Consider the following 72,089-nt stretch of genomic DNA (forward strand, 5'->3'; position numbering starts at 1 on the left):
GGCCCCTTGAGTGTGGCTCTTCCACAAAATACCACGGCCTGGGCGAGTCTATTTTGAAGAAGTGGCGTTAGAAGAAGTTTAAGTTTAAAAAATTTGGCTCTCAAAAGAAATTTCAATCGTTGTACTGTTGATATTTGGCTCTGTTAACTAATGAGTTTGCCGACCACTGCTCTAGGTCCATCTGTTTTGTTGCAATGAAGACTGTGATGCAGGAGATCAAATGTCCTGAATTGAGTCAGCATATACCTGTAAACTTTACATGTGAGGGGGTGTGTCCTGAAATCCTCCATATGTCGTATTTTCTAACTATTAAAATGATAAAACTGTGGTGAGAGTGTTTATCCTTTATTTATGATTTACGATATTTCCAGGCTATTTCCAGGAATTGGAATAGGAGACAATATTACTACCCAGCAATATTCTTTGAAACAAAATTCTTAAAAGAATTTATAAAAATTGGCTTGGATCTTTGCCTTACAAATGGAATGGAAGAAAGGCTAGCACACAAATTAGGCAAGTTTCTGCCCTGTACATATAGCGATGCTACTGATATTACCATAGCTAAGTATATGTTGGGAGCAGCTTTTTACATTGTAGGAAGGCTTATGTGATCCATCTACACTATTGTCCTTGTTATCTGAGGCATTTATCCATGCAGCCAACATTTACTGGATATCTACCACATGCCAGGTACAATCACCCCTCTGTATCCACAAATTCTGCATCTGTGAATTCAATCAACCACAGATTGAAAGTACAGGGGCGGGGGCGGCGGGGAGAGGAGGAGGAAGGAAGGAGAGTTACATTGTTGCTGATGTGTCCTATGTAGTTAGGCCTATGATGGTTGGGTCTGTAATGAACATGTAGACATTTTTTCTTGTCATTATTCCTTAATACAGTATAACAACGATTTACATTGCATTAGGTATTATAAGTAATCTAGAGATGATTTACATTATGCAAATATTTTGCAATTTTATATAAGGGATTTGAGCATCTGCAGATTTGGGAATCTATAGGGAGTCCTAAAATCAATCCCCAGTGGATACCAAAGGATGGATATACTGTTAGGCAATTGGGGCTACTGATTGTCCTTTATGCTCAATAAGCTTATGTGCCACTAGGGGGAGCCAAATCCTATCTAATAAAGAGGGAATATGCTAATTGACCATCACTCCATCACAAAGATGGCTGCACCCACAGCTGAAGCCAAGTTCTCATAAGGAGCCTTAACAAGCAATCAGCAGGGACATGAGGCTACCCCTCCCCTGCCCCCATAGGGCTTGATGGGACCTCAGGCTGCATTCCCCACCCAGCAGGGCTTGACAGGGGACCTCAGGCTGGGGGACTCAGGCCACACACCCCGTCTGGGCACCAGGCCAGGCGACCTGAGGCCATGCCCCCCCCCACCCAGAGGGGCTTGACAGGGGACCTCAAGGTGCACTTCGCGTCCTGGTACTGGGCTAGGGGACCTCAGGCTGCTCCCCTCCTCCCAGCGCCAGGCTGGGGGACCTCAGGCCGCACCCCCCACCAGGTGGGGCTTGACAGGGGACTTCAAGCCACGCCCCCCACCCTGGCACCAGGCTGGGGGACCTCAGACCACACCCCCCACCAAGCACCGGGCCAGGGGACCTGAGGCTGCACCCCCTGCCTGGCTGGGCTTGACAGGGGAACTCAGGCCGTGCTCCCCACCCAGCGGGGCTTGGCGAGGGACCTCAAGGTGCACCCCCAGTGCTGGGTCGGGGGAACTCAGGCCGCGCCCCCCGCCCAGTGGGGCTTGACAGGGGACCTGAGGCTGTGCCCCCCTGCCGGTGCTGGGCCGGGGGACCTGAGGCTGCATGCCCCCACCTGGCGAGGCTTGACGGGGGACCTCAGGCCATGCCCCCCACCCAGCGGGGCTTGACAGGGGATCTCAGGCCTTGTCCCCCACCTAGTGGGGCCCTCAAGGCACACCCCCCACCCCAGTCTGGGCTGGGGGACCTCAGGCCACACCCCCCACCGTCCTGGCGCTGGGCCAGGGGACCTGAGGCTACGTCCCCTGCCCGGCAGGGCTTGACAAGGGTGGGACTGGCCAGGTCTGGTCTAGCCCAATGGGGGCGGGGGCCGGCCGCGTCTGGGTCTCACGTGATTTTGAGGTGCATGTGGGTGGGCAGGGACTTGACTTTGGGTCTCGTGGTGCACCCCAGACTCTGACAGGAGGAAGGCTTTCATATGCATTTTACTAATTTTCTTTCATCTCTGACATTTCTATTATAGAGAAAGGGCAAATAGCAATATTAAATTATTTCCTCTAATTAATGCCCTTTTAATGTGCATGAATTTCTTACACCAGGCCACTAGTATACATATAAATAAGCGTAACTGTTGCAGGTGCTGGTGGTATAGAAGTCGCTGTGGAGGTGTGTGGGTGGAGGAGGGTATCAGAAAGAATTAGGCCCCAGGATTGGTCAGGAAAAATCTTCATAGGGAAGGTGCCTCTGAACATATTTCCGGGTAAGGAGGCTGCTGAGGTGAGCATGGAACTGTTAGGTTTTTGTGTGATGCCAACTGGAGTGATCGAAGATGAGAGCTTTGGCCTGGGCCTTGTTTCCCACACATGCTCAGTCCTATTGACTGACCTGGTCTGAGGAACAAAGATCCCCCTGCAAGTTCAAGGTGGATGCCTCAGGACGACACACCTGTGGCCCAGGCTTTGATGGGGTGTAAGTGATGTCTGAGTGACACCGTTTTTAGAAATTATCTCTTCTTTATTGCTACGTTCATATAAAAAGTTTGATACATTTGGGGTGGTGAAAGAAAGCCACAGTGTATATAAAGAAAGCTGTAGGAAGTTAAAAAAAAAATAAGGCTTTAGTGTTTGGAAAAGCAGTTACGAATTGCTTCTTGAGTTTACTTATCCAGGCGATCGAAATTCTGGGTTTGGAACTCTTGGAAGTCCTCTGGGATGGTGTCTGTGAACAAAACAGGCACAGGGGGTTAGAGAGGGTCCTTCCATGGCAATGCTGCTCCACCGCACCAGTGCAGGCGGCCTGTAGGGGGCACTGTCAGCCTGTCCAACAGGCCCTGCCGCCATTTCCTACTTTAGGCTGCTTGGGGGATCATTGCCTGGAAGCCCAGGAGGGCTCATTCACAGGCCGAAAGAAAATCAGCAGGCAGAGTAAATGCTGAGTCTGATTATGTTTGAGCTGTATGCAAATAAAGGCTGCCGGAAAATTAAACCTGACTGAATTTCTCGCTGAACCTCAAACCCTATGCCAAGAAGTTAAATTCCATGGGTCTCAATGTCCTCATCTGTCAAATAGGAAAAATGAGATCTACCTTTTACTTCATTTACAGGGACGAGCAGGTTTTAATGAATATGTGGCATACACTCTGGGCTTCTGGGAGGAAAGTGTGCCATAAAAATGAGGTGGCATTAGTTGATTACTTCCAGTGATATTGTGCGGTAACAAGAATGTACGTTACCATTGCAGCGATACTTCAGGTTGGACCAAATGATGTTTTCTTGGGAGAAGCAGAAGACGCCGAGCCGGCCTCCTCGCATGGTGGTGTCTATGGTGACTCCAGAGTCAGCCACCAACTCGGAGCCTTCATAAAATCGCACCCTGTGGACAACACAGCCCGAGCAAGTCCATGAAACTCAGACCAAGGTGAGGTGAAGTGCCCATCCTGAGGCCAGGGCTCCCACTTCTTAGGCGCACCTTTGCTCTGGTTCCTATTCTGTTTTTCACGGACCGGGACTGTGCCCCAGCTGTTCCCCCTGCCCTACTAGGTTGGAAGCTCCAGGAGGTCAGGGACCATGTCTTCCCACCTTGTGTCTCCCAAGGCCTAACCAGACACTGGGCAGAGTCACACTCAATGGGTACTTGCTCATCAGTTACAGAGAGAAATCACAGTATGACCCAGGACCAAGAAGTTCTGTGGCTTCATTTTTCTGAGAGTTACCTTGGCGAGATGCCATCCATGCCTAAAAAAGGCTGCTTTTCCTTAGGTCTGATTTATTTCGTTTGGTGGCACCTCGGAGCAATGACTTTCATTAGGAGCGACACTCCCTACAGCAGGTTTTAGAAATCTGGCTGTCACTGTGGCATTAATGAAGCCAGGGTTGCTTATAAGGCCCCGGAGAGAGCAATCAACACTTGTCCTTCATTCTAGAGGACACGTAGGTAGGTGAGGAGCCTGTTTAATCATTACCCGGGCCTAGATCCTAACTCCCTTTTACTTGTGGACATGTATTCTTTGCACTGTGTTAATACAGGGATGGGTAAAAGTTGGTTTACAGTTACTAATAAATAATAACAAGAATAAACTGTTTTGCGTACTCACAACTGTAAACCTACTTTTTGCCAGGGCAAATTGAGAAGCTGTTGAGTAAAAAAAAAAAAAAAAAAAAAAAAGCTGTTCAAAAAAAACACAAAACTCATGGCCCTAGCTGGTTTGGCTCAGTGGATAGATTGTCGGCCTGCAGACTGAAGGGTCCCAGGTTTGATTCCGGTCAAGGGCACATGCCCAGATTGCAGGCTCAATCCCCAGTAGGGGGCATGCAGGAGGCAGCCAGTCAATGATTCTCTCATCATTGATGTTTCTATCTGTCTCTCTCCTTTTCCCTTCCTCTCTGAAACCAATAAAAATATATTAAAAACAAACAAAAAATCATACTCATGGATACAGAATACGTAAACTGATGGTTGCAGGACAAAAAGATGAAGGGATTAAGAAGTACAGATCCCAGGTGGAGAGTAGTTACAGTTACAAAAGAGTCACAAGGATATAAAGTACAACATAGGGAATATTGTCAATAATATTGTAATAACCATGTATGGGGTCAATTGGGTACGAGGCTTATGGGGGAGCTCCCTTCGTAAATTATAGAAACGTCTAACCACTGTACTATACACTTATGTTATACTACGCTATATAATATTGAATGTCAACTGTAATTGAAAAATTAAGATTAAAAAAGAGGCTGTTCACCATTTTAGAAATTCACGTTCCTGTTGGCAACACCATTGCAACAGTGAAGTCACCAACACAACAATCCATATTATTAGAATGTCACCTTCACAGATTCTAGGGATGGGTGCACGTCTCTCTTTCATTGTGTGTTTTGGTGTGGTTAGGTTCAAGCATTTCCATGATTTGGTTGTAAAGTATTCTTAAAGCATTTCTCTATTGTTAGGGATCAAATTGATTTTCTAAAACTATGTGCAGGTTATGTTTTCTATGAGTCCATTTGAGACAGAAGAGGGGGTTAAAAATAGGTTATAAAAAGGGGGCCTTGGACTTCACAGGGCTGAGAACAAGCCCATGTTACTGTGAGACAACAGCACATTCTATGTGACGTCTCCAAGAATTAGCCTCATGATTTCCTTTCCCCGCTAGGCTGCTGTAGCAGGAGGCTGTAATCCATGCCGCTTCGTAAACACACTGCATAAGCTGGAGGAATGAGAAAGTGAGTAACTGTCTAAATTCCACAGCTGTAGTCCTAAGCCATCCTAGCTTCTGAGAATAGTTTTTAGTTTGTTTTAAAAATAGCCCTATAGGGAAATAAGGCAGATTACATTGACTTACATGAAGACCGGTGCATGCCGCACGTGGAACATGCCAGGCACTGTGCCAGGTGCTGGCAGACCAAGATGAAATAAGACACAGGCACAACCCTCGTGGAGCTTATGTCCAGGAGGAAAGACAGACTCTAAAGGACTCACTGCAGTGTGAAATATCCACAAGTGAGTGATCACACAGGGCGCAGGGGGTCACGGGAGGTGTGGATGGAGACTCAGCCACATGGGGCAGCCTGAGGCTTCCTCCCACCTCTTTTAGTGAGCCATAGCCCAAGGTCTCGGAAACCCTGGCCTGCAATGCAGAATGAGGGTGTGCTCTGAGTCAGGCGCAAGGTGAGGGTCGTCCGCCTACCTGATGTAGCCCACCTGGGGCCTGTGCTGCAGGAACCAGCGGTAGGACACCTTGTCCTTCCAGCCCACATTCCTGGAGTCCTTCCACAGCAGCCTGACCTGGTCGCTCGTGTCCCCAGTGTGCCACAGGGAATTTCGGAGATGCTCCCCTGGACCTGTCTGAGACTTAACAGCCTGGACAATGACAGGAGCAGAGTTTTAGAACAGAACACACAGGCCCTCCCCTTCCTGGATCTGTGGGGTGGTGATGGGGCAGTGAGTGAGTTCATGGTTACAATCTGGCTGCCTTGGATTTGGACAAAAGCATAAATCCTTAGAGGCCATTTCTACTGAGGTAATCCTAGCCCTTTAATAACCAGCACTGGCTAATATTCCACTAACCCATCCCATATTTTTCCTGCTATACATCCATTGCTCCCCACATTTGCCCTAAGAAGGTTCTGAAATATGTCTTTTCTCCAGCAGGAGGGAGAGGCAGCTCTCAGAACCTCCTGTATAAAGGAGGCCCCATCGAGGAAACAGTTTCCAACAGTGTGCCTGAGATGTACCTCCAAATCTTCTCCACTTCTTGGATCCTACTGACGGTCTCACCGCTAGAGCCATCCAGAAGTTAGAATGTAGCTCGTACATAGGCATGAAGGCAAGGACCCGGGTGGACCCTACTGTTCCCTGACTTGAACACTAGCATGAATGCAACCATTGCCACACGGGAGACTCTGGAATTTAAAAGGAGGGTGAGGGCACAGGAAAAATCGAGATGAGTAACTTCACACATACCTTAAGCTGAATGCCAGGTTCTGCCACAGCCCGGAATGGGGTGGCCTGCCAGTACGTCTGCTCTGTCTGCTTCCACATGACCACGTAAAAGCTGGAGCTGTCCTGGTAACCAAAGATGAAGCCGGCATAGTCATCATCCGTCTGGGTATTTACGTGGAAGGTCCCTTCGAAGTCAACTCCATTAAAAGCCGTGTATCCTGTAGAGATCAGAATTTAACTAGAAAAGCAGACAAAGCCACAGGGTAGCTGGGAAGAATGAATTCTACTCAAGTGGTTCTGAAGGCCCTGGACATACCGACTGCCAGCCCAGGGTCGCTGTTCATGGTCTGCACAATCTCCATGCCCTGCAGAGAGAGTTGAAGGAGTGAGGAGCATTCTTCAAAGGGGCAGAGTGAGCCCTGAACCTTAGGCATCAGGGGTGAGCGGTCATTGATGTCTGACCTCCACGTAAAGATTGCATTATCTGAGGGATTGTTCTTCCTTGTTTGGGCTCAAAGCCGAAAAGAAATAATTTTGCTAAAACTGTCCTTAAGCTGACTCAATGAAGCCTTAATTGGAGAACATGCACTTCTAATGAATGTCTTGCTGGGGGATGTTGGAAAATCTAAGCCTCTCTGTTCCTTCCTTCTTTAGTTACACGGGGAGGCAGTCTACTGGAGAAATTAGGAGCATGGCTGTGGGGTCAGACTGCCTGGGTCCCAATTCAGCAATCAGCCACTTACCTGCAATGCTACCACGAGCGATCAAGCAGCTTTACAAGCCTTGATCTCATCATCTGTACAATGGGGCTAATGAAGGTGCTTTGTCATAGGGTTACCGTGAGGAATACCTGTGATGTGGAATGTGCCTGGCTCGCCGTCAGCACTCTCTAAACGTTACCTACTACTCTCAGAGGGCAAGTGTCTGTGTTCAGGCAAAGCTGAGACGCTGGCAAACATGTGACCCACCTGGTTCAGGACCACCCAGTTGGGATCGATCTGGGCATCCCCTTCTGGGTCCAGGACCACAGTCTGGTAGGCCCTGAAGTCGGTCAGGGTGACCTCAGCATTCTCCGGGCAGACGTCAATCCGATCGATGACCTTGTCCTGGTCAAAGTCTGTCTCACAGAGGTCCCCCACGCCGTCATCTGAGCGGGGTAGAAGAGGGAGAGGGGAACTTATAAGGCCGGCACCCACCACCACTCCTGAAGAGAAGGGGGGCTGGACAAGGAACAGAAGCAAGCCCAAGGTCCACCCCAGGACAGGGCTTTCAACCCAGTGGGAAAGGAGGCCTTGACATCAGCCACGTCTGAGCCTGCCCCCGCCCACCCTGCAGTCCTGGTGCTGGGCTGGTGAACCCACTGTATGTGACAAAAGAACTTCCCGGGGACTCGGTGAAGGGGAACTATTCAAAATGGGCCTCACAGGAAACACTGGGTGTCCTCTGAACAGGGGTTCACCACCTGGTGGGTCTTAAGCCTGACCCTACATAAGCAAATGCCTATAGAACTTTCTACACAACTCTCTATGTATAAAAAGCATGGAAATTGTCACCAAAATTTATCTCTAATACCACAGTGGTTCTGAGGCTGAATCTGGCCCATAGTATGTTTGTTCAGCTGATGGTACTAAAATATTGGAATCTGCATAGCTGTGGATGGGTGGGCCCTCATGGCTCACCACAGTCCTCACCTGCTGTCTCATTTCTGGCTTGGTGCACACCTTTCCTTACTGGCTTGGCCCTTGCAGACATCTGAGTTTGTGACCCCACCTAAGCCATTGGCTGCTGTGCCTTCTCTCTCCTCCTTTTCTGTGGCTCCTGGAGAGGGGAGCGAGAGGGCAGAGCAGCTCTCCAGGCTCCTCTGTGGCTGCTCCCTGCCCACGAGCTCTACTCCTAGGGCTCCTCAGAATTGCATAGCAGCTTTTCTCTGACAGTTGGAGAATGGGAACTACCAGACATCTACTGTCCACACAAGCTGTGGCTACTCAGAGAAGCGGGTGCCCTGGGAGAGGTGTGCCACCTTCTGCCTGGCCGAAGGGAGCCCGGGAGTCCCATGCAGTCCTGGGCTGAGCCCACTTACTGTTGCTGTCCTCCTGGGCCGGGTTGGGGACCAGCCGGCAGTTGTCCGGTCCTGGGGGTACCAGGTCTGGAATGCCGTCGTTGTCATCATCATCATCACACTCGTCACCGATTCCATCCTTATCGGTGTCCAGCTGGGCACTGTTAATGACGGTGGGGCAGTTGTCTGTGCTGTCCTGGTGCCCGTCTCCATCACTGTGGGAGGAAAGAGAGGCAGTTGGAGTCACAGGGCAGCGAGGGTCCAGCTCTCAGGAGGGAGAGTCTGGGTTGGGGGTTTTAGCCAGGCCTGGTCTTTGACCAGACACGTGTGTCCTTAGGTAAGGCTGCCCTGTAGGCTTCAGAGACCATTTCCCACCTCCTCCACCTAATGAAACAGTAGAACACTTCCTAGGCAAGAAATAAGGGTCAAGTTTGTGATCTTGTGCTGAGATGCTCCTATCGGCCCCTGGAGGCTACTAGCTGATCCATGACAGAGAATGTGCCCAGGGAACAGAGTGAGGGGTGGTAGAGCCAGACTGCTCAGCCCCTTAGCAGCATGTGGGCCCCAGGCAGGGTACTGGACCCCTCTATGGCTCCGTGCCTCATCTGTAAAATGGAAATAATAACAGAGCCTCCTTCATAAGGCTGTTATGAAGATTAAATGATTAGAATTTTGCATATTCAGTTTTAATAGAGGAAAAAAATCTCTACTGGTCTTAGGGAACCCTACAATGTTTTCCTTTCTCTTACTCTCCACCGTCCTGGCCAGGAGACCCAAGAAGGATCAGATGCGAATGGCAAAGGAAATAGGGAGCCCCTTTCTGAGAGGGGAGCATGTGGGCTCGGGTCAGTCCTGGTCTACAGCACTTCTCAGAGCCCCCTCTCTCTGCCCACCTGATCGCCTCCCTTCCAGGCCTAGTGCCTTGTCTCCAGAGCTTTTCCTGCTTGACAGAGACACCCTATGGCTATCCTGAATCAGAGCACATACTCCTTTCACCTGGCTCCACCCAGGGCCTGTCCTGGGCTGGGAACTGTTCCTACCTCGTCCGGGATAGGACAGGGCAGGGAAGCCAGGGACCAGTCTATGCCCTTCAGGCCAGGCTTCCCAGCTGGGTCCCAAAGGAAGTGAGGCCAAGCTGGGCAAGCAGAAGATGACACAGCTCACGTGGTGGAATTCCTGCGCAGGTAGCAGGGCTGCTTTTTAAGTCATAAGACAGACTATTTGCATTAACAGCCATTCTATATAGCCCCGAACATTTTCATGCAAAAATGTTCCTAGCCTCCTCCCCAAGGTTCAAAACTGTGGGGATTAAAATGTAGCAGAATGAGTCACTTAGTTTATGCAAATATCTAGAGGCTGGTGGGACAGGATATTCCAGAAATTATTTAGATGTCACTCAGAGTGCAGGATAACCTGCAACAGGGAACATTCTTGACATCATTTAGGGTAGTCACCAGGGTACCAGTTCCACCTTCCACCCAAGAGCGGACATGTCCTAGGTCAGGCTGTCTCTGACTTGCCTCTCCTCATGCTGTGATAACAACAGCCACCTTTTCTGCAAGACACCCGAGGACCAGCACTGTGCCCGGAGTTTTACCTACATTCTCTCTCATTTCACCATAACCTTCGAGAGACAATGATCTCTCCTTTGCAGATGGAGAAGCTGAGACTCAGACTGAGCAGTACGTTTAAGTTCAGGTAGCCAGTGTGTACTGTGCCACAAGGACACTGAGTACAGGGTGAAGATGGGACTTTACAGGAACTGACCCTGAGCAAGGTCCACCTGTAGGGCAACCTCTGGGAAGAGGATGAGAAGGGAAGCTATGTTACCTCCTGCTCTGCTTTCTGGAGTCCTCTCCCGCCCTCATCCCTGCCCTGCCACCTGTGCCATGCTTCCCCGCGGAGATGGGAGGGTTTAGAGCCTGCTCTGCAGGAGCCGCTAGGGCAGAGCTGCACATGTCTGCATTTTTGGTGATGTTTCTGTAGCATCTGCTCCAGCCCTTGACCTAGAACTCTAACCATGTGGGGCCAGCAGGATTAACAAAATTCATCTACATTGAATAGTTCCACTCACATAAGGGAAGTGGAATGAAAAATTCCAAGGATGATGAAAAACACACACACAAAAAAACAAAACAGTGGTCCCGCAGCAGACAGACAGCTTTCTATGTTGGGATGTGGGTGAAGCTCTCCAGAGCTGAGAGAATATAATAGTAGAAGAACTAATATCTATTGAGTGCTATCTATGCAACCGAAACTGTAATGTGCACTTTTCACAAAGTAATCATCACAGTAGTCCTATGAGCTACATGCTATTGTCGTCCCCATTTTATAGATGAGAAAATTGAGGTGCAAGAGATTAGGTAACTTGCCTAAGTTTGTAAGTGGAGCGTTGGGATTGTATCTGGCTGTGTCACTCTGGAGCCCATCTCTGAAGTATGACACTAGACTGCCTCTCCCGTAATAAACCTGCCCTTGGTAGAGTGCCTAGTGGCACTCCTGATACCATCACCCCTAATACACAACTTTCAGGGAGGTGAGGTGACCCTGACCTGGGTCAGGGCTACTGTCCCGCCAGCAGCTCCATCTACTTAGAGAGATCCCAAAGTAGCAGAAAGCTCTGAAGGATGAAACTCTCCAGATGTTTCCTCTGGCCCTCTGCAGCTGGGAGAGGCCCCCTACCTGTCCTGATTGGTATCACAGGAGTCCCCAACCAGATCGTTGTCCACATCAGACTGTAAAGAGAACAGAGCATGTTATTTACCCCTGGGCCTGAGTGCACAGAACGTTCCGGAGAAGGCAGACCCGGCCCATCATCACTGGGTCTCAGGATTATTTCTCTGGAATCAGGACAGTGTAAAACTGCAAAAGGACAACACCATATTGGTGTAGGCACAATGCGGAATTTTCAGAAAAGCCTTTCAAAATATCAGGCTCCACGGATGGGCTGCCTACACACCAGATGAGCTGATCAGAAAAGGGCGCCGGGGCCGCCCGGTGGCAGGTGGAGATGTGGAGCCCTGTCACGGGTGGGAAGGGAGCCAGCCATAGGCACGGGGACAAGGCAAACCGGCTTGGCTTTGCTTCTGCAGTTTGGAATTGAGCCAGAGTGAAAGCGAGTCGCTGAGGGCAACAATGACTCCCCTCTCTCAGGCTTTAAAATACGTGACACGTCACCGCCAATTACCCAGACAGGAAGGAGGAGTGGGAAGGGAAACAGCAGGTCACCGACTGAACTTAATCTGAAATGTCCCTTCATAGTCGGTGCAGGGGTCTGGGGACTAACAGGACACAAGGTTTCCCATGGTTAATTTCCATGTTATGGTTTGGGTATCATTAAACTCATAATCCAACCTCATAGGCACCCTACAGCCGGTGAGATTAGTCCAGAGGGGCTCAGATCTCCTGTAATGGTCTTCCTATCCCCTCCAGGCCCAAGTATGCAACTCACCACCTCTGCTCTGGCAGGTATATGGCAACAGCAAAGAACTGAGCTGGGCTCTGCTGTTTGTTCGAGACACTGGTCTTACAGGCATCTTTGCACAGAGGAGTTCAGCCAAGAGTTCAAGTTCCCCTATGACCCACTGACCTGGTTAGGGTTGCTGACATCAGGACAACTGTCACAGGCATCCCCCACGCCATCGCCATCCCTGTCCCGTTGGTCACGATTGGGAACTTTCTGGCAGTTGTCCAGAATGTTTTTTATTCCTACGAGAAAGGAATGCATCCCTGAGTCAGGTGAACAGCACGGGCAGGTCTGGAACACACACTTCCGGGGGCTGAGAGGTCAGGCCTTCACAGGCATGTGGTAAGCGACTTCTGCCTGGGCCATCCTCAGAGAGCCACCACCTTCCCAGCACCTATGTGGAGGTAAGGTCAAAGGCTGGAGAGAGAGAGAGAGAGAGAGAGAGAGAGAGAGAGAGAGAGAGAGAGAACGAACAGTGGGGAGTGGGGAAAGGTATAATCTGGAAGACAGATACCCTACAACAGGGGTGGTCAACCTTTTCCTGCCAAGGGGCATTTGGATATTTATAACATTCGCCAGCCATACAGAATTATTAACTTAAAAATCAGCCTGCTAGCCCTAGCCAGTTTTGTTCAATGGATAGAGCGTCAGCCCCGGGATGGAAAGGTTCTGGGTTCGATTCCAGTCAAAGGCACATATTTTGGTTGCAGGCTCAGTTCCTGACTCCGGTCAGGGGCATGTGCGGGAGGCAACTAATTGACGTGTCTCACATCGATGTTTTTCTGTCTCTCCCGCTCCCTTCCCCTCTCTCTAAAAATCAATGGAAAAATATCCTGAGGTGAGGATTAAGAACAACAAAAAAATTTAGCCTGCTATATTTGGTCAAACATTTAATTAACTCACCCCTAATGCCTCAGCAGGGCCAGCCCAAATTATTTAACAGGTTTTAAACAGCCTGTGGGCCGGAGGTTCCCTACCCCTGCCCTATAAAGACACAGCCCTGACAAGATAGTGCTAGAAGCATTTCCTACAAGGTTTCTGGCAATGATGTAGAGTTCCAGAAACACCCAGGTTCTTAAATAGGGGCGTGGGCTATGGAGTCTCCTTCCACAGACACAAGTGGACTTTGGGTCCCCAGATGCAGGCTGCATGGAACCACCACTAGGAAGGCCCTCCTGGTTGGAAATTCTATTCCTGCTCCTCAAAGACAACAGGGCAAGAGGACCAGAGTCCCAAACACGTTACCAAACGAGCCAAACCCACCATCTCCATCCATGTCATCATCGCAGGCGTCTCCTCTTCCATCCCCATCAGTGTCTTTCTGGTCATTATTTAGGACATCCCGGCAATTATCACAGGCATCCCCGAAGATATCTTGGTCGCTGTTTCTTTGGTCCACGTTGTGAGTCAGGACACAGTTATCCTACAGGATCAGAAGACCGAACACGTACTCGGACTGTTACTGCTTCCCTACCGTGTACGTGGTTCTGTGGTGAATGTTGGCCAACCTCCACCCCATGGTCATGAGCTGTCAGAACTCAGGAGGCCCAACTTTGTCAGTTTTATATTTTAAATATTTGATGATCTTAGAATAAAAAGGTGCAGTGCTGTGGGAATGCAGCCATGGAAACTAACATTTGGGATGATTAATAGAAATAGTTCACTTCAAGGGCTTCTTCCATCATCCCTGGCATGTGGCAATTCACAGGCCCTCCCCACCAAGCAGGTACCTGCTCATTCAGGATCCCGTCACCGTCAGCATCCTCATCACAAGCATCGCCAATGCCATCTCCATCTGCATCTTCTTGGCCAGAGTTTGGCACGTACTTGCAGTTGTCCTAAGGGGGAAACACAGCTCAGAGAGACATTTACATATGCCTTTTTTAAAGCTTTATTGAGGTATAATTGACAAAACTGAAGCTATTTAAAGTGTACAATGTGATGATTTGCATACGTACATATTGTGAAAGGATTCCCCCACTGAGTTAATTAACAGATCCATCATCTCACATATTTCCCCCTTCTTTTGCTGAGAACATTTAAGTTCTACTCTCTTAGCAAATTTCAACTCTATAATAGTGTGATCAACTATAGTCACCATATTAAACCTTAGATGCTCTGACCTTATTTATCTTATAACTGAAGGTTATAACCCTTGGTTATAACCAGTTGGTTAACCCTTTTACCAACTTCTCCCTATTTCCCACACCACCTGTCTACATCTGTTTTAAACTAAACCTCAGGACAACTGTGGCTGCCTGACTTTATTACTGATCGCTGTTTTGCTACAGTTGAGAAGCAGCCCCTCTAAAAATGCAAATTTCAATGGAACCTACAGAACCTCTCCCCCATATCAGTTATAGCTTTAGAAAGCCACAGTGTGTGTGTGTGTGTGTGAGAGAGAGAGAGAGAGAGAGAGAGAGAGAGAGAGAGTGTGTGTGTGTTTCCTACTTGCCCCCCATCCCCCCGCCCCGTACCTTCTTGCAGTTCCTTGCAGAGCATGGCAGTTCTTCGTCTGGGTAACTGTCAATGTCCACATCCTTTCCACAGAAATAGCCATCGCCAGCCCATCCGACTCCACACTGTGAAGGGAAAGCCTGTCAGAGGCCTGGGAAGCGGAGCCTGGCGGGAGGCTGGTGGCTGACAAGAGCCTCTGCTCCTGTGTGCACATTCCCAGAGTGGAGCCCAGAGCCAGACAGCCTTGTTGGGAAGGATTTTAAAACGATTAAATTGTTTTTTCAATAGTCTAATGGTTTAAAATTCAATAGGTGCGAAGGGGATACAGTGTAACTTTCCACTCCTGTTCCCTTAGCTCAGGCAAGCAAGGTAATCGGTTCCCAAGTGCACGCTGAGAGACAGGCTATGCACAGACAAGCAAATGCACATCATTCTTTTCCTCTGTCCTCTCACACAACTGGTAGCATATACATATATATGCCATTCTGCATCTTTATTTTTTCAGAAGTTAACATTATATATTGGAGCTCTTTCCATACCACTTCATGTAGAGTTGTCTTTTTAAAAAATGGTCACAGATATATCATACATAAGGTGGTATGCATGTGCCTCAATGAATTCAACCAGTGCTCTACTGGTGGGTGTTAGGTTTTAAACACTTTTTTAGATGGAAAACTATGCTGCAACAAATAACTCTAGTATGCATGCTGTTCTACCCTGGTTTCTTAGTGTGGAATTCCTGGTTCAAAGGTGTTCGTAACTTTGAGTGACTGTCAAAAGTTCTCCATACGATTGTCCAATTTCTTTTCTCCGGGGAAACATGGCACTTATCATTCTTGAACCACAGCCACCTCTCTGAGTCTAACAGTCTTCTAGATCAATTTCCACCAGAGGAGGAACCTCCTAAGGTGCTTGACCTCTACGGGCCGCGGGCCGGATCCGGCCCGTTCAGCTGTTCTATCTGGCCCACGGAGCCGAAAGAGCGGAGGGTTTTCTTGCTCTCCCCTCCGCTCCTTTACTTTGAATTTATATTAGTTCACACAAACACTCCATCCATGCTTTTGTTCCAGCCCTCCAGTCCAGTTTAAGAACCCATTGTGGCCCTCGAGTCAAAAAGTTTGCCCACCCCTGGCTTAGACCCTTTTACCAGGAGCAGGTGTCCAGAGGCCCAGTGCTGGGTCTGTGTGCTGCTCACGACTTCCCTGGAAAAGTCTACCCAAGTATCCGGCCACCACCAGCCACTGAGCGCAAGCCTCACTGTCAGCAGAACAGGCATTGAAACACCAGTCCTTCCACACCAGACTCTACAGCCATTGTCTCCAATTGTTACGATGTTGCTGCAAGTTCCCTGTTATCCCATTTACACAAGCAGCAACCAGGCTCAGAGTGGTTCGGTCCCTTGCTCAGGGCCTCAGAGCTGGGACTTGAACCCAAGCCCGGGGTCTTCTGCCATGTACTAGTACATTTGGTTAACGGGTACTTTGAGTTCTTCCTCCGATAGTCCATAACCAAACCAAGGAGAGCAGAAATCATTCCGTAAGTGGTGTCCTGGGGATGAGATGGGACCTGGGAGCCCCGCCCAGGAGCAGGCTGGGCGCCCATGGGAGGGGCAGACAGAAGAACACGGGAGAAGGGGCCTGGAAAACCACCGGGAGCTGGAAGGGCAGGGAGAGGAAAAAGAGTCTGAGGAAAGTGTCAGGGCCAAGGGAAAAGAAACTTCACATGAGTAAATGCTACATTTCCTGGCCTCGATAATCAAAATAAGGTGATTTAAGACCAGTGACTTCCTAAGCGGCAGCCTGCCTGTTCTCAATCATTTGCACTTGCCTTCTGCGACCAGAGATTTAAGGCAGGTTTCCAAAAACCCCCTCCCCGCTCCCCCATGTCTGCTCAGTTGCTTCCGCAGGGCCTTCAGAAGGCCGGAAAAGCTCAGCTATGGGGTATGGACCTTGACTCATTTTAATGAAGAAAAACTTTCCTCTAGGAACACATACATTTTTAATGAGCCATTTTCTGGCAGATTAAATTATTTTAGTAGTCACACCAAGTGTATTAATCTTTTACCATCTGTCATTGCGCCTTATTGCAAATTCAAAAACATATTAAGAGCCCGATCACCCACCATCCCAGGGAAATTGTTAATTTGTTCACAGAAAATGAGGATTTAAATATAGATATACAATTCCCTCTCGATGGTGATAAATGTGCCCAATCAGTGGGAATTGGGGAAACTGGCTTTCCCCCCTGACCCAGCTTGTTCCTTCATCAGGACTTTGTATTGCCAGAGAGAGCTGATGGCATCAGATTTACTTCTTCAACTTAGTTTTGAATCTTCTCATTTCTCCTATTTGAAAAGGGATATGCTCATGGAAGAAAATTTCGGGGGCTTAAGGAAGTCCAAGTTTGAGGTATAGAGAAGAGGGAAGAAGTCTCCGGGAATCCATCCGGCCACTCGGACGTGCCCCCTGTGAACCTGTGAATGTCAGACTCAGGGTCGCCTGCCAGGGCCTGGCTCACTGCAACAGGAGAAGGAGGTGAGCGGCTGAACATGGCTGATGTCTCAGTGCCTAGAATCCCCAAGACTCTGGGGCCTGAGGCTTGGGAATGGATGATAGGAACAAACCTTCCTCCCCAAGGGCCCAGCACACCAGCGTGGCCCAAGACTCACGTCAGGCTGAGACCGCCCTGCCCTGCCCAGCCACCTTGTCCCCGGATCGGCTCCAGGGTTGGGAAACACACAGGAAGGAGAGTGACCTCCACTGGGCTATTCCTGCACCTGGGGGAAGGTAGACACAGAGAACAGCTCTGTCCCCACCTTCCCACGCCCCCGTGGGAGACAGGAGGTTTCCCTCTGAGGGTTTACAGCAGCCTACCACCTCGCCCCTGCCACCCACCGCCTGGGGTCAGATTTTGAAAGTGGATGTCTTAAGGGTGAGGACGGTTAGAAATGGCAGCAGGAGGCTAATAAGTTACACAAATAAATCACTAGGGCAGTAGATGGAAGGGAGGGAAAGAGGCTCTTTGGCCTCCTGCTGCACATTTCTCAGGCCTTCCACCAAGGGTGCTTGGGAGCGGGGGCTCCACCACTGAGCGGCCCCAGGGGACAGTGTCCACCCACGGCCAACAGGGAGAGAAGAGGCAGCTGCTGGTTAAAGGACCTTCCCATTGCTCCCCACCAACTCAGCTGACCCTCCTGCTATTACAGTCTATGTTTATCTTGATGGAAACGTTTCCATGTTTGAGTACTTTTGCCCTGAAGCAAGTAGAAACCGGGGTGGGGTTTAAAACGGAGGAAGGTAAAATGGTAAAGCAAGTGACACGCAACTTACCACGCACGTCACATCCCCCTGCCTCTCCTCGATGCACTGCGCGTTCACACTGCAAGGATTCAGTTCTGGGTTTCTGCAGTTTCGCTCAGGTTTGCAGCCCCTCGTCTGATCACCAGTGTACCCGGGTTTACAAGGCCCACAGCGATAAGATCCCTGAAAGGAGCAAAGATAACATGATAAACCGGGAGCTCAGAACTGTGAGCAAAGAGGTACTGTGATTGTGTTTACTTTCACGTGTACTCAATGGTGCCTGGATTAAGTGAGACCCATGCCGTCTCTCTGCTTACGTGTATGTCTTATAAGATGGCGGGAATATTGGGGAAGACGCCATCAGATTGGAAGCTGCAGCAGGCCATGTAGGCCTGAAAGGATAGGAGAACAGCAGGCAGAGGGCTAAGCGGCGAACCACCACTCTGATTGCCCACCTCCACTGAGGGGGAGGGAGAAGGGCGGAAAGTTGCCATCATGTTCTGGGAGGTAAAGTTAGAGAGTTTGCTCTGGGACAAGGGAGATGGTTTGATTAAAACACAAGTTAAAATATTTTTCTTTTACTGTTCCTCCCACTTTTTTTTTTTTTTTACAACTGATGACAAAGGAACAGGGTCCAGAGAAATGTTGGTGGCCTCGCACTGACAATTGTGATGAGGTAGGCTGCTATGGAAGAAACCTACAAATGGGCTGTCGGCTCCGTTGCAATGGCACTTCTAGGACCAGGAGCAACTTTTTTTTTTTTTAAATCTTTATTGAGATAAAGTTTACATGTTAGGAAAGAGACCCACATAAAGTGCTCAATGGTTTAATGACGAACAACCCTGAATTGCCAAGTTCAAAGGATTCGCTTCAGTGCTCTTCCTTGATCTCCAGCCTCATTTGGTCCGTTCTCTCCTTGCTCTGCTTCTGCTCTTTTTTCTGTGCCTGCTTCTTTATCTTCTGAGGTTCTCTGGACAGTCCCACTGTCTACTTTCCTTCTCCCTGGGTGGCTTTAGTTATTACCTTAATGTCAACGTCTCCCAAATTTATTTGTGCAGACTACTGGTGTCCTGGTAAAAAGCTATCAATCCCTGTGATTTCCTAGGCAGGAGAGCCTGTGGATAAGAACACAGACTTTGCAGCCACACTGGAAGTCTTGTGACACGTGTGGCCTTAGCCCAATCACCTCACCTCACCTCTCTGTGCTTCAGTTTTTTCAGCTGTAAAATGGGGATGATAATAGTGCCTGTTGACAGGGTTGTTGTGAGGATTAAAATAAGGGATTGGCATTTTTAAAATGCTTTTTACATACAAGGAAACTAGGAATCTAGAGATTAAATGACTTTTCCCAGGGACATACAGTAAGTTAGGAGCAGTCATAAATGGATTCGGCAGTTTTTTCATTGACAATCTAGTTCTACACCAATCATTTTGGAAACAGTTGATAGAAACTTTCAGAAATAAAACCCATATCTGAAGTTTTAAATGTTATTTTATTATTTTATTATTATTTTATTGTTAGAGGACAGTTTATTAAAACTGGGGACAGTGAAACAAGGAAGGGCTAGGATAAGAGAAGCACAGGAGAGGGAGTAGGTGGGGGAAATGAGACTAGGCTGGGCCGCTTTGGCTCACTAAGAGTCAGAGAAAAGCGGGCCTTGGGGCCAGGGTCAGGGGGTTTGCCTGGGATGAAGATTCACAGTTTAGACTATCTAAATGCTGAGCATTTTAATTTAATACAAATGACTTTCAAAAGTTTTATGGGAATAATGAATACAATTTACTGTGTCATCACCAATAAAATTCATATTCTGGAATACTTAAATATAAACCAAGAAGCTCTTCATTCTTTTAAAATGCAAAAATGGTAATATTTGTCATCATCCTATCTAATAAAAGAGTAATATGCAAAGTAACCATACCTCTGCTACACCCACAAGCCACACTCACCAGCCAATCAGGAGTGAGTATGCAAATTAACCCAACCAAGATGGCTGCAGCCATGGAGCCAGTAGGAGGCTTGGGTTTCTCTGGCAATGGAGGAAGCCAAGCTTCCCGCACACCCTGGCTAACCCTGGACTCCACTCAAGGCTACAAAGTTTCAATTATAGAAGATAAATAAATCCCAACAAAAATGGTTGTGGCCACGGAGTGAGCAGGAGACTTGGGTTTTCCCGGCGATGAAGGAAGCCAAGCTTTCTGCCCGCCCTGGCCTCCGCTCAAGGCTACAAAGTTTCAATTGTATAAGATAAATAAACCCCAGATACCAGGGCCTCCGCTTAGGTAGCCAGGGGGCGTGGCCAGCCTGCAAACCACCATAGGCCCCTCACCCAGGCCACCCCACACCCCAAGGGAACCCCCACCCTGATCCAGGACACCCTTCAGGGCAAACCAGCCAGCACCCACCCGATAGGATAGACAGGCCTCTATCCTATCTAATAAAAGAGTAATATGCAAACTGACCATCACTCCAACACACAAGATGGCTGCCCCCATGTGGTCAAAGATCCTGCCCCCATGTGGACACAGGATGGCCACCACAAGATGGCCAGCAGGGGATGGCAGTTGGGAGGGACCAGGCCTGCAAGGGAGGGCAGTTGGGGGCGATCAAGCCTGCGGGGAAGGGCAGTTGGGGGTGACCAGGCTGGCAGAGGAGGGAAGTTAGGGGCGACTGGGCCTTCAGGGAAGGGCAGTTGTGGGGGACCCAGGCCTGCAGGGGAGGGCAGTTAGGGGCAATCAGGCTGGCAGGGGAGCAGTTAGGCATTAATCAGGCTGGCAGGGGAGTGGTTAGGGGGTGATCAGGCTGGCAGGCAGAAGCGGTTAGGGGCAATCAGGAAGGCAGGCAGGCAGGCAAGCAGTTGGGAGCCAGCAGTCGGACATCCCTAGTGGGGTCCCAGATTGGAGAGGGTGCAGGCTGGGCTGAGGGACACCCCCCCACCATGCACGAATTTCGTGCACCGGGCCTCTAGTATTTATCTAAAAGCCCAACACTGCAACTTTGGCAGAAGAGTAAATAAACAAGTTTGGCAGTCATAAAATTATACTTATAAACTTACTTTACATATTGAAAACTGTTTTTCAGCACAAACTCATTTGCCAATCAAATAAGTTATGCCCATATGTTCTATGTGTGTTTTGGGGTTATGATTTATAAACACACACTTGGTTTAATAACTGGTCTGCTTTGATCACATCAGCCATGAAAAGTACTTACCAGAGTGTTAGTGCATATAGAGTTGAGAACACACGCTCCATTTCGACACTCATCAATATCAGTGCAGACCTAGTGCAGAAGGATTTAAAGAGACGTTCGTTAAAGTAGAAATGCAAATAAATTTAGCTGTTTTGATACTTGTCTGAAGTGAAGACCAGAAATTTCAGGCAGAATGGAAATCAGGGTGTCATTTTAGCCATCTCCCAGTGTTTGCATCAATCTGTACTTAACCTAATTTCAAGTGATAGTTGCCTACTTGGTATTTAAAGTGGTTCAGAAAAAACAACTTGTTTGATTAATCTATCCCACATCCCTTTTAGTCAGGAAGTTTTTCCTTTCTCCTGCTTGGGACTCAATGTACTTCTACCTGAGAATTTTTGGAGAATACTCAGCTTCCCTCTGCTCCTATTCCTTCTACTCTTTCTTTCTCCTTCTCCTTCTCCTTCTTCTTTTTTTAATCCTTACCTGAGAGTATTTTTTCCCATTGATCGTTTAGAGCAGGGGTGGGGAACCTTTTTTCTGCCAAGGGCCATTTTTCACATTTATAACATCTTTCATTCACGGGCCATACAAAATTATCAATTTAAAAATTAGCCTGTTATATTTGGTCAAACATTTAATGAACTCACCCCTAATGCCTTGGCAGGGCCAGACCAAATGATTTCTATGGCCTTATACAGCCTGTGGGCTGGATGTTCCCCACCCGTTTCAGAGAGAGCGGAAGGTAGGGAGGAGGGGGAGTGGGAGAGAGACATCTATGTGAGAGAGACACATCGACTGGTTGCCTCCCTCATACTCCCCAGCTCAGCCTGCAACCCAGGTACATGCCCTTGACTGGAACTCGAACCCGAGACCCTTCAATCCATGGGCTGACGCTCTAATCACTGAGCCAAACTAGCCAGGGCCTTCTACTCTTTCATTAGAACTACAATTAAATAAATATTGGACTTCTCATTAATCTCTTCTGTTGACTCAACCTCTCGTTCATATTTTCCACATCGTTATTTCTCTGTGCATCATTCTAGCTGATTTCCTGAGTTCCACCTTTGAAATCTATAAACTCCTTATTAGTTGTCTTGCTCACCTATTACGTTTTTAATGCCAATGGTTATATTTTTCACTGAATAAATTTTACTTGGCTATCTCTCAAACGTGCATCTCCCCCCCGTACCCCCCCCCCCATTGCTCTATTATTTAAGTATGGTATCTATTCCTTCTTTTTTTATCCTTTTGAAGTTACATTTACCACATTTCCCCATGGTAGCATCTTCATATAAATTACCATTTTTGTTTATGAGCACATCCTCAGTGGCCCTGCCTTTGCCTGTGGGTGTTCCACTGGCCCCGAGTTTGGAGTCTCTTCACAAAGTGGTGTGGCTTTGGCATTAGCCAGGGCTCTGGGGATTTTACTGCTCCAGAGTTGGTTTTCATGTTAATGTTTCATGGCTTGTATATCTGTATTATATGTGTAACACAGATATGGAGCTCACAACTGTATGTGATATAAGCTTGGAGCTTTGATTTGTTGTGGACAGTTTTCATTTGTGTTAACCTTGCCCCCAAACTGCCATCAGGCTTCCTTGTTGATTTTGGGGGCTTGGAAAGTTTTCTCATCTCCTTGTAATGGGGAACATAGTTCTCTGAGGCTCCTGGCTTTGTTCAGGGTTGTTAGATCTTCCTCTGGTTCAAGACTGCATCTGCTGTACTCTTGTAGGTGCCAAAACCGCAGACCCCCACACCTGGGACCTCTACCCAGTGCCACCTCCCATGAGCTGCTGTGACATTAGCTTCCACCCATAGCTCTGGTTTTGAGTTCCCTCTTTGTTTCCAAAACCTGAAACATTTCTTTTTACTTCTTTTGATATTGGTGATGCATTAAAATTTCTTGTTAAATTTTATTAAGGTGACTCCCTTCTACTTAGTTCAATCTACCACATTGCTGGAAATCTACTGGGAAGTGCTCCTGAATAACTTACATAAAGCACCTTCTATTTCTTTTTGTCCGTTTTCCTTGGTTTAGTCCTGGAGATTTTGTCTTTGGAGGAAGACTCTGGGTCATTACTCTAATGGCTTGTTGTCATTCCTATCTGTCTAGCTTGCCTCCTTTTCCACTCTAAAAAAATGATGCCCTCTGGAATCCCTTGATAGGCAGCTAGGAGATAATGAACCTGCCCTTCTTTAAAGCTAATAACTTCCCTACGGTAGTAAAATATATTTATAGACCAACCATTTTTAAGGGCTGAAAACATCAGAAAAAATTTCACAGTCAGCCAGTTAAATAATGACCAGGATATAGAGCATCTGGAAATAAATGGAGATTGTCACAAAGTACTCAAATGCTTACGGCAATTTACAGCTTATATAAGAAGAAGTGGGGGTTGGGGCTGGGGGAGATGGGGGGTGGGTTTCCTTAGGGAATTATTTCTACTCTTGAAATCCTCTCATCACTAAAACAGCTTCTGATCATGGCCATCTTCAGAGCTACCTCATTCACTGTTTCTCTAGTGATGCTCTGTCATCCCAATTTAAGCGTTTCCTCCCTACTAAACTTTACAAATATATATTCAGAAATTAGTTGGTAAACTCCTAATTTGCTCACTGGCCCCGTGAGATTTGACATGGCATCGACTACTCAAGGAGGTAAAGGCTTATACAGAGAGAGGTAGGAACCAACCGGAGTTTCTTGGTTGGCAAGGCAAAAATGAACTTCAGCCCACCTGTTTATTTAACTTAGCAAAGCTGACCCCCACACCCTGCACCATGGACCCTGTGAAGCCCACTGGGCAGGCGTCACATCTGAAGCCGGGAGCCAAGTTCACGCAGCGCACACCGGGGTAGCAGGGATGGTATTTGCACTGGAGAGAAAAAAAAATTCAAAGTCATTAGTCCCATGGAGAAAACACTCTCACACTTTCATTTATCTACCTGCACAGCTTGTTTATTCATTTAACTATCAGTTTTTGGTGATCAGAATGGTAAAAGGAAATAAAGGCTCCCAATGTCATAGTTACCCTAGGAATCCCTGACCCACACAATCTGGAGTTGCTTTGCTGGATGACAGAATAATGCACAGCCAAGTGGAAAGGGTCTTAATGTTAATCCCTTCACTTCCCAGGGTCAAGTCCCTAATATTCTAACTTGGAATTTAGAGATCAATGAAAGGACAGCGCTCTCAGGCCACTTGATGGCTGGCTGTTAGGTGAGTCCAAAGGCATTATTGAACCAACTACTCAAAAGAAAAGACCTTGAAAAACACAAAGCCAGGGCAATCGTTTCCTCAGTTAGATGTGATCCATCAGAGTCTGGGCCTGCCTCTGCGCCCTAGCAAGCCCATGGCAGTTCCGAGGCCCTTGGAGTCTAGGAGATTTTTTTTTTTTTTTTTTTACCAGTTCAACTAATGTAAAAAACACGACCACTTCTGGCCCTTTCAAAAAGAGAAAAATTCCAGCTCACAGATAAAAACCAGATGCAGTTCTGTGAAATGTGTACAGATGTTTCTGCAATTGAGGAATTACTAGAGACCATCTTAATTGCTTACTACCTGGGGCGGTAATCAGTGGAGCGCTACCACAAACCTACAAGGGGGTGGTGGTGGTGGTGGTGGTGTGTGTGTGTCTAAGGTCCTTGCATGTACCTCACCCCCTCCATTTCTCCTTCTGACCTTCCTCTGGCTGGCGGGGAGGGGAAAGACACATTCTGATGGCAGCCTTACTACCTACTATGAACACTACTTGGGGACTAGACTATTGACTGGCTAGCCATGATCTTGAAACAGTCTACATCGGCAGATTTGGCAGCCATCCAACCAGCCTATATTTGTTGTGTGGGTCTTTCCGGCTCCATCCCTGACACTTTTGGTTACTCACAGGTTATGGGGCCTCAACAGGTCTTGTTGGTTTGAGAATCCCTTCTGCTTTTCTATTTTAGGAAGCTTGAAAAAATCAGTTGCAACCTCTGGAATATACCCTTACACAGATCTCGCCCCTGCCACATTTGCAAAAGTGTAGGGAAAAAAATCACAAGTATAACACAAACTGCTTAAGAAAAATAATCAATGTGAGAGTATAAAGCTGAAATCTCCATATTGCAGCAACATGGACAAGTAGAAGAATTGGAGACACGGAGAGATGTGTTACGAACACAGCCACAACCATGTGTCATGCCTCCTTCCTCCCGCTGCTCAGAGTGCCCCATGGTCTCGAAGGACTCATGAGGAAGTAGTTTTTAAGTAGCCTTGGGAGGACAGCCCAAGTGCTCCCTTAGTCATCAGCCTGGCTTCTCTTTCCGTTAGCTGTATGGTGTGCAAGATATTTAGGGAGCCTCTACCCTGTCCAGTTGAACTCTTACCTCATCAATGTCAGAGCAGGTGATCCCATTTCCTGTGTAGCCCTCGGGGCAGGGCCCACACTGAAAGCCATCTCTGGTGTTGGTACATCGGACTCCGCGGAAACACGAGTTGGAGTCACACAGGTGCACTGGGGGTGCTGGGGGTGCAGGGGGTGCCTGGGGCACCAGTGTGTTTGGGGTTGGAGACTGCAAGCTAAGAGGACCTAGAAGAAAAACAATAGGCTTATTCACCACTAGGGAACATAACGGACACTAAATAAAATTTGGTTTTTCAATGAAGTTCTCTTCCCTCCACCTCTGTGCCAAACCTCCAGAAACTGCAGCCAATGTTGCCTCACCCCGGCCCGGGCCCTTCATCAGTCTGCATCTGCTGGTCCAGCTCAGAATGAGCCAGTTACTAGAAAAGCACTTACCGCAAGCCTGGCATTCAGCTATGGTGTTTCGCAAAAATGATGTTTCCTTGACCTTTAGAAATGGGAAGAGGGGGAAAAAAAAGATTGAAAAGGAGCACCTGATACATAGTCCAGGAATGAAAGAATCTATGTGTAGCAAGCTATTAAATACTTCTTAAAGTAGTTCTAAAGTAACCCTTGATGGTTCCCTCTCTGCCTGGAGCCCTGGTGTTTACCACATGGTTGTCCCCCATTTCCAGAGCCTTTGTGTCAAGAGTCCCAGGGTGGCGGGCTGCGTGGGCCTGGCTGCAGATCTGCCTGCTGCCGTGCTGTAAGCCTGCTGCTCCACGAGCTCACACACAGAGCTTCTCAGGGCTTTTCTTGGTTGTTACCTGCTGTCTCAGAAGATCCTTCACCTCTCCCAGTAGCTGGTTTAGTTGTGTCATTTGCCCCAAGAACTGTCGATTAAAGTCTCCTATAGCAACAACAAAAGGTAAGGAGCATTCAGTCAGTAACAGCCATTTCTACAGTCACTCAAAGCAAATCATTTCCCAGAGAATAATTATGACAAAATTCTAGGGTATAGGAATTTAACTTGGCGTAATTCATCTAAAAAATAATGGTCATGATGCCACTGGAGACTTCAAAATCCATGTGCATTATAATATAAAAAAAGGGCAATGAAAATATTCCTTGCCCTGGATTTTGGCTTAAGAGCCTGATTTCTGGAGATACCTCCCGTAGGACTGCTTTGTGGACAGCCCACCCTTTGGTGATGGGACCCAGCCCATTCAGGGGCCTGGGGTTTGTCTGTGTTGAAGAAGGTATGCAAAGTGCCCAAGAGCCCACACCTGTGCTTGTGCTGGCCAGTGGCTCGCTCTGCTGCAGGAAGCAGTCTTGTAGGCTGGCCACCTGGAACAGCGAGCCTCTCACCACCAGCTTCAGCTCTTCCAAGAAGTCCTGGAGAAAAATCAGATTCATACCACACAGTGCTAGTGCATTCAAAGCCAATGTGTCTGCATATTCACACAACTTTCATAACAGACTAGCCCTGTATATTTGGACCCTGACATCTTATGTAATGTTGTGGGTTTGCATTTTTCCTAAAGCCTGCCAGCCCTATCCTTTTCACTGAAGCAACTTTGAACTTCAGCCAGGAGCCGAGGAAAATGCTGACATTCAACTTGGCCTCAGAGTTCATGAAAGTGGCTCTGAGAAAAAGACAGGCTTTTTCCTTCACGGTAAGCAGTTATTTTGAAAAGCCGCTTAAGTATTATCTGGAATTTGTTTATGAAGTTTAGACTGTAATAAATATTTTACTTATTCATTCCGATATTAAAGAGTATTATTTTTAGGATGTCCTGGCTTCAGGTTTTAGAAAAGTCTCGGGTTTTGTTGGCTTGTGACAATGAATAAACAGTATGTTCTATGATTATTAGGTAGTTGGCATCATATTTTCACTTTACTGGTTCATGTCAATCATTCATTGTTAGTCACAAAGCCAGTTTCCTCACCCCTTTATTTTGTAACTTACTCCTATCCATTATTATATCTATATATGACAGAGAAATGTTATGTTATCTGCAAATGTAAAGTTATTTTTATTTTAAAATGCTAAGGATTTGCAGGGGAATCCTACTTTTTAAAGCTAAGTTAAGATGTATTCAACATGTGCTATGCAACAGATAGTGTGTTGGACATCCTATATAATAAAAGGCTAATATGCAAATAGACCGAACGGAGGGACAACTGAACAACCGGTCGTTATGACGTGCACTGACCACCAGGGGGTGTGTGTGTGGAACATGGCAGGTGTCGGCCGTGGTGAGATGGTGGAGCAGGTGAGCGGGGGCGCCAGATCAAGGCAGGGTGCCGGTTGCTGTCATCGGGGCGAGCCTCTGGTAGTTACTGAAAATTCTTTGCTTGTGCGTGCCGCGGTCCTGCCCAGTGCTCTCACCTACTGCTGGCACCGCCCCAATCGCTTGGCGCTGTCAGCGGGTGTGACCGGCAACTGCCGGCCCCAATCGCCCCTCAGGGCTTCTCCACCTCTCCCTGCTCCTAAGGGGAGATTGGGGCGGCAGCTGCCTCTCACACCTGCTGCCAGTGACGGTTCTGCTCGCACCTGCTGCCAGTGCCAGAGCCGCTGCTTGCACCCTCTGATGGCACCGGCCCCACTCGCACCCACTGCTGGCACTGGCCCCAATCGCTCCATGCCCTCGGTGGGTGCAAGCGGGCTGGCACTGTCAGTGCGTGGGAGCAGCGGCGGTGGGAGCAGGGCTGCTGGCAGACAGGGGACTGGGGGCTACGGTGGATGGGGCCAGGCAGGGGTGCAGAGGGTGGGCCGAGACCCACACCTGTGCCTACAGCAGCCTCGCGGCCCACAGTTCCTTTCAAGGTGCATGAATTCGTGCACTGGGCCCCTAGCTGGACTATAAGGTCAATGGAGGCAGAACTATGACTGTTTTGGACTAGTGGCCTAGAATGTGCCTATTTGTTGACTGACTGAATGAGTAGATGACTAAAGATAGAGCACTGTGGTCCCTGCTGATAGTCTAAGGCAGTGGTCGGCAAACTGCAGCTCGTGAGCCGCGGTTTGCCTCTCTGTTGACTAATGAGTTTGCCGACCACTGGGATAGGGGCTTAATCACAAGGAACAACAACAGCCTGTAATTATTGGAATCGAGAGTCTAGGTCAGTGGTTGGCAAACTCATTAGTCAACGGAGCGGCAAACTGCGGCTCGCAAGCCGCATGTGGCTCGCGAGCCACAGTTTGCTGACCACTGGTCTAAGGAGCTAGGACTTCTGAGAAATTTGCAATAAGCATAGTTTCTGATGACCTTGTCATGCTGACTCCTGGCTTTTAGAAATTTGACTTATTTGATGGTAGACACGAATTTCTGAAATCGTCAGTGACATAATTTCTTTCATTCTGATTTTGGCTACTTAGGGGGTTCAGAAATAAAGTTTAGTATTCATTTTTTCTCATATAAATCTACACAAAAATATATGCATAGAGTATATGCATAGAGTATATGCATATCTATCTCTAAAAAACAAAATTAAAAAAACTTGGCTTTTAATTTTCTTGGAATTTCTGCTTAAAATGCTTCCTATTTTTTTTAAGCACAAAATTCTAGTATCAGATTTATAGTTTTTAAAAAATGTTATCTAAAATGTTTCAGTATTCTTAGCTGTAATGGAAATTATTGCTTACACCCTGCCTCTTTGTTCAAAGGGCTCAGTGCAGCTTGTAACTAAAGCACATGTAATAAAATAGAAATGGAAAATGAGACTTGGGAGCTAGAGGACAACAATATTATGGGCCACAACAGATGAACATAGTTACTGATTTTGGCACTGACTTTCATATCAGATAAAATTCAGGAACTATGACCAGTTAGAGTTATAATTATTGGAAAGGACAAAGAATAGTAGTTCTTTATAGGAAAAAAAGTATTTCCTAGCACACAATTCTAAAATAAATACATGTGGCAATTTCTGTAGTAGGTGCAGTGATACAATGAAAAAATTACCATCATCACGGCATAAAAAAGAAGACAGAGGAGATGGAATTTTTAAGGGCACATGGAACTAAGTTGGCAATAAGATCCTGTTTGTTAGGGATGTTCTGATAAGATCTTGTGAAAAATGTTCCTATTGCTTGGCATTTTCCAAGCATTCTTTTAAAAAATTGTTAAAAATAATAACTATAGAAAAATTAAAAATAGGTTATCCTAAAATAGTCTTAAAATTTTTGTAATTTATTTCCAACTTGAAAATTGTATCCCAAAAGTCTCCGTTTATCATCAAAAGCAGTTCTCAATTTTTTTTATTCTCACATCCTCACCCAAGGACATGCATAGATATTAGAGTGAGAGGAAGGGGAGGGAGAGAGGGAAAGAAACATCTTCACAACCGAGGTATGTGCCCTAACCAGGACTTGAACCCACAACCTTTCAGTGTGGGGAACCATGCCCAACCAATGGAGCCACACTGGCCAGGTCAGAAGTTCTCAATTTTGACTTCACGTTAAAATCAGTATTTTAAAAAACACTGTGCCTAGGCATCACCCCTATAGATTCTGATTCAGTTCATCTTCAGGATTGGCCCTCTATCTGTGGTTTATCAAATTTGGCAGGTGATTCCACGATGCAGCCAGAATTAGACCTACCCATAATCTCCGCACACACCTCTGCGTCCCCTGAGCCTCAGCAGCTCATCTTTCCACTTCGAAGAACGGTTTGTGGGTTCCTACCTGTGCCCTCCTCTGGAAAGTCCTCAATTCAATGGACGCAGGACTCTGGGTGAGGCCAGAAAAGGCTCTGGGGAGATTGTGAACAGAATCCACTTGGGTGCAGTCCACATAGAGCTCTATGGAGCCAGCCCCTCGCTGCAAATTGCTCAGTCTCAGTAGGACCCTGTGCCGCTTGCCATCAGCCAGCTGCAGGTTGTTGAAAACCACCAAATGGATCTTCCCATCATTCTTCAGGTAACGTAGGATGGCTGGAACCAAGCACAGATCAGTAAATAATGAGATAAGGGGGACAGGGCAGTTCTGTGCTGAAGGGCTTCCAGGTCACAAGGCTGGGTCACTGGAACCATAAGCATTCATCATCTTGTGTACCAGAGGTTATTCTCCACAGGTGTTGTGCTCATGGAGAGACAGAAAATAAGGTAGCAAATTTGAAAATAAACAATATAATATCAGATAGTGATTAAGTACAATGAGTAAACAGAACCCATGAAAAATCCACTAAATCAAAGTCAGCTCTTTAGGGCATGAGTTCATTAATTCACCCAACGTTTACTGAGTACCACCATGGTTCTGGGGGCTGCCCTTAGTTGCTCTAAACCAGGGGTGGGCAAACTTTTTGACTCGAGGGCCACAATGGGTTCTTAAACTGGACCGGAGGGCCGGAACAAAAGCATGGATGGAGTGTTTGTGTGAACTAATATAAATTCAAAGTAAAGGAGCGGAGGAGAGAGCAAGAGAACCCTCCGCTCTTTCGGCTCCGCGGGCCGTATAGAACAGCCAAACGGGCCAGATCCTGCCCGCGGGCCGTAGTTTGCCCACGGCTGCTCTAAACACTTAATTTCTACTCATTGCAATCCTCAGAAATTAGCATCTACAGAGGAGGAAGGTGAAGCTCAGGTAAGTAAAGGAACATGCTTCAAGGACACAGTAAGTGCTAGGATTAGAATTTGAAACTGAGGGTGGTTATTTCATGACTAAAAGAATGCTAGTCATGGACAGGCCAATCTGTTCTTGGATGCTGAGCCTTTGGGAGTGAAGCCCACTGGGTGAGGTTTGCTATAAAGAGCAAAATAATTTGCTTCCAAGGCCTTAGTGAATCCACCATGAACACCTCTAGGTCCATCCACAGATACCAGCACCAAGCTCAAGTTCATCATCGGAAACAATCCCAGGAACAAGGTCAAATACTGAGTGTAAATGTCACTGGATAATTAATGTGGTAAACACATAATTGCAACTCCAAAGATCAGAGTCAAAGTCTTCAACTGCCCAGGGTGTAATAGCCTTAAATTAGTATAACTTTTCTGCAGGCAATTTAGTGATGTGTATAAAAACCTTAAAGTTGTACAGATCCTATGGGCCAGCAATGCCACGTTTAGGAATTGACACTAGGGAAGAAAATCCCAATCTGTATGGACATGAACATTCACTTCAGAAATATTATAACAAACATTTGATATAGCATGTACATCCAAAAAGAGATGGAGGGCTGGCTACTTAAATAATGGTATAACTATAAAATGGAATGCTATGGAATTATTACATATTAAAAACACAAAAAGAGAGTAACAGCATCATAGCAGTGTGTGAGAACCTTTTGGTCTCTCCCCTGAAAAGTTACAAGTTGGAGAACTGTAATTCAACAAATGATTCCCTGCCCAACACACAAACACGTCTGAGGGATCCACACATTGAAACATCTGATGGTGGGCATATCAGAGCAAGCGGGTGAGGCAGAAGCAGAACCATCAGCAGTAGAGGCAGGTTGTGAAAGGGCAGAAGTAACTTCAGTCATAAAAATGAATGAAATATTGTTATTTGTGACAACATGGATAGTTGTAGAGGGTATCATGCTAAGTGAAATAAGTCAGAGGAAAAGGGCAAGAACTATATGATTTCATTCATACGTGGGATATAAAACAGAAAGCAACAAATGAACAAAACAAATTCATAGACACAGACAACAGTATGGTGGTTACGAGAGGGGAAGGGGGCTGGGGAGGATGAAGAAGGTAAAGGGGATCAAGTACACGGTGACAGAAGGAGACTAGACTCTGGGTGATGAACACACAATGCAACAGACAGATGATGTTATAGAATTGTACACTTGAAATTTATATGTTATTAACCAATGTTACCCCAATACATTTAATTACAAACATGAAAAGACATTCTCAGTATTTTGTTGAGTGCAAAAACATTATGAGTCATTGTAGTTTCATTCAGAAAAATAATATATGTGTACATATGTAGATGTATACTAGTTTACCTATACATAGAAAATTATGAGATAATGTCAATGTTAATATGGTCAGTGCCCAGATGATGTGCTTTTTTCTCTTGCTCATCTTCATTGACTATTTTCTACAAGAAGCATACGTTACTTATACAACAACAACAACAACAAATAAATGAATTACATGTGTATACCCAGAATGTGTTGCTGTCAATCTGTATGACTTGTAGCAAGTATTCAGAACATTCTTCCTTCGCTACCTTTTCTGCAGAGTGTAAATGCCAACCTGGTGCTGCCCCATTGAGTAGCCAGCCAAGAATATTTGTTTATGTGGCAGTATTTGCCAAAGAAAATAATCCCTACTGTGAAACCTTAAGGCTTTTTCCACATTAGAATTTCTAGGTTGATGTTCCCACCTCTTTTAAACTCTGACTAAATTTGTTTTTCCATTTGACCATGACTGGATCCAGTTGGCATCAGGATCTGTATTGTACAGAGATGCTGAGAGGAGTCGCATAGAAAACCTCTTCTGCATATGTTGTCACCACTATTTGCTTATGGAGAGATAAGAATTGATAGGACCTGGCAGGACAGACTAGTTAGACCAAGCATGTCACACTTGTGGCCCACAATGAATATTTTTGTGGCCCAGCCAATATAACGGTATGTAAGAAATGTTTTAATTAAAATTTTGTAACTTAATTTTTACAATATCCTGTTATACATAACTAGAGGCCCAGTGCATGAAATTCGTACACGGGGTGTGTGTTGGGGGGGTCCCTCAGCCTGGCCTGCAATGACGCCAGCATCCTGCACCCTGGCTGGCCTCTATCCAGAGGCCTGCCCACCCGCCCTCCCTCCATCCCTCCACGGGCTGGAGCGCGTGGGACACTGGGGCTCGTCGTCGGGGCAACACCGCCAGTGTCCAGTGCCCTGGCCGCTATGGGTGCCGCCATCTTTGTGATGGAGTGATGGTTAATTTGCATTTTATTAGATAGGATTATGAGTAACAAACAACAATGTTCACTAATGACTGATTATTATAATCGTTGCATGCATTTCCCTTACGTGCCTTATGCACAGGCACACTATTTCTCTCCACTAATACTAGCAGCTAAAATGTTAGCAGCCAATTGCCATGTCATTAGTCTTGGACAGACTTGTTTGGTGTGCGCAACAAGAAATGTTTCACTTTCGGAGAACAAGAAAAATATTTGTTTGCATTACACTTATTAATTTGTGCAGTTATTCAGTGTCTGGTAAGTTAATGTTCAAGAAAAAATATTAATTTTTATTAAAATGTTCTATTATTTTATGTTAACGATTACTCATTTATTTCAGCCCCTTGTATTCAGCATGTCTCTATTGAAATAAACCCTATGTTTCTATGAAAATTGAAGCTTTTCTTTTTTTGCAGCCCACAAAAACTTAAACCTTGTTTATTTGGCTCGTGTTAGCCTTTGAGTTTGACATGCTTGAGCTAGACTATAGAACAATACTATGTTTCCTGAAGTAAAGCATTGGTAAGACTTAAATAAATATGGTATATTAAAAATAAATATGTTAAGAGAAAGAAAATAGTGGGAGGGAAGAAAATAGACATGAATTAAAATTCTTGAGGTGTTTTAAATATGGGCTAGAACAGAATTTTTACCCCTTTATTGAATATTGTTGAAAATTTATAATACTAACTGCATGTCTGGAACTTGGAGACATATACAATACCCAAAGAGGGACAAATTAAACCCAAACATGCACTAACTTTTAAACTGGTATATTTTTAACTCTTTTGAACAGTTTGCAAATACCTGCAGTTTTTAATAGGTCAATAAAAATGCCACTTAGACCACCAGACTTCAATTAGGTCACAGACACGTATATTCAGTATCTCATCATTCTCATTATGGCCACAACCTCTGTTCCTCATATCAACAGTTTAAGAGGATACACAGAGTGGCTTAAAACAAATACTCTTGGTTTTGCTACCCAAGCTGAGATTTCTGGGAAATTCAAAGAACACATTTTCATGGGTATCTCTCTTGCTTTTATAATAGGCTTTCCATGGCGTGTGGGTGCGATTTATGTTCATCATTGAATAGCTAAGTTTAATTTTATAACTAGTACCTGGTGGAGTACTTTACACATAACAGGCGTACATTAAATGTTGTAAATATGAACTTTCAATGAATAATTAAATGATTGCACTCAAGTTTTTCACATATAAAATATAAATGATTTATAGAGTGGCAATTCAAGATTTATTGCAAGTAACAACACCTACTACTGTGCTCACGCTGCCATTTAAGGGCACTTGTGCCTTGCTTTGTGTTGTAATGCAACACTAAAGTGACAGATTCCTTTTGCTCCTCGGTCTTGTGACAATAGCAAGAAGAAGAAAAAGGAAAAGAAGAATTATGGAAACTTCCATCTTCACAACGTCTGTTAGCAGAAATATTATCAAGTGCTTTGACATTTACCATTCTTCATACTTGATCCAATAATTCTCATTTCTCTTATGGCTTCCATTTTTCATTTTTCTTATTTTATTGCAAATTCCTTACTTCAGTGCTTCTATACTTATTTTATCTTCAGAGCAGTAAAACTACCCCAGAGGGCAGATAGGCACCTGCTGAGAAAACTCAATATTTTCACATCAGTCACACTGAATCCAGAAACAGCTTAAGCCCTGGCCCAGGAGCCTGCAGCCTACTGGGTGACCTTCTCGGAGGCAGCACCTTCAGAGTGGAGACAACAGATGTGATGCCTTCCTCTCCCCAGGTCTCCCTTTCCCAGTGCTCAACTCTCCCTGTCCTAGCCCAGCACACACACAGAGCAGTGGGGGATCAACAGAGAACAAAATACAACAGAGTAAGACAATCATTTCCCCCTCCAAGGAGAAGACAAGCCAGTGCCTGAGGCTGGAAGGAGTGGTCTTCTGGGCCCACCACACCTCTGCCCTTCACCTCCCGGAGAAGCACCATTCTCAGGAAAACAGTCACTGGGTACAGCGCTGTTTCTTCAGCTGCGGCACATTCTGTTCTGCTCGCTTTTCATTCAATAGCTGAAATAAGTTTGTTTGGTGATTTCTGCCTGGTTCTCCCGCAGGGCGAGTAAAAAGAACTCAGCACATCTGATTAGAACTGAAGGCTGTAGATCTTCAAATGGCATTTCTGCCTCTGCTCTGTTCCATCTCTGGGTTTCTCTGTCAGACTCCTGACTCACCTTCCTACTTAAGGTCTCTCTGCAGTTTTTCTGGACTGACAGCTGGAGCTTCTTATAGGCCTCTTCTGACCAAGTTATGGTCTTCTCAAAGCAACATGCAAGCAAGTAAATAAAATCCTTCAACAGCTCCCCAGTGGTTCTTAGATAATGTCGAAGTTCCTTATCCCAGCACTGACCCCAACCTTCTCACCACTCTATGACTCTCCATGCTGCTGATGCCCAGCCAAGATGAACAATCTCTTCTGTTTTCACCCCTCTCTAGCTTTCTCCGGCCTCCCTCATCCTTTTCTTTCTGTGAGGCATGTTCTCTTCCCCATAGCTCTCCTTCCTTCTCCGTATCCCTATGGATCTGAAGCCAAGATCCAGCTCAAATGCACCCTATTCCTTGAAGTCTTCCTTCTTTCCCATGGTTGAAAGGTATCTGCCTCATTCCCATTCCCATTACATGTCCTTGGTACTTCCCTAGGTGTACATTTTCAGGACTCAGATTCCAGTTATGGCTCAGATACTTAATAGCTATGTGAGCCTGGGCTTGTTCATTTTACTCGGTGTCCATTTCTTAAGCTTCTAAATGGAGTTAATAAAAGTTGCCCTTCCGACTTCATTTTGTTTTCAGTGGTGGTCAAATAAGAAAATGCAAAACTAATCACAGAAATACAGAAGATTATAATTACAAACAATTATATGCCAACGAATTGAACAATTTGGATGAAATGGATAAATTCTTAGGAAATACAATCTCCCAAAACTGAATCAAGAAGAAACAGAAAATATGAACAGACCGATTACAAATAATGAAACTGAAGCAGTAATAAAAACAAAAAGAAAAAACCACAACACATCCAACAAACAAAAGCCTTGGACTGGATGGTTTCACTGGAGAATTTTACCAAACATTCAAAGAAATAATGCCTCTCCTTCTCAAATGATTTCAAAAAATTCAAGAGGAGGGAAGACTTCTAAGCTCATTTTATGAGGCCAGCATTATCCTAATTCCAAAACCAGATAAAGACACCTCAAAGAAATAAAATTATAAGCCAGTATATCTGATAAACATAGATACAAAAATCTTCAACAAAATATTAGCAAACCAAATCCAGCAATACATTAAAAAGATCATACACCATGATCAAGTGGGATTCATTCCTGGGATGCAAAGTTGATACAATATCCACAAATCAATTAATGTGATATACCACATAAACTAAAAATGAAGGATAAAAATCATATGATCATATGAATAGGTGCAGAAAAACGCTTTTGAGAAAATCTAGCACCCATTTATGATAAAAACTCTCAGCAAAGCAGAAATAGAGGGACCACATCTCAACATAATAGAGCCCATATATGCAAACCCATAGCTAACGTAATACTCAAGGGCAAAAACTAAAAACATTTCCATTAAGATTAGAAACAAGACAGAATGTCCACTGTCACTACTCTTATTCAAAACTAGAGGCGCAGAGCATGAAATCGTGTGTGGGTTGGGTCCCTAGGCCTAACCTGTGATTATGGCCATCTTCCTCCTGCTTGCCAGTCCCCAGTCCCCCGTCCCGCTCCGCCACCACCCACCCCAGTTCCGCATGGTTCCCCGTTGGCCATCCAGCGATTGGAGCCTGCGGGCTGTGGGGAGGGAGCAAGAGGTGGTCAATGCACCTCAAAGCGACTGGTCGATTGGTCGTTCTGGTCATTATGCCTTCACGGTCACTGGCCTTTTATTATATAGAAGAGTATTGGAAGTCCTAGCCGCAGAGATCAGACAAGAAGAAGAAATAAAAGGTATCCAAATCAGAAAGAAAGTAAAACTGTCATTTGCAGATGACATGATACTATATATAGAAAACCCTAAAAATTCCACTAAAAAACTACTGGAACTGATAAGTAAATTCAGTAACATAGTGGGATATAAAATAAATATCCACAAATCAGTAGCATTTTTAGACACCAATAATGAACTATCAGAAAGGGAAACTAAGAAAACAATCCCATTTACAACAGCATAAAAAAATAAAATAAGCCCTAGCCAGTGGATAGAGGGTCAGCCTGAGGACTGAAGGGTCCTGGGTTCGATTCCACTCAAGGCACATGCCTGGATTGCAGGCTTGATCCCCAGTAGGAGGTGTGCAGGAGGTGACCGAGTATGCTTATGTTTATGTTTATAAGACACAGGGGGAAAAAATTGAAGATACAAAAAAAAAAAAAAAAGAAGTGTATACTGTGCTCATGGATAGGAAGAATTAACATTGTTAAATGTCCATACTACTCAAAGCAATTCCTATCAAAATAACAATGGTGGCCCTGGCTGGTGTGGCTCAGCTGGTTGGGCATGCTCCCATGCACTGAAAGGCTGCTGGTTTGGTTCCCAGTCACAGCACATGCTGGGTTGTGGGTTGCGGGGATGCAGGTTCTATCCCTGGTAGGGAGCCTGCAAGTGGCAGTTGATTGATGTTCCACTCTCACATCGATATTTTCCTCTCATGTCGATGTTTCTCTCTCTCTCTCTCTCTCTCTCTCTCCCTCCCTCCCTCCCTCCCTCCCTCCCTTCCCTTCTCTCTAAAAATTAAATAATATTTTAAACATACCAATGGTGAATATCACAGAACTAGAATAATCCAAAAATTTATAGGGAATCACAAAAAACCCTGAATAGCCACAGCAATCTTGAGAAAGAACAACAAAGTGGGAGGAATCCTGCTACCTGATATCAATTTATGCTACAAGGCCATTGTCATCAAACAAAATGGTATTGGCATAATAACAGACATGTAAACAAATGGAACAGAACAGAGAGCCCTGAAATGAACACATACCTTTCTGGTCAATCAATATTTGACAAAGGAAGGAAGAACATACAGTGGGGTACAGATAACCTATTCAATAAATGGTGTTGGGAAAATTGGACAGATATGTGTAAAAAAATGAAACTAGACCACCTTCTTACATCATATACAAGAATAAATTCAAATGGATTAAAGACTTAAGTGTTAAACTTGACACCATAAAAATCTTAAAAGAAAATATGGGCAGTAAAATCTCGGACATTTCTCTTAGTAATATTTTTTCTGATATATCTTTTAGGCAAGGAAAACAAAAGAAAAAATAAACAGATGTGACTACATTAAACTAAAACGCTTTTGTGCTGTAAAGGAAACCATCAACAAAATGAAAAGACAACCCACTGAATGGGAGAACAAATTTGCCAATGATACATCTGATAAGGGTTTAATACCCAAAATTGATAAGGAACTTATAAAATTCAATGCCAACCCCTGCTCCCCCCGCCACAAACAATCCTATTTAAAAATGGGCAAAGGACCTAAAGAGATACTTCTCCAAAGAGGACATACAGATGGCTAATAGATATATGAAAAGATGTTCAACATCACTAATCATCAGAGAAATGCAAATTAAAAGCCATAATGAGATATCACCTCACACTTATCAGTATGGCTATCATCAATAAATCAACCAATTACAAGTGTTGGCAAAGGTGTGGAGAAAAGGGAACCCTGGTGCATTGTTGGTGGGAATGCAGATTGGTGCTGCCACTGTGGAAAGCAGTATGGACGTTCCTCAAAATTTAAAAATGGAACTGCCTTATGTCCCAGCAATTCCACTTCTGGGAATATAGCCAAAGAAACCTGAAATACTAATTCAAAAGAATACATGCACCCCTATGTTCATTGCAGCATTATTTACAATAGCCATGATTTGGAAGCAACCCAAGTGTCCATCAGTAGATGAGTGGATAAAACAGATGTAGTACCTTTACATAATGGAATAATACTCTTCTATAAAAAAGAGGTAAATCATACCCTTTGTGACAGCATGGATGGACCTGGAGAGCATTATGCTAAGTGAAATAAGTCAGTCAGAGAAGGACAAATACCATATGATTTGACTTATGTATGGAATCTGAAGAATAATATAAACAAAACATAAGCATACTTATAGATATGGAAACCAGACTGATGGTTGCCAGAGGGGAGGGTGGTTGCAGGGCTGGGTGAAAAAGGTAAAGAGATGGTAGTTACAAAGTAGTCATGGGGATGTACAGAACAGCACAGGAAATATAGTCAATAATATCGTAATACTATGTATGGTGCCAAGTGGGTACTGGAAATATCAGGAGAATACTTTGTAAAGTATGTGATTGTTTAACTGCTATGCTATATACCTGAAACTAATACAAAATAGTATTGAATGCAACTGTAATTTTAAAAAAATTTAAAATTGAAATAAAACAAACAAACAAAAAAACACTGAAGGAAAAAAGGGAAGTAAAACTATAAACTGCTGTACAAACGTACGTATATTTGTGTTTCTTATCTTCTCTATTAGAAGTCCATTTCTTAATAATTTTCCCATGTACCATAGCATCTGTGAGTACCAAATACAAGTATTCATTTAATAAGAAATAGATAAAATAGAGTGTTCATGTGTCCACTCTGATGGTTTAACCCACAATCCTTTTTAAAATGTGGGGAACAGTTTCTATTGGTTTATTTATATAAACCCTGTCCTTATAAACTTAGCACTTTTGTGTACTTAACAATTTGGGGCCTGATTTTAGGGCTGCATTTCCATGTCTGAGTACTAGCCTGACATAGAAACTATGTCGTCTAACCTGATTAAATGCCATCTCAGTGACTGGCAGGAGATGAAAAAGCAAACCCAAGCAATAAAGATGTGAAATATTGCTGTCTTGGGGATGAGTTTTCAAAAGGGAGTGTGTTTTTTTTTTTTAATGGACCTGGTAGTAAAAAATATTACGTGTTGAATGTCAAAGCAATGAAGCAGAGTGCCAGCTATAAAGAACTGGAAATGATAATATTTTGTCTGCTTGGGCAAAGAAGTTCAGAGTGACCTGGCCTGCAGGCAGCAAATGGGATTTCTGCTCTGCCTGGCAAATGGCTTTGCTCTTTCACACTTTTAAATACATGATGAAAGCCTTAAATACATGGTGTCAACCTTTCCTCTTCTTTTTAAATAATTGTACATTTTTAAAAAGCCTTCTTGCCATTAATGTCTCTTGTGATGGATATTCTTGTTCACCTTTGCTTATTTATCTTTATGCCATGTACACTAGGTCTTTGTAACTTTAGTGCTTTGGAAATATATATGAAAAGTAAATCTTCAAATTGCTTTTCCTGAAAGTACTCTGGGTGAGTCCCAAGTGTGATAAATGTAATCTGTGTCTTAAAATTTTCTTAAAGTGGTTTGGACAAATGCAAAGTGTACAGAATACACACACACACACACACATACACACACACACACAGCAAAGAAATCATCCACAGAAAAGAAGCACAGCAATTATATTAAGCATCTGCAGAGAGCTTTATATTTTGAGAAATTATGAGACTCGTCAATGTACACAACTATCTGGTAGGTGACAAAGCGGTGTGTAAGCACAGGATCCCAAGGTCATGTTATAGGAGAGGGCTGAGAAGCAACTTCTTCAGAGTCCATGGAACCTCGTTAGCCTTAGAAGAGCCACAGAATATTGTCATTGTAAGTCATCCTGCTTAACATCTCACTTCACAGATCCCCTCAATACAAATGCGCCTCTACCACCACATTTCCAGTAACAAGGAACTCATTACTGTGTGGAGAAAACCATTGCACTTTTGGATTTCCCTCTAAGATTTGTCTAACACAGAGCCAGTATTTGTTCCCTCTGACTTCTACCAAACGGTCCTAATTTTACTCTTCAGAGCTATAGACAGACTTAATCTTATTCTAAATCCAAATGATATTCTTCACATTTTAAGTCAACTTTTACTTCTCTCACGTCTTCTGTCTTACTCTTTTATTTCTCTATTTTCTTTCACTTTTTGACTTACAATGTGGTGAAAAATGGGGCTCAAGGTAATCTTTGACTTGTTAGTGTCCCTGTGAAATGTGTCCAGAACTAGCCACAATATCCTAGATGTGGCCTGGACAATTCAGAGTACAGTGGGACTATTAGCTCCCTTATATGGTCACATATATGCATTAACAAAACTATAATTTAAGAAACTTTTTAAAACCATTGCATCAGTCTCTGCTTGTCCATTCAATCAGCAAACATTTTTGAGCAACTATTACATCAGGCGCTGTGCTCAACACTGATTGGTTCTTAATGTTGTTGACCAGAACTCTTGGATTCTTTTTTCTTTTCTGGTTGGGTGTTTTTTGCTTCTTTGTAATTCAAATCTTTGACTTGATTCTTGCGATCCTCTAGTCTGCTGTTAGATCTCTGTATAATATTTTTTTTATTTCAGTCAGTGTATGCTTAATTTCTAGTTGGTCCTTTTCATATCCTTAAGGGTCTCGCTAAATTTATCGGCCTTTTCTAGAAAATTCTTGAAAAACCTTATAACCGTGGTTTTGAACTCTATATCCAGTCGTTTGCTTTCCTCCATTTCTTTCATTTGTGATCTGTTTCTTTGTCTCTGCATTTTGGCTGCTTCCCGGAGTTGATAGAGTGGCTTTGTTTGCTAGGTGTCCTATAGGGCCCAGTGGCTCAAACTCCCCAGTTACCTGAGGTGGACACTCTTGGTGCACCCCTTTGCGGGCTGTGTGCACAGTCTTGTTGTGGTTAAGCCTTGATTGTTGTTGGTATCACTGGGAGGAATTGACCTCCAGGCCAATTGGCTGTGAGGACCAGCTGTGTCTACACTGGGAGAACTTCTGTGCTGGACACCCTTATGAGACAAGACCTGCAAAAGCCTCTGTGCTCAGCTTGGATGGGGCGGAGTCTCAGGGCGGAGCAGACAGCATTGGTTTCCTGTCAGCCCTGCCCTAATAGGCCCCTGTGTCTCAGTATCCCGTGGTAATCGCTGCAAGCACCTCTGAGAGAGAGTCGCCCTCGAGTTCCGCCCGCTGCCAGACAGTCCAGTTTCTCCCCGAATGAGTCTGGGTCTCCAGAGTCTTGCCCGGAACTGGAGTTCAGTGCAATCAGGAGCTTTTGTCTCCCTCCCGCTTGAGAAAGCCAGCCACGTACTCAGTTGCCCACCCTCTCTGCCCGTGCCTCGGTACCTTTGCCTTCCACAGTTCCTCTGAGTCTCAGTGTGCTTTTCTCTTTCCTGACAGTCCAGTTTCACCCCATATGAGTCTGGGTCCCCAGAGTCTCGCCCGGAACTGGAGTTCAGCGCAGTTGGGAGCTTTTGTCTCCCTCCCGCTTGAGAAAGCCAGCCAGTGCATTCAGTTGCCAGTCCTTTCTGTGCGCACATCTCAGTACCTCTGCCTCCTGAAGTTCCTCTGAGTCTCAGTGTGCTTTTCTCTTTCCTTCTAGTTGTAGAATTTCCACTCAGCCAGCCTTCCTGTGGTTCTGGATGATGTCCGTTTTGTTTTTTAGTTGTAGTTTTGAAATTGTTGTATGAGGCAGCAGTTTAGGTGTTTACCTATGCCACCATCTTGGTTTCTCCTTGATCGGAACTCTTGGGATAGGTCTCCCACATCCTGCACTTCTGCAATTTACTTTTTACTCCTAGATGGTAGATTTACATTTTTTCTTATTAAATTTCATCCGACTGATGGTGGCATATTTTTCCAGTATGATAGGGCCTTATAAATCTTAATCATAGCATTCAATATATTCAACCATCTTTTCTAGCTTTGGCCAATTACCAACATGATAAAATACTATCCATGTCTTCATCTAAATCATTAATAAGTTGAACAGTTAAATGCCCAAGATAGAGGCTTGTCAAAACCACTAGATACTTTTCTATAAGGCAACTTACCAACTCCTAACAGTACTATTTATCTAGCTCATTCTTTTTAATATTATTCAGAAAGGTATAATGAATAACTTATACCTTTTCTGAAGTCAATATATATTATGCTCACAGCATCTTTTTGATCTGTTAGCTCAGAAACTTTACATACAAAAAATGATTGGCATGACTTATATTTAGTAAACCCATTTGTCATCAAATAATCCCAGCTTTCTTTTCCAGGTAATCATAAATACATGAATAATAATTTAACACTCTGGGCATTTGTCCTAAAGTTCACTAAAATTCTTTCATTTTTTTGCATATAGCCACTTTAAAATTGAACTCATTCAAGGGCACCTCATAAGAATAGTGAAAGTTAAAAGGGAAAAAGTGTTGACAAGCCTTTCACACAGTCCTGGTATATCATAAGGGTGCCATGAATATTATTGTAAATATTTGAGGTGCCTCATTTTTTACCCATCATTATTGGGTTCCAAATTCTAATTTTTAAGCTCTCCCAACTCTCCAAAGCTATCTCTCTCTAGCCCATAGCCTTCGGAATCACTGCCCTGAACTATCTGACATCTCCTACCTTTACGCTTACTTAGGAGCTTGACTGACACTCTCCAGTAATTACTGCAAAATCTTGGGGTTCCCTTCACTTTCACAGCACCAAGTTGTTCTTCTGTGGAGATCAGATTAAGACTCAGGAAGCAGTTTTTTTTTAATATATATTTTATTGATTTTAGAGAGGAAGGGAGAGGGAGAGAGAGATAGAAACATCAATGATGAGAGAGAATCATTGATCGGCTGCCTCCTATACATCCCCCACTGGGGATAAAGTCCACAACCCAGGCATGTGCCCTTGGCTGGAATCGAACCTGGGACCCCTCAGTCCACAGGCTGATGCTCTATCCACTGAGCCAAACCAGCTAGGGCTCAGGAAGCAGTTCTTAGTACAGATTGGTAATTACAAAATAGTCATGGGGATGTAAAGTACAACATAGGGATTATAGTCAATTGTAGTAACTATGTATGGTGCCAGGTGGGCACTGGAAATATCAGGGGGAACACTTTGTCTAACCACTATGTGGTACACCTGAAATGAACACAAAATAATAGTGAATGTAAACTGTAATTGAAAAAGAAGTAAAAACAACAAATGAAGCAGTTCTTCTCACTTGCTTTTTCTTAAAGGGGAAGCTTTCATCAAGAGTTCACCCAATCATCATCTTTGGAAGACAGCTGCTTAAATAGTACACAGATATCTATCTCTCCCTCCCTTATTCTTTCCTTCCTTCTAGAACAGTGGTTCTCAACCTTTCTAATGCCGCGACCCTTTAATACAGTTCCTCATGTTGTGGTGACCCCCAACCATAAAATTATTTTTGTTGCTACTTCATAACTGTAATTTTGCTACTGTTATGAATCGTAATGTAAATATCTGTGTTTTCCGATGGTCTTAGGCAACCCTGCTAGCGGTTCTCAACCTGTGGTTCGTGACCCACAGGTTGAGAACTGCTGCTGTAGAGCCTAAAACACAGATATTTGGAAAACACAGGTATTTACATTACGATTCATAACAGTAGCAACATTACAGTTATGTAGTAGCAACAAAAATAATTTTATGATTGGGGGTCACCACAACATGAGGAACTGTATTAAAGGGTCGCGGCATTAGAAAGGTTGAGAACCACTGTTCTAGAAGAACCTGACATTTCTATTGAGCTTCACAATATAAAAAAGTTATTATACTTTATATAAGTCACTTCTTGCAATCAACCTGTGAGGCAGCTCTTATCTCATCCCCACTTCACAGATAGCAATAGAAGCTAAGAGCAGAGATGTATTCATGGTGGCACAGTTATAAGATTTTTAACTGTAACTCAAAAGCAGGATACTAACTGGAAATTTGCTTCCATGCCAGATACTAGAAAAGCATCAACCATATCATCTACTCAGTCAGATGGCTTCTGTAGAATGCTTATTTCTATCAAGATTATGTTACTAATAATCTGATAAATAATTTCTATCAGAAGTATTACCTATATTTCTTTTTTATTCTCATCCAAATGGTCTTCAACACTCATTCATTCAAAAACGAACCTAAATCAGACCTCAACATGCCAGACACTCTGTACTTCCAGAATGTGCACAATCATGTATGTCTTGTTTAACAAACAAGGCTATTCTTCTCAGCCTCTATTTATTCTGTTCAATCTGCTCATGAACCACGTCCATGTATGAGGCACTGTGCTTGGTGCAGCAATAGACACAAAGATGATTTAAGGGATGCTCAGTCTCTGCCTTGAGGGGGCTTACAACCTACCAGAGAAAAGACCTAGAAGTAATTCAAGCACAAGACAAACACTAAGATTAGTGTCTTCTACAGAGATACAAAGTCATATAAGGAAAGGTGTCAGAAGAAGATTGAGGTAGGTCTTTCATATATAGGATTTTGGTTATCTGGAGATGATGTTTCAGAATGTGTATGGAGGGAGCAGAGGTCAAGAGCCAAAGGATAGAGAAGGAAAGACGGCATGCCTGGGTTCAGGGAATGGCAGCCGGTCCATCCAGATGAAGTATAGGCTGCATGGAGGGTTGGAGGGAGGAAAGGCTGGGTGGGGGTCCTGCAGTGAAAAGCCCTGAAAGCACAGCTGGGGTGTTTATACCTTATTCAGTTTGGAATGGGAAGCCACAAAAGTCCTCAGGGGTCAGGCATAACTTGACCCAAGTTATGCTCTGCAAATAACAATGAGGCCACCGTGGTGAGATGACTTGGAGATTGCCCAGTGACAAACTTATTCACAGTCTTCATGGGATACACTTTAGTCTCTTGTAGGAGCTCTCCAAGGGCCCTGCTCTTTGACACTGTCTGTGTAGTCACCCACTCCCAATTTATTGCCTTTCGCGGAGGGAAAGGCGGGTCCCATTTCCTACTCATATGCTTTAAGTCAATAGAGATACATCTTGATTTCTTCTGACTGTTTCACTGTGTTCCATGCAAATCAAGAGGACAGATCAGCTGAGCCTTGCCAGTTGATTAATGACTGGGGCTCACCTTCTAGGAAGAAGATTCTTCCCCCACCCTCCATAAACTATGTCAGGCCACCTGAATACCACAACGGGGAGTCACAACCATATGTCATGTCTTTTCCTTGGACCTGTTGGACTCAGAGACTTTTTCTTGTTTCAATCAGAATGGGCTGCTGCCCCTTCCTAGAACTTTCAGATTCACCAGTGATGGTAAGTCTCTGTACTTTTTCCTATTGCTCCAGTGAAACTTTTCTATGGGAAATTCTTCAACTCTCCAAACTCTAATACTAGTATAAATTCCTCTTTGTTTTCTGAGAATTTTCACTTCTGGATTCTTTTCAAACTCTTTTTAAAAAATATATTTTCTAAGAGCTATCGATTGCTCTAATAGGTTGGAGGGTGCAGAGGTGCTCAGCATTCCTCTCATCTTCTCCTCTAATATGGTGATCAGCTGGGATTTACAGCTGAATCACATGACTGCTGGTTCTTCAAATGAAACACACTAACAATCCCCTTATCTATCAATCTACCTGCCCATATATCTAGCTTTACCCCTGCTTACTAAACAGAATCAGTGCAAGGTAAGCTGCTTCCTTGTGTTTCCAGGCAATGGCCTTTCCACAGTGGGTTCATCCACACTGGCCAGTTCAGGAGTAGAGGGTGAGATTCGGGGAGGGGGAAAGCTAGCTGCAGAGTTTTTTTCACTCTACAGAGGGCCTTTTAGCCACTAGGCTGAGAGAGCTAAAAGAAAAATCTTCCATGCATTTAAATAGACAGTTTTATGAGAAGCTACTGATTTTTAGATGAAGACGGGTAACGTTTACCGATCACAAACAGAGTGGCTGGGCTGTTAGAAGATGAGCAGTTCCTTCAACAGATGGGAGGCAAAATGGGGCTGATTCAAGGCAAGGAGACAGGCGAAACTGCCTCCCATCAGGGCTGCTGATGGGGCAAAGGGAGGAGGAATGGCTGAAACATGAACCATGCAGAGCCATGAACCATGTCCCCAGACTCCAATATGGGAAACCTCACCCCCGAGAGGCTGTGAGGCACAGAGAAATCAGACTTGTGAGTGGAGTGGGAAAAGGAAGAGAGGACGTTGGCATTTGACATAAAAGAATGGGTTCACACCTCATTCCTTCTTGCTTTTAACTCTACAGTCCCATGAAAGCTAAGAATTAGGCATGTCTTCCAGCTCCTAACGCCTGCTGACTTAGGTGTTCCATCACAACTAGAAACTAGGAGTCTGGAGCACTGTAAGTATCTATGTACTTTGTAAAGCAAACCGAAATAAATATAAAATCTAGCCAGAAGGACTGGCCCATTTTTTATTATTAAAAGCAAAACACATATCTGTCTCATTCCTCAATAAGCAGGAACAGGTGCTGTCCCCAAGGCATAGGTGGAAGGGAAAGAGAAGAAAAAGTAGTGACCTTATTCTTTGAGAGTAATTTTTAGTACTTGCAGTAACTCATTTTGACAGTAAAACATTTGACAGTAAAGGGACCAAACAGATGACAGGTCTGTGTAAATTGGCATGAAACAGATGGAAAAGAGCAGTTTATTTAGTTTTACTGGCTGAGGTATAGTCTCTTCATCAAGTCCAGGAAGCTACTTGCAGAGCTAGGAGTTAGGTCTGCGAAGCCACATGCTTCCAAGGGACATACAAATGGTTACGCACTGAATATTTGTGTCCCCCCAAATCCATATGTTGTAGCCCTACCCCAATGTGATGGTATTAGGAAGTGGGATTTTGGGAGATAAATGGATTTAGACAAGTCATGAGAGTAGGACCCCCATGATGGCATTAGTGTCCTTTTAAGAAGAAGAAGACAAAAAGCTCTCTCTCCCCCAGTGGCACGCAATGAGGAAGGGTCATAAGAGGACACAGTGAGAAGGTGGCTGTCTACAAGCCAGGACCCAGGTTCCCTAACCTGGAACCGAAGCTGCTGGCACCTTGATCTTGAACTTCCCAACCTCCAGAACTGTGAGAAACAAATGTCTGTTGTTGAAGCCACCCAGGCTATGGTGTTTGTTATAAGCAGCCAGAGCTAAGATAACGGCCTAATTGCCCTGGCTCTTGTCCCTTCCAGAACTGGATTCAGAATAACAAAAGGGACAATATCAGAGGGCATTTTGGCCACAAGCAATTCTTCATTCTTTCTCCCAACATCAACTCGCTCTCTCTGTATAGGTAAATGTACAACGAGAAGAATTTGGTATTAAAAACTGAAACAGTGGATGAGAAAAAAAAAAAAAAACTGTACAAGGGAACCATCTTAAGAAAAGTATACCTCAAATCCTGGAATAGAAAAAGAGGATTTTTAAGAAAATGATTTCTGCAAACGTGCTTACCTTTGTTTAAGCGTCCCATCACAGTAAATTCAAAATATTTGCTGTTGTCAGTTGAAGAGTAAAGGCCGAAGATGGTGGCCGAACTCTTAGTCTGCAGTTTGAAGGTGGAGATCACATAGAGCTCATTCAGGGTGGGGTCGGTCAGGATTGGCCGCAGGGCACCTGGGTTCAGCCTCTGGCTGGAGGATGGGAGAAGGTCAAAGACTGGGGAGAATGGAGAGAAAGAGATAATCAGTAAAATATTTAACTTTGGGGCAAACACCTTTTTTTGAGCGGGGATAAATGGACAGAAAGCTATAAAGTAACGTAAACGAATGTGGTCATTTTCCACATTGCCAACTCCCCAGGTCTTGTCACTCTTACAGTGGCTGGCCATTTGGAACCAGAAGAGATATAGCAGAATATTTATCACTAGGTTATAACCTCCAAGAGAAGACTGAGTTTGCAAGTCCCCAAAGTGCATTTGGTTGAAGAAGTGGCTCTGGAAATGCCCACTGGGCAAAGCACTGGAAGCTTCAAGTAAAGGGAACAGGTGAGAGCATCCCAGTCATGGCTTTTCTTAGGTCCCCATCCAGAGAATGTCTGGAGTCCTTGGGGTTCCTCAGTCTTCTCCTGGACCAGAGCCAACTGTATTTTCCTGGTCATTGATAAATGACACAGGGGACGCAGCAGAAAGCATGGATGTGGTGGGAGACAGTGTCAGAAAAATGGTTTGCTTCCTTTGTGCGACTTAAGTTCCCTTCATGCACTTACAGTTCTCCAATATTTCTGTTAAAAAATCCCAATGCAGAAACAAAACAATGTGGTCTCTATTTCCTAACTGTAACTTAACTGATAGAGTTGGTTTACAAAAACTAGAATAAGTTGCTTTTGTTCAAAGCAGCAGCACTTTCTCTCCAACTTTTTAATACTTAAGAAAGGTATGTGAGAGTACATCTAGAGTTATTTAAAAGGCTATGGCCAAATTTGGGTCTAACTCACTATAAGTTACTTAGCATTTCTGTTGTTTTATGCAAATATTGTTTGAACAGTTCCATAGCTGTCTCCTGGATACAATAATCTGGTTACTAAAAGTGTAGTAGTATTCATAATTACACATTGTTCTTAAAAATCAATAATCATCCTTATAGAAAAATGGGCAAAAACCATGAAAAAACAATTTACAGAAAAAGAGTTACAATGCAAATAATTATATATGTAAATGTTCATATGCTTCACTAATGATGAAGGAATTGCTAACTTAATATTTTCACTAAATTGCATAAATAATGAATACAATAATAGCTACTGTTGATGAGGGTTCAGGGAAGTGGAAACTCATATACTGGTGGGTAAGATCTAATTAGTATAACTCTTCTGAAGACAGTTGAAATAACAGTATCAAAGGCCCTAAGACATACATGCTTTTTGATTTAGGAATTCTATTCACAGAAGTTATCGTAAGGAAATAAAGGATAGCATGGTACATTACTTAGGTACAAAGATATTCACCACCAGTGGTAATTCGAGAATTTCAGTAAAGGAAGGATTATGTCAAAAATCCAATGAAGAGGTGAGAAACCGGAGGCTCTGTGGGCACAGCACGTTGTTATGAAAACAGTGTCCTTAGCGGAGAAAGAAGGGCTCAACAGAGATTAAGCCACCCTATGGCATTGCAATTGTTCAACAATTCATTATTTGTGGGTTTTTAAAATATATTTTCATTGATTTCAGAGAGGAAGGGAGAGGGAGAAAGAGATAGAAGCATCCATGATGAGACTCATCCACTGGCTGCCTCCTGCACAGGGATCAAGCCCAAGCAGCCTGGGCATATTCCTGGACCCCGACTGGGAATCCTGGTTCATAGGTTTACACTCAACCATTGAGCCACACTGGCCGGGCTGTCATTATTTGTAATATCAAAACAATGGGGACAACTTATCTTAGAGCCCTGGATAAATACATTTTGGCCCTTTCAAAAAGTGGAATATTATGTATTAAAAAAGGAAGTGCAGCTGACTACTTATAGACATGGAAAGATGTTGATGATATATTAAGTGGAAAAAAGAGATTATAAAACTATACATATAACAGGATCCCATTTGAAATATATACTTGCATAGAAAAAGATTTGAAAGACAACACAACAAAATACTAACAATATAGTAGCTGTCTCTGGGTTGTATAGTTATAAATATTTAAATTTCCTTCTGTTTACCCAGTCCCCCCCCCTTTTTTTTATTTTAACAGTGAACAGGTATTGCATTTGTAATAAGAAAAAGAAATAAAAGTTATAAAGCCAACAGGCAAAAACCAACTTAAGAATGTCTACTCTTGCTTCCTTTTGCCCTTTAGGCAGCCCTTTCAATTTTTGGAAAATCTAGGGGGAAAAAAAAAAAGAATGTTTACTCTTTTTAAAAGACAACCATCTTCAGACTGAATCTGTATCGTTTCTTTCACGGGTATGAAGAACCTTACACAATAATGAATTTACTACTAGACGTGTAGGAAAGCATAATATCTATTATGTTTCCCCTAGCACTCCACTTTCCCCAAACTAGAAGACTTCTACTCTACTTCAAAAGAGAAACAGAAATTTTTAAACTTGCAGAGAATGGGAAATGTTACATTTCCACCAGTGAGGGCAATATGGCAATATGTTTAAAAGTTCTTTTCAGGACAAGGCATCTTCGGGAAAGGGATGTGTGTTTAAAGTGAGAGAACTGCATTCATAACTAAACTCAAGAACTGCTGATTCTTATTTTGACTATGATCACTTCCATAATTTAGCTCAAGCTAAATTTGCCAAACTTCAATCTGTTTGGTTTGTCTAATCCACTGGCTTCTCTCTCAAGCGGCAGAGTTGGAATTAGTTAGTAATGAATTTGGAGAGTGTTTTGAAAAGGAAATGAGATATATAATTTTCTTTTAATGTTATTACATTTTAGTAATAGCACCAGGATCTAAGCGCAACCTTCTAGTGTTAGAGCTGAAATTACTGCTATCAATGAGCCCAACTACCATGGTATGAAAATTGAATTCATACATACTAATAAGATAAACAAGGATAGCTCAGAGGAGGAAGGAGATAAGCAAATTATCCAATTGAGCTGATAATTGCAAGAGTAATTAACTCAATAAAAGAATCTATCAGAAACTTGATTTAATCAGATAATCTACAGCAACTACATTAACTAGATAATTTAGAAAGTACAGCCTAATTTGAAGTCTCCACAATACAGGTAGCTCTCTCTAAGCATAAGCAAAATCCGTACCAGCAGCACACCAGGAAGTTGTGTGTTCAAATGTCAAAAATTCATATAACGCAAAATACTATACCCATAAACTCAAACCTGCTTAATCATGTCTGCAATATGAAAACTTTTGAAATATGTGAAAAAGCAACTTTTCTGACACCAAAAAGGTTGTGGGTTCAATTCTTGGTCAGGGCACATACTTAGGTTGTGGGTTTGATCTTAGGTTAGAGTGTATATAGGAGGCAACTGATAGATGTTTCTCACATCAACATTTCTTTCTCTCTGTCTCCTCCTTGTTCCTCTCTCTCTAAAATCAATAAACATATCCTTGGGTGAGGATTTTAAAAAACAAACTAACTTTCTCATAAAAAAAGATTCTTCACAGCAAAGGAGATTTATCAACAAAATGAAACAGCAACTTATTAAATGTGAGAACATATTGCAAATCATGTATCTGACAAGGAGTTAATCTCTAAAATATATAAAGGACTCATGCAAAAAAACAAAACACCCAATCCGATTTAAAAATGGGCAGAATATCAAAGAAGATATACAGATGGTCAATGGGTATATGTGAAGCTGCTCAACATTAGTAATGAAATGCAAATCAAAACCATAATGAGCTATCCCTTCACACCTGTTAGAAAGGCTAATTAAAAAAAATAAGCAGTCGGTGAGGACATGGAGCAAAGGGAACCCTATGCACCATTGGTGGAAATGTAACTTGGTACAGGTTGAAGGTTCCTCAAATTTAAAAATAGAACTACCATATGATTCAGCATCTCTACTTCTGGCTACTTATCTAAAAACAAACACAAAAATACTAACTTGAAAAGATATATGCACTCCCATGTTCATTGCAGAATTATTTACAATAGCTGAGATATAGAAACAACCTAAGTATCACAAATGGATGATTGGATACAGAAAATACGGTATACATATACAATGGAATATTATTCAGCCATAAAGAAGGATGAAATCTTCCATTTGTGACAACATAGGTGGACCTACAGGGTATTATGCTAATGAAATAAATCAGACAGAAAAAGACAAATACTGTATGATCTCACTTATATGTGAAATCTAAAAAAATAAAAAACCAAGCTCATAGATACTGAGAACAGATTTGTGGTTGCCAGAGGTCAGGGTTGGGGGAGCAGGTGAAATGGGTGAAGGGGACCAAAAGGTAAAAACTTCTAGTTATAAAACAAATAAGTCCTGGGATTTAATGTACAGCATGGTGACTGTGCTAATAATACTGTACCACACATTTGAAAGTTACTAAGGGAGTAGATTTTAAAAGTTGTCATCACAAGAAAAAAAATTTGTAATTATGTATGGTGATGGGTATTAAATAGACTTATTGTGGTGATCACTTTTCAATATTACAATTTTTGAATATACACCTGAAATTAATATATGTCAATTATACTTCAATTTTTTTGAAAAAGCTTTTTCTTACCTTCTTAGAAGCAAGGTCACAATGAATAAATAGTATAGACCTGTGGTTGGCAAACTGCGGCTCGCGAGCCACATGCGGCTCTTTGGCCCCTTGAGTGTGGCTCTTCCACAAAATACCATGGCCTGGGCGAGTCTATTTTGAAGAAGTGGCGTTAGAAGAAGTTTAAGTTTAAAACATTTGGCTCTCAAAAGAAATTTCAGTCGTTGTACTGTTGATATTTGGCTGTTGATTGACTAATGAGTTTGCCGACCACTAGACTATAGCATTTCAAATATATCAATGCAAACTAAAAGCAGTACAGTATCCCCTAAAACCACAATCCTGGTTGCCTGATCCGGAATCAAAATACATTATTTGGTGAAATGCAAAGTTTAAGCGGTGATTACTGCAATGGAGGCGAAGGGGTTTGAGAGTGCCCTCACAGGCAAGCTTCATTCTAGCTTAGTGAGGAGTAAGTTTTAAGTTGTGTCTCTTCCAGCTGTATTTCCTTAATCAGGAATAAATCACCCAGGGCACCAATTTCAAACAGATGAAGGCCATCACCTAAGATCTTTTCTTGCTAAAACAATTTCTTCCTTTCGGCCTTTACCAAAAAAAAAAAAAAAAAAAAAAAAATCTGTTAAAGCTTAAGTCCTTTTTGCCTAATGGTTATTTTCACCCCATCTCACAAAGAGGTTTGAGGTTTATCCAGATGTCTTTTCAATTATTGTATTTATCGAATGTTTACTTCTTCATAGAGAAAGATGGATTTCTCAGCCCTTCCTCTTCTGTTTATCTTAGGAATCACAAGACGAAGCCAACCCCCTAAGGAGGTTTCGGGGTCCAAGCAAAGTCAGAGCAGAAAAAGGCGTGTGGCGGGGCAAATGGAATAATGCTGCGCCTTTCCCTGGGAGGTAGGTCTCAGACTATGTGGGTGAACATCGCTCTGGCCCCACGGAAGGATTTAGGGGGCAAGGGAGAGGGTGGGCCAGCTGGACTGAGACTCAGGGGACAGAACCCGGGTTTCACCCCACTCCAGGCGGGGCACTCCAGGCGAGGTATGTTAGGGGTCTAAGGCCATGTGGTGGGTCAGCTTTGAAGAAAACCCCACGTTTTTGCATAGACTGAAAATCAGTTTTGGATCCCCCAAACTATAGTTTACGGAATTTATTTCATGGGTGGATAATGGAGTCCCAGAAATACTATACCCAGAACGCTTTGACTGGGACCCCAGAGGGACAGAGAGGTGCCCAGCGAGGCCCCGGGAGCCACGCCGCCAAGCTGGTCCCTCCACTCGCCCAAGGGGAGCGCGGGACGGCGCTGGGCTTCGCGCATGAGGGGTGTGGGGCCGGCCGCCCCGCCTCGCCTCGAGCCCACTTACCCTGGGGCGCCTGGGCGCCGGCCCCCAGCCAGGGCTGCAGGGCCAGGTGCAGCAGGAGGAGGGCGGCTCCGCGCGGTGCCAGCATGTTGGCGCTCCCTGCTCCCCGCGGGCGACCGGGAGCGACGGCGGCGTTGGCCCTGCCTCGGTGTCCCCGGGCGGCGCGCGGGTCTGCGTGGGACCCTGGGCGGGCGGCGCAGGTGAAGGGTGCGCGGTGCGGGGCTGGTGCGGGGCCGGCGTCCACGGTGCCGTCGGGGGCGGCGCTGGCGTCCGGGCGCTGCGCGGAGCTGGTGCGCTGGCTGCTGCGCTGGGCGGCCCGGCCCGGTGCTTTATGGCCCGGCGGGTCCCCGGGAGGAGGGGGAGGGCCGAGGTTGGGGCGGCCCCCTTGGCTGGGATTCCCCTTTGCCGGGAAGAGGGGGCGGACGGAGCGAGGAGCAGGGCGGCAGAGAGGGAGGCGTCAGTGTGGAGACGCGCAGAAGCCCGGGACCTTCTGGGTCCTCTGCTGGGCGTGGAGGCCCTGGGGACCTCCAGGGGCTTAGGAGGGGGAGCAAAGGATGGGCAGCAGGGGGCCGGGGGGAGGCGCGCAGGACCGGGTAGAGATGAAGGAGAAGAAAGGGAGAAAGGAGGAAGAAAGGACATGGACGCCTAGCTTTGGGCACCATCAGGCCCCCCGCCTCCTGTACTCCTTTTGTTTGAGAACGTCGTTTGGACAGACTTTTAAGGGTTAGGAACGAACCCTGAAGGCTCTCCAGGAACTCTCTCCTAAAGTGGTCCAGAGAGCAATTGGTTTCTTTCGTTTCTTCAAGCTTTCTTTTGAATACCTCAAATGTTGAACATTTTTCCCAGCTGGTTTTGAGTCCTGAACAGTGAACGTTTGAAAGTTTTTGATGGAAACAGAACACCTCTCAAAGAACCCATTCGGACAGAACCATTTCCAGGATGGTGGTGCTTTCTGGAGAGTTTATTTTCAATTCAATTTCTGTCTGCCCACTTCGGTTCCACCCTCCCAAAAGATCCCTCGTGAGAGTTTAAAGGTATGGGAGTAGGACCTGAAAAAGAGGGAACATAAGAAATCAGTTTTCCTCCTAGGCAAAGCTCCCCAAAATAATGTGGATTAACAAGAATTTAAAAAAAAATATTTCAGAACAATGGCAAACTTTTCCCTCTGAAACAATCTTGACGAATTTCTATCCCTGCCTTTATGTCTCAAATAATTTCTTTCAAAGTTTAAGACGCTATCTGCCACAAACAGGAAAATTAACTCATCAGCTTATTTCCAAACTGCTAGAGTAACCCCTCACCAATTATGATTCTACTTACAGCTAATGACCTGGAGATTTCCCAGCTATTTTCAGAGCTCTTTTCCATTTGAGGTCTAACATAATTCGAATCCAGGTTTCATTTGATGCCACATTACACTGAAGTCACTGTATGAAATGAGCCATGGCATGTCTACATAGGAGAGCACAGAGGAGATAGAGGGTGTGCATGTTTCCAACAAACCAAAACCTCTCATGAAACTTCTTTAATATACTTTATTAAAAACCTGTGCAAATATTCCTTAGAAAAATAACCAGAAATGCAATTGTGAGGACATTTGTTACAAATAGTAACTATGCCTACTGAACTAGAAGTCCAGAGAGCGTTTTAACAATTAGCATTTCTTAAAGTGACTACTCTCCTTCATTAAAGGATACATTAATCCATCCACATGGCAGTTCCTGCAATGTCCAGTGATAATAATGATTACTGAGCCAGGAAAACCCCCGATTTAGTGCCAGATGTGTGAATGTATTTGCTACGAAAGTATGATGCAGAATGCAATGAAATAATGAGATACAAAGCAAACTTGCAGAATGTGCTAAAATTCTATTCATTTGGAGTTTCGAATTTGGGCTAATTTGATTTGAATTGGATTGAAGTTAATCTAAGGGGGAAAAGGTTTGTAAGCAAATGAATAATATTACTTGAATTCCTCGGGGCATTGTTTAACCTAACTGAAAGAACTAACACATGAAAGGTTTTATTAGTTAACTGTCACCGGGAAAATCAGTACTGCTAATTACAAGTGAGCCCTAAAGCAGCTAATCTGGATATCTACAGTTTTTTTCAATCTTAAATGTAAAAATTATGTGGGTTTGCTATCCAATCATTGACAAAGGTGTTGTGTTAGAAGGAATATTTTCCTATCAGGCATGAAAGCTTAATTATGTTTTTCTCGTTAATGTAATCAATTATCCAACAAATAATTACTATGCATCCATTCATTAATTAATTCAACAAATATTTATTGACAACCTTACTGTGCCCTGCATAGAAAGATAAGTGAGACAGTTCTTGTTCTCCAGCTCATAGTCTACTCAGACAAGCAGGTGATATAAACAATATGATAAAAGCTGTCATAGACATGTGTCCTAAGAGAGAAGGAAATGCTGAGAAGAAAGCAACTTATAGGTAGAGAGAGTTAGAAAAGGCTTCCTAGAAGAGCTGCCTTTTCATTTGGGTCATGAAGGACGAGAAGGCATTCTCCATGTGACAAAGTAAGCGGAGAACATTGCAAGCCAAGGGAATGCATGTTATGTGCGAGACCAAGGAGGGAGATGTCAAGATACCCATCCTGATGTCTGGGGTTCTGACCTGGGCAGCTTGGCATGTTGTAGTGCCGTTCCCTGAGATATGAGGGGGAGGTGATGACTTGGCTTGGCCATGTTGAGTTTAAGGCATCATCAACACATTCAAATGGAGCTGTCCATCAGGCATTTAGTTACGTGGGAGAGAGGTGTATAGGTGTGGGCATCATTAATTTATAGGTAGCAACTAAAGCCATAGGGATAGATGAGACTAATTGAGAAGAGTGTGTAAGATGAGGAAAGAACACTGAGGAACACTAACATTCAGAGACTAGTCGATAAGGAGAAGCCAGCAATAAAGATGAAAAGATGGAAAAGAAAATCAACAAAGTACGGTGTCAGGGAGGCCTGGTGAATAGTATCAACACTGTGGAGAGGTCAAACAAGATAAGAGGTAAAAACTGTGCTTGGGTAGGCAGCACAGAAGTCATTGGTGACTCTGTTGAAAGCAGGTTGATGGAGCAGTGTGGATGAAAGAAAAGCAGAGTACTGCCATTTGAGGAATGAGGACGATAGGATAGGAAGTGGAGATAGTAAGAGTAATAATGAAGTAAAATAACTTTCAAGAAGCTTGCCTGTGAAGTGGAAGGCAGAGATAGGCCAAGAACTACTAGGAGAGATATGAACACATTTTGATGTAGATAGGTTAGGCTGCCAAGGAGGGAATAGTTGTTATGTGCTTTCTCTTAATCAAGGGGCACTAAAAGTATTTTGTGTTTTCCTCTAATAGTTTTGCATTTTATGTATCACATCACCCCTCTAACAATATAAGCTTTACAAAAAATGAAGGCTGTCTGTGTAAGACAGTAACAGAATTCCCACCCCAGGGATTTATTATCTCCTATAACATGCAGTCCAAAGAGCTGTAGTAGTAGTTCAGTGAATTAACAATATCACGCCTCTGGGTCAGCTTTTGGACTCCCCTCGGGATGCAAGGTGGCTGCTGCAGCTCCAAACATCATCTCTGTACATGACAGCATCCAAAAGTAGAAAACAAGGAAAGGGTCAGGCTTGTTCTCTCTCTGTCTCTCTTTCTCTCTCTCTCACCGTCCCCCTCCTCCCCCCCCCCCCCACACCCTTCACAGAGGAAACCCATTCCGAGAAACACCCAAATAGACTTCTCCTCACCCAAATAGACTTCTCCTCAGGTCACAGTGGGTCACAGACATACCCACGTCTTGTCTGCCAGGAAGGATTGGGAAAGTGAGGACTGATGCTTTCAGCTTCTGTTGTGGGACTGGACTGGACTAGGAAGGAAGGGAGAAGAGAATGGAGAACTGACTGTGCCAACATGGTCAGCCACAGGCTCTGGGTCTTGCACTGTGTTAGTGCCCACCACAGTGCTGGGTGCTTATAGGTGGGTCTGTGGCATTCTCTTGTGAGGTTTATAGGGAGAAAAAACAAATAGGTGAAGGTAGATGAGAGTGATGTACTGCTAAGTCAGAATAGGAGGGAAGTGTGGGGAAAAATTTAACAGCTTTGCTGCGTGGCTGAGGGGTTGAGTGTTGACCTATGAACCAGGAGGTCACAGTTCAATTCCTGGTCAGGGTACATGACCAGGTTGTGGGCTTGATCCCCAGTGTGGGGCATGTAGGAGACAGCCAATCAATGATTTTCATCATTGATATTTCTCTCTCTCTCTCTCTCTCTCTCTGAAATCAATAAAAATATATTTTTAAAAAAGTTAACAGACTTAGCGGAAGTGGATTGGCAAAAAGAGACAAATAACTTCAATTTCAATGGGTTTAATATAAAGGATACACTTAATATATAAAATGTTCTGGACTAGGGATTGGCCCATTGTGGCACACAGGCCAAATCTGGCCCACGGCCTGTTTCTGCGTAGTCAGCAAGCTAGCAATAGTTTTTACATTTTTAAATGGTTGGAAAAATATGTTTTTAAAGTATGATTTCTGACATGTGAAAATCATGTAAAATTCCAGTTTTAAGGTCTGTCAGTAGGTTTTATTGGAACACAGCTATGTTCACTGGTCTATGGCTATTTTTGTGGCATAACCACCAAGTTGAATGTTTGCAACAGAGATCGTATGGCCTGCGAAGGCCTAGAATATTAACTCTCTGGCTCTTTACAGAATAAGTTGCTGACCCCTATTCTAGACCCTATGTTTTCTGGCAATCCTATCTATTATGTTAGACTTACTCATTAAGCAGAAAAGCAGATGGGAAGAGGAAGCAAACACTAGTGGACTCCCTTGTTGCTGATATTCCATTCCTTACTCTCCTATTTTGTACTCAGACCTATGATTTGAGGGGCACAAGGCATTGCAGTTTTGTCATACATGTCAATTCAAAATCCAACGTGTACAATTCTCAGAAAGAGATTACCTTATGGAGTTCTGACATGTCCCTTCGTAAAAGTAATTCTGAGCGTGGATATAGTTGCTAGTGATTTGATTATTTTCATTGCTGCAGTCAAAGATTGACAGCAGGTAAGGAAAATAGGCATGACAAATCCAATAAAGTAAAAGTTTTAGCAGAAAAAACAGAGGTGAGGAAATACAGCAGAGGAACTGGGGAACAGAAAGAGAGAAAGGGGGTGAGGAAGGACTTTGGGGAGAAACGTGGGAAGGCAGTAAAGGATCCCTCAAGGACAAGCTTATTTCATCCAGGGGGACTGAGTAATCATTCCTTTTAAAGTACCCGTCAGAGTCCCATTTCCCATTTAATACTTTCATCTTTCACCCCCGCCCCCATCCCCACACTCCCTGAAATATAAGCTCTCATTTCCCAGGGCCCTCTGGGTGGAGCTCCGTGTCCATTGCAGCTCCCTAAATGCCTAAGCCTACGATTGCAGTAATTCTAAAAGTAATTTATAAGAATAAAACTGTGTGTAATGTGTAAATTCATGCCATTGCCACCTTAACTAAAGACTCAGGCGTGGCGGTGGGGTCACAGGCTGTGGTGCTAGTTCTTCGAGGGTTACTGTTCCTCTTATCTTGGTCACAGCAGCAAGCTTTCAACATTGTCTGCAAATCTGAGAGTGTGGCAGCTAAAATCAGGAGCCTGCACACTTGCCCTAGCACACTTCATCAGCTAGTCTTTTCATTTTCATTTATACAACATAACTTACTTATACATATGGACTGTACACACATTCATGCATGCATATATATATGTGCATGTACATGCATAAGCACACATGTGCACACACACACCATCTTTTTTTTCTTTAAAAGAGTGAAACCTTTTAAAAAATATATTTTTATTGATTTAAAGAGGAATGGAGAGAGAGAGAGAGAGAGAGAGAGAGAGAGAGAGAGAGAGAGAGAAATATCAATGATAAGAGAGAATCATTGATCAGCTGCATTCTGCATGTCCCCTACTGGAGATCGAGTCTGCAACCTGAGCATGTGCCCTTGGCTGGAATTGAACCCGGGACCCTGCAGTCCGCAGGCCGACACTCTATCCACTGAGCCAAACTAGGTAGGGCCACACCATCTTTTTCTCCTTTCTGTGGAAGCATCTTAGGAGCTAGCCCTCATAATAATAGCAATCAACTTTAAATACCTCGGATATAGAGCCCTGCCTTATATTTGATCTCACCTAATTACACAACAATGAGGATGATCATAATTCCCATTGTACAGTCCAGAAAACTAAAGGTCAGGAAGGGTGAACAAGCTTCCCAAGGAAATGCCAGAGCCTGGACACACACTCAGGTCCCTGACCCAGCCCAGCTCCCTTCTCCTCTGCTGCACAGCCCTGGGGACAATGGGCATCTGATCAATGCACCAACCCTGCTTCCTGGGCAGACTAGGTGAAGTGAGGCCCTAAGAAAGAATTTCTTGTTGTGAATTTAACTTATTTCTTTCTAATATATTGTGTGAAGCCAAAAACTCAGTCTAGTATTTGCTTTTTCTTCCTCTATACCAGTGGTCGGCAAACCGCAGCTTGCGAGCCACATGCGGCTCTTTGGCCCCTTGAGTGTGGCTCTTCCACAAAATACCACGGCCTGGGCGAGTCTATTTTGAAGAAGTGGTGTTAGAAGAAGTTTAAGTTTTAAAAATTTGGCTCTCGAAAGAAATTTCAATCGTTGTACTGTTGATATTTGGCTCTGTTGACTAATGAGTTTGCCGACCACTGCTCTATACTTTTCAAAGACCATTCAAAAATGGCTGTGGTCACCAGCACAGTATGTCATGGCCCAGCCTTGTCCATGGAGGGATGCTTATCTAATTTGGAGGAAGGGCAGACAGAGCCACACCACCTGTCATTTACTAGGCCCATGGCCTTGGGAGGTCCCCTAAACTCCTGTCTGGGGAGCAGGTGATATCTCAGTTTCCTCACTGGGACATGGTAATGACACCTACTGTGTGAGTTGTATGAGAATTAGGTCTAGGATGGTGCCTTACATACTGTGGCTCTCACTTAACAGCAGTTGTTTATTCCAGGGTTGGGGATCTACTTCAGTTTCCTGAAGCCAATTCCAAGGATGCTGTAAATTTGAAATATTTCTGAAAAGGGCTGATGAAAGTGAGCAGGAATGCAGTAGGCTCTGTAGCCATACTATCTGGCTGTGATCCTAGCTCCATCACTGTATGTCCTTGGGAGGCTACTTAATGGCCCTATTCCTTAGATGGGGTGTCATTTGTAAGATGGAGATGCTAATGGTACCTGTTGTAAGGTGAATAAAGATGCCAATAGCAATTATTAGGTGAGAGAATAAATATAAATATTTAAACAAGTGCGGCACATAGTTGTTTAATTCTCCTCCTTCTCCTTCTCCTCCTCCCCTGTCTCCTCCTCCTCCTCCTCCTCCTCCTCCTCCTCCTCCTCCTCCTCCTCCTCCTCCTTCTTCTTCTTCTTCTTCTTCTTCTTCTTCTTCTTCTTTTCTCTCTCTCTCTCTCTCTCTCTCTCTCATATTCAGGTACTACTATTTGTAATTGGCTTCTTAAAAATCTATTGCCCAGAGCCTAAATGAGAGGAGTGGGGAAGCAGTAGGTTGCCGTGACAATCTTTGAACAATTAGATCGTGTTCTCTGAGAAAGGTGGCACCAAACCCTCTTGTTAAAAAAAAGGAAGGACAGCAGGACTTAGAGGAAATTTTAAGTACCCTGACTGCAAGCAGAATTAGTGCTTTTGGCTCCTGTGGTAACCTAGGGCAAAAATTGAGCTTCCAAATCAGGGGGAAGCTGTGTTACTATACATAAACACAGAGAAATCTCACTCCTGGGTAACTCTTTGTATACAGGTCCAGCCAGTACGTTGGCCAACATACAGATCAGAAAAATAGAGAATTTGGGGGGCTGGTTCAGGCCAAGTAAGGACCCAGAATAAAAATAACCTGCCATTGACACTGGGGAATAATTATTCTATTGTAGTCATGGGCTGTGAGGTATCATGGAATGCTATGATCCTGAGATTTGCTTATTGTACAATAGATAACATTTGCTTACTTTTCCTTTATTTCTCTATTTTTCTTTATAAATATTCCTGTTTATCAATTGAGGTGGAGCTCATGCAACTGAAGAAACTGATGGTAATCTACTCAGCTATCTAGGGGAAAGGTTTTCCCTGGTTGTTAAGTGGAGGCTTGTGTTAAGGGAAATGTCACAACCTCATAGAGTAGTTTGGTCTGGAGCATCCCAAGCCCAACAACAATACAAAAGAAAATGTGAGAGATATTTCATTTGCTCTTTAGTCTTCTTCATTAGCAGCAGCACAGAGAGTGTGGAATAGATTAATCCATCCTATTTGAATCAGTTCATCCAAGGTTGGAATTAAAAGCAATTTGTCCATGTTGGTGGGTTTTTAGCAGCTGCTAGTGCAAACCTCTAACAAGACAAGCAAAATCTATTATGAAAAAGAGAAATGAAAACTTATTACCTCATGTTGTAATACTTTACTGACCAACTTTTAGAGCTAGTAGTAATAATATAAGTGTATTTGTTCATCATTTATGGACACAGTTTTGTCTCTGAAATTGAAATGGGGAAAGAATCTGCTCTCCTTTGATATATTAAAGCTGATTATGGCAATTGAATTTGTCATCTCACTTGATTCAACTTATGCTAAATATAACAACCTTTTCCAGAGCGATCCCACTCAAAAAATCAGTGGAGATATTCTAAAGAACATAGAAAATAAAAATGAAATGAAACAAAACAAAATGACATTTTAAGACTACAGTGTAGGTGTTACATGGGAGGAGGGCAACAATGGGGTGACCCTGAGAATTAGGGTATGGAAGGAAATAGCCTTTTGCCAGCTGAGCACATGTAATGGGTAACCCAGTATGCAGTCACATCTCATGCAATGCAGAGACTTGACTTTAACCTGTCCTCATGAAAGGTTTTAACACATCTAAGGAAAGACTGTCTCCGTCAGAAAGGCACTTGGTCATACACTGATGTTTGGGAATGGGTAGCATGGATAGAGTCAGTGAGGCAAAAGCTGACTGTGGACATTTGAGTACTGTCCAGGGAAAGGTTGTCCTGGCCCCAAACACAACCCTTCTGGTCCAAGAGGAAGACAGGCCACATGGTGCAAATGGATGCATCAGGTAAACATAAGCTGATTCAATGAAACATCAGCCTTGTTGCTTGCCAAGCAACTTTCCTTCCTTGTAGTTTGTCTAGGACTTGCTGCTGATGATGTCCACCTCGGAACAGACACCATTTAATGACAATAGTGTTAGTCTGCTGATGATTCCTTAGCCTCCCTCACACACTGACAGGAGAAGAGTTTCAGCTCTGAGACTGAATCCCCAGCCTGTTCTCTGGTGCTTTCGCCATGACAAGGAGCCGTCTGCCAGTCTTCCCTGTGACACCTGGCCTTCCGGGGACCTGCTTCATGACTGTCAACAATCAGCACTCATTTTACTAATGATGAGAATGATGTTGTTTCAATAAAACACATGATGGCCCGGCTGGAGTGGCTCAGTGGATGAGCATCAACCTATGAACCAGGAAGTCACGGTTAGATTCCCGGTCAGGGTACATGCCTGGGTTTCAGGCTTGATCCCCAGTAGGGGGCATGCAGGAGGCAGCGGTGGTGGTGATGGGGATTACTGATTATCTCACTCCCACCCCAACAGTGAGGCAAGCTTCAGCCCTTTAGAATGTGCCCTCCTATCTCGCCAGGGACTTATAGACCTTTATGGAAGGTCTCCCACTGTGACCAGGCCATGCAAGCCCCTGGGCATCCTTCATCTAGGCTGCGCTTGATACTTAGGTCACTTAGGAGAAGTTCATACCTGAGATAGTCAAGTCCTACTTAGCTTTTGCTGCCACCAACTCAGCACTAAGAAACAAAACTTTCCCGTCTCCTAGTGGATCTTTGTTTTAATGCCAAAAATAAAACCATGATAGGGTAACACCTTTTCCTTGCTTCATCTTTTCTCATCTAAATCAAGATAATGTTCTAAGGTTGAGTATTGAATTTTAATTACTAGTATTTTAAAGGATGTAAAGTTTCCCTTAAAAGATGACTTACCAGAATGCTAACATTTCCAAGTTCTTGGGAGTTACACATTTCAACAGGGAAGGAGTGTGAGGAAGCCCTTGGTTTTATCTGAATCTGGAAGTGATGGAATAAAATCATCAAAGAAAGGGCCTCTCAGTTATGAGTACAACCTCTTCCTTCCTTTCTATACATGGATAGGCTGAGGTTCACAGGTGCTCATTTGCTTCCCCCAGAGAGTCAGCAGTAGACTGGGAGGAAAGACCAGTGCTCTTTCTGGCGATACCAGCACTCCTGCTAGGGATCACTGTCATGCCTGCAGGGACTGCAGTCATGCCTGTTGGAGATCATTATTCTATCTGTTGGGAACCATACTCATGTCTACTAGGTACTGTTGTCCCATCAGCTGGGGACCATAGTCATGTCTGCTGGATACCAGTGCCAATCTGCTGAGTACCCTCTGATGCTTTGGATCCTGTGAGATTCCAAAGCTGTGCAGCATTGTGAAGTGCAGTTTGAGAGACTTGACTCTTTCCTGGTTAGGTGGAGTATATATATTTTAGGAAGTTGTGGCGGTGCCAAAGCAACACTGCCTTATAACACCCAAAAGCTTCCATGAGTTTTTAATGAAACAGCTCTGTTCGTAATTTACTTATAACCCCACATCTATATGGGGTTTGACAATGAATTACTGGGAAGCTGGGCCAGGAGACAGCGCTAAGAGCTGGGCACCAATCTATATTCAGAATCTCTACTTGTGACGTTTTATTACTGGGTCAAGTTCACATTCATCCCACCTTAGGGTAAATTTACTCCAAATAGGCTTATTTATAGGGTAGCTACTGCTACAGCTGTCATTTATTGGGTACCTACTACATTCTCGGCCCTGTGCCAAGAGCTAATTTTACCTCACTTAATTCTTACCAAAGTCCATATTTTTATTATGTTCCTGTTTTACAAATGAGGGGTTCGAGGCTTGGGGCGGATACATGACTTTTCCAAGACCACACTGCTAAGATTTAAACCCAGGCCTGTGGAATTCCGCCCCCCCCCCCCCCTGGCCCCATCCCATGTGCTTGACTATGGGTAAATCCCAGAGGTGGACATAGATAGGACTCCACGTAGGTCCCTTCATATGCAGCTAAGGAGTCCCATGGATGCCAGCACTGGTGTGTGTGGGAGGAGGGGGAGGAGGCAGAGGGGAGAGGAGAGAGGATCTTTGGCAGAGTCGAGTGCTGTGCAGGAGAGAGGTCCCAGTGGAAAGACCGACTGGAGATTTCCTAAAAATACCTTTTAATCTGAAAATATTAACACCACAACTTCAGTAGGAATGAAGTTTCCTGAGCTGTAAACTTGGATCTTAGTTTCGCCATACTTGTAGGTGGGGATGGAGACTTTCTCACTAGGCATGTTTAAGTTATTAGTTGTGGAGTCACTCAGATGGCTTCAAGTGATGGATGCTGGAGGTCAAGATGCTGGGGCAAGAGAAGCATAGGAATCCACAGCCTTGGTTGCTGGGGGGCTATCTCAGTAAGAAGCCCTGGGGCTTCATAAGCATCTTAGCTTCAACCTGTGGTTGGAATTTGCCCTCAGAGAAGAAAACAAAGCACTTTCAGAAGCCCATTGGCCATTGTAGAAGTCAGAAATTGGTCCCTCATCTCCCTTGGTTTTTGTCTCTATAGTTTTACTATGACTTCCTGTTCCTGCATACTGGCTCCTCTCTCTGTCATATTCCAAGTTCACGAGAGGATCAGTTGGCTGTTTAGTCCCATGCTACTTAATACAGTGCTGCTATTGGTAAGAGTTTTATTACCGGGCTTCTTCAGAGGCTGCTGATCTTGTGCTTAGCCTATAGATGGCGCTTTTCAGAATAGGTTCCAATCCCTGGTCCAGTCAGTGGCAGGAACTTGTCCGGCTGTTCTGTTTAGAAAGAGGGGAAGCAGGCATTTACTAGTAAGCTTTTCTTAGTTTCCTTTCTTTCCACACACCATTATTATGTCAAATACCCAGGTACCACTAATAGAAAGTAATAAACTTATATTAGTGCTCTCTGATTTGTGTCTGATTTTGGTCAATATAATTACTGTTTTCTTTATAGAAGCAGAATCATATTTCAGTACCTTTTATATTCTACATTAAGTGACTTGCTCTGATATGTAGAAGGTCTTAGAAAAGCATCTCATTCCAGAGGCAGAAATAGAAATAGAGCTCAAAGTTAGATACTGCTTCATTCAGTTCTCCTCGTGACTTGGGGTTGGGGGGAGCAGGAACCCCTTCCTACAGAGCTCTGGGGAATCTGTGATGGCTCATTCCAAAATCTAGCTAAGTTTTGTGTAGTCATTACTCAATACTTCACCTCTCAGTTCTTGCCCCATTTTTAGCTCTCTTTCTGCCTCTGGGCTTTGTAGGTAGCTTCCTCGATAAAATAGTTTTTGATTTAAAATAGTCAATAAACGGAACAAACTGAAGCAACGATTTTCCTTCCCTCTTGTGACTGTTCCCCAATATCCACTCTCCCCTCCCTTCCCCTTCATCGCTGAGCATATTGTCTAGAGGCGGAGATTGACTCATCCAAGGCCATGCCCCCTTCCTGGAGTAGCTTGAGGCTGTCAAGGGACACAAAGGCCCAAATTCAAATCCCAACTCTAAGGGCCATGTCTTCATCAGTGTTCCCCAAAAGGTCAGTTGAGACCTTAAGACTATCCTGTGGCTTAACTTCTCCTTCTGCTCAATTAGGCGTCCTCCCCCCTCCTCGCTGCCCCCCACAGGTGTTGATCTCAGGAGTACTCCATAAGGAACTTCCTATACACTAATACACACCACAGAGTCTGTTTCCTAGGAAACTCACCCTAGGAAACACATCTTTAAAAGAACGCTACTTGCCACCTCTCTGCTTACCTTTCTACAGGTTGGAACACAAGGAGGGTGGTGGTGAGCCAGCTTTGAACATATGGATAAGGAGAACGACTTCAGAGCAACAAGATAGAAAGTATTTGGGTGACTTCATGGATCAAGCTCCCCATGAACCCTGGACCACTGACCATCTGCATACTTCTAATCTGTCATGAGAAGGATTAGTCAACTTTGTCTTATTTGAGCTATTCTATTTTTGGGTCTGTATATTAGAGGAGCTTACCCTAGGAGTTGGGGGAAGTTATCTATTCCTGTCAGATAATTTAGAACCTTATAGACTGCTGTAAGGATTCTGGATTTTATCTTAAGGGCAATTGGTCTTTGCTGCATCTTTAGGCATTATTTATATTGTTTGCCTAAAGAAAGAACTGAGACAAGAACTGAGTTTCTTCACACTTACAGCAGAATTGCCTTGGCATAATAGGAATACACCTCTTACATTTAGTTAGATTCAGTTAGCCTGGCTGGTGTGGCTCAGTGGTTGAACACCGACCCATGAACTAAGAGGTCACTGGTTCGATTCCTGGTCAGGACACATGCCCAGGTTGTGGGCTCAATCCCCAGTAGATGGCATGCAGGAAGCAAAATTAGAATGACTCAATTAAAAAAATTTTTTTTGCATTATCCTCACAAAATATGAAGTTGTAGATTTTAAACTAATAAAGGCAGAATAAGAAATTCATGCATTTTCTTTGGAATTTTCTTTGAACTACTATTCTTTTGAGTCTCTCTTCACTGGAAGTGGATTTGATTTTTCACTCCAATCTGGCAACCATGCAGAATTTGAGTGGAAAATAGGATTAGAGCTGAAAAGTCCTTGCAGGAAGGAATGATTAGTGACTCTCTATATATAACCAAAGAACAGTCATTAGAGTCACAAGGACTTGAAAGGTAATGCTTTAAAAACTTCTCCATAATGTGCATAACCACATTACCTTTTTGGTTTAGACAGCAAACTAAATTCATATGTTTTCTTGGGGAAAATAAAAGCAACAGCACTTTAGCAAAATTCCCTGTCAAATTGTTTTCTGAAAATCATGTTGTAAACAGTTTCCCACTCTGGTTCCCTACACATCTCTTGGCAATTTGTTTGTTTTGGACACACATGCATGATTATTCAGCTAGGTGGTCTAGGTTGGAATTTCACTTATGCAAATAAAACACTCCTTTTCCAGAAATCAGCAGACTCTGTGCTAACTGTCTTTCAGAGCCTGGACGAGACTATGCTGGGAACCTGAGCCTTCTCACAAGTACTTCCTACGGCCTTTTCTTCTCAAAGCCCTAGGAAAGCAGCACCTTCTCTAACAGTGCCTCAGAGTGCAAAACAATCCCACATCCACCAGCTTTTCAACCTCTCCACCACTTCCCATCAGTGGGTGTCTCTCCCAAGGTGCTGTAATATGAAACCAGAGCCCTAGCCGGTTAGGCTCAGTGGATAGAGTGTCAGACTGCAGGTTTGATTCTGATCAAGGGCACGTATCTCAGTTGCAGGATCCTCCCTGGCCCAGGCCCTAGATGGGACGTGTGCAGGAGGCAACCAATCGATGGGTTTCTCTCACATTAATATTTATCTCTGTCTTTCCTTCTCTCTCCCACTCTCTCTAAAAATCAATGGAAAAATATCCTCAGGTGAGGATTAAAAAATAATAAATATATACATACATACGTACATACATAAAATGAGAACAGAGTACGGCTTTTTCTTCTGTCTTCAAGTCCAGAACAGGCTAGTTTTCTATTAAAGTACATGTATCACACTTACTTAAGTTTCTTCCCTCAGAACAGTGGTCCTCAAACAGGGTTAATTCTCGCCCCCCCCCAACCCCCCCCCAATGCTCCAGGGGTAACCTGGCAATGTCTGCAGATATTTCTGGTTGTTACAACTGAGGGATGGTACTGGCATCTACTGAGTAGAGGCCAGGGATGCTGCTGAACATCCTGCAATACATAGAACAGTCTCACAACAAAGAATTATCTGGCCCCTGCCCAGCTGGTGTGGTTCAGTGGTTGAATGCTGATCTATGAACCAGGAAGTCACGGTTTGATTCCCTGTCAGGGCATATGCCTGGTTGCAGGATCGATCCCCAGTGCAGGGCATGCAGGAGGCAGCCAATCCATGACTCTCATCATTGATGTTTCTGTGTCTCTCTCCCTCTCCATTCCTCTCTGAAATAAAAAAAAAAAAAAAAAAAAAAAAAAAAAAAACTATATTAAAAAAGAGAGAGAATTATCTGGCCCCAAATGTCAGTTGTGCCGCTGTCAAGGAACCCTGCTTCAGTGAGATATAAAATTATTTTCCAAATTACTTGGCTATAATATACTTTGAATTTTATTCAGGAGCAGTATTTGGAAGCAAAATTTGCCATATTTAGGAAGTGAAAATACAGGAAGCTGAGTTAGATTTTTGGTTTTTACTTATATGAAAAAAATTATGTTATTCATATGAAATTCAAATTAACCTGGGCATCTTGTATTTTATCTGGCAGCCCTACCTTAGATGGAGACATTTGCCTTAGTTTTTCACTGCTGGAACTGCTTTTATATCTTCATTTAAAGCACAGATTTTAATTAAAAGATGCTCACTGATTTAAAAAATCTATTATGTTAATGTGGTATGTAAACAAGCTAATTATCTTTCAGAAAGACTATATTACTATGAACACAGCCTGAGATTATCTTTAGTTTCTTCTTTGAAAAGTCTATCCATCTGATTTTTGTTAACATTGATGTGATATAGTAAACATTTTTATGCTTTTATGCTCTGATAGGAATGGTCCACATTTATTCTGGACCTAGGCCCAATTTGTCCTAAGATCTTACCCCAAATATACAAATCAGGTTCTTTCAATTTCTTTTTTTGCAGGAGCACCTATTGCCTTCTTCACTCTCAAAATAAAACTAAGTAGTTATTATTTGAGAAGAATATGAATAATCAGTACTAATAATCCTATATAATAAAAGCCTAATATGCTAAGTGTCCGACCATTCGACCATTCAACCAGTCGCTATGATGCACACTGACCACCAGGGGGCAGATGCTCCAACTCGTAGGTTAGCTTGCTGTTGGGGTCCAGCTGATTGGGACTGGGTGAGACAGGCTGGACACGCCTGGAGCCCTCCCGAGGTTCCTCCCATGGTCCCTCCCGCAGTCCCTCCTTGGCCCTGAAGCTGGCTCTCCGACATCCCCTGAGGGGTCCTGGATTGCGAGAGGGTGCAGGCCAGGCCAAGGGACCCCATCGGTGCATAAATCCATGCACTGGGCCTCTAGTTTCAGATAAAATCCAATATACCATTCACATCACCAGAAGAAAAGTGACAATAGGACCCAAACTATAATATTTGTCTTTCATAAAAATAAATGTTATGTCAACATGAGCTGTGGTTGGAAGACTTGAATTCTGGTTGAGGGTCTGCCACTGGCTCACTCTGGGCTTCTCATCAATTCTCTGAGCTTCAGTTTCACTCACAGACAAGATGGGCCCTTGAAGCAGATGGACCTCAAGAACTGTGTCAATTGACAGGATTCTAGCGTTGAAGCCCAACTTGACTGAGAACCAGGATCCGGGTAGCTGCTGAGTCCTACAGAACGGGTACACATAGTGGGTAGCAGAGGGATGTCTGCTTCTTAGAGGGAGCGAACCTTGAACACTAGCCACCTGGCTTCATGGTACAGACGAATTCCGGGAGATGCAAGGATGCCCCGGCACTAAGCTCTGCTTTTGGTGACTCAGGACAGCATGGAGGCTCTCCTTTCAAGGTCGCCGATGCACCAGCGGTACATGACACTAAATATTACTTAAAAAGGAAGACGTTTATACTATTTTCTGTTTAGTAGCATTGAGGCACTAAAATAAATATTCACACACAAAAAAATGACTACTGTTAAATTAATTTAGTCTTTTTAAACCATGTTATTATATATGTCAATGAAATGCATAAGAAAAAAATAAGCTTAATTACTGCCTATTAGTATCCAGTCCCAATATGGTCAAGTCTGGGTCTGTGCATGTCTATGGACTGTGGAGCTGTGAATAAGGATGAACACCTCCTGGGCTTCGTACTGTTATTCATTGGGCATCATCCATTCTCCCTCCTCTCTGATCCTCTGGGACTTTGATGTCCTTGGTCTCATATTGTGGAAGGTAAGCTCCACGAGAGAAGGCATTTTTGCCTGTTTTGTTTGTTTGTGACCCCAAAAGCGTGCCTGGCGCATAGTTGGTGCCCAGTAAACATTTCCTGAATGAATGACTGGCATGCCTCCTTCATTCTAAGGCAGCTTTGCAACTGTAGTTAGAATCCTTCCTCAGCCATTTCCACTTCAGACATTTTCTCTGTGGAACGTGCCAGCAGG

At 44.0% G+C, this 72,089-nt stretch overlaps 1 protein-coding gene across 1 annotated transcript; it reads right to left on the reverse strand.

The window, feature by feature from the left end:
• Positions 1 to 2,232: 2,232 nt before the first annotated feature.
• Positions 2,233 to 55,085, reverse strand: THBS4 (thrombospondin 4). Its single transcript, XM_080680102.1, has 22 exons — positions 54,777 to 55,085; positions 48,716 to 48,919; positions 30,161 to 30,408; positions 26,757 to 26,865; positions 26,298 to 26,380; positions 25,927 to 25,978; positions 25,514 to 25,716; positions 23,884 to 24,021; positions 21,167 to 21,235; positions 17,983 to 18,135; positions 14,674 to 14,778; positions 13,927 to 14,034; positions 13,460 to 13,619; positions 12,320 to 12,438; positions 11,413 to 11,465; positions 8,752 to 8,945; positions 7,640 to 7,818; positions 6,988 to 7,036; positions 6,693 to 6,889; positions 5,917 to 6,089; positions 3,466 to 3,605; positions 2,233 to 2,951 (listed from the first exon to the last, which is right to left on the reverse strand). Exons 1-22 carry the CDS (start codon positions 54,859 to 54,861, stop codon positions 2,890 to 2,892), a joined length of 2,883 nt encoding a protein of 960 aa, XP_080536228.1. The 5' UTR covers positions 54,862 to 55,085; the 3' UTR covers positions 2,233 to 2,889.
• Between the last annotated feature and the right edge of the window lie 17,004 nt (positions 55,086 to 72,089).

Source organism: Plecotus auritus (genome assembly GCF_963455305.1).
Source record: "Plecotus auritus genome assembly, chromosome: 7".
NCBI lineage: Eukaryota > Metazoa > Chordata > Mammalia > Chiroptera > Vespertilionidae > Plecotus > Plecotus auritus.

Bases quoted from the DNA above. Each gene is read 5' to 3' on its own strand.
- THBS4 (XM_080680102.1), bottom strand. From the start codon at position 54,861: ATGCTGGCACCGCGCGGAGCCGCCCTCCTCCTGCTGCACCTGGCCCTG. The intron at 7,819-8,751 runs GTAAGTGGGCTC...TACCCCGCTCAG, and splicing joins GGCCCAGGAGGACAGCAACA to ATGACGGCGTGGGGGACCTC. The intron at 2,952-3,465 runs GTAACGTACATT...TTTTGTTCACAG, and splicing joins CCTGAAGTATCGCTGCAATG to ACACCATCCCAGAGGACTTC.